Source organism: Pholis gunnellus, assembly GCF_910591455.1.
Source record: "Pholis gunnellus genome assembly, chromosome: 15".
Lineage (NCBI taxonomy): Eukaryota > Metazoa > Chordata > Actinopteri > Perciformes > Pholidae > Pholis > Pholis gunnellus.
Genome location: NC_136542.1, coordinates 13,435,878 through 13,486,750, shown reverse-complemented (window position 1 = coordinate 13,486,750; position 50,873 = coordinate 13,435,878). Strand labels below are relative to the sequence as shown.

General features: G+C 42.3%; 4 protein-coding genes across 6 annotated transcripts; 2 read left to right on the top strand and 2 right to left on the bottom strand.

Annotated features, from left to right (window-relative positions):
• The first annotated feature begins 535 nt into the window (after nt 1–535).
• thbs1a (thrombospondin 1a) lies at nt 536–9,396 on the top strand. The gene is made up of 22 exons (XM_079175040.1): nt 536–676; nt 778–861; nt 1,176–1,735; nt 1,856–1,934; nt 2,023–2,112; nt 2,212–2,321; nt 2,661–2,786; nt 3,230–3,326; nt 3,439–3,612; nt 3,708–3,884; nt 3,979–4,152; nt 4,241–4,521; nt 4,607–4,825; nt 4,936–5,043; nt 5,440–5,599; nt 5,720–5,838; nt 6,210–6,444; nt 6,572–6,799; nt 6,886–7,157; nt 7,253–7,350; nt 7,456–7,595; nt 7,693–9,396. Exons 2-22 carry the CDS (start codon nt 798–800, stop codon nt 7,698–7,700), a joined length of 3,519 nt encoding a protein of 1,172 aa, XP_079031166.1. The 5' UTR covers nt 536–676; nt 778–797; the 3' UTR covers nt 7,701–9,396.
• Nucleotides 9,397–11,786: 2,390 nt separating this feature from the next.
• On the bottom strand, nt 11,787–36,429 carry fsip1 (fibrous sheath interacting protein 1; the record flags this gene model as incomplete). Its single annotated transcript, XM_079175016.1, has 10 exons — nt 11,787–12,178; nt 20,764–20,916; nt 31,841–32,002; nt 34,381–34,500; nt 34,738–34,877; nt 35,466–35,555; nt 35,663–35,744; nt 35,867–36,036; nt 36,115–36,172; nt 36,268–36,429. 10 exons carry the CDS (start codon nt 36,427–36,429, stop codon nt 12,062–12,064), a joined length of 1,254 nt encoding a protein of 417 aa, XP_079031142.1. The 3' UTR covers nt 11,787–12,061.
• A 1,062-nt stretch (nt 36,430–37,491) lies between these two features.
• On the top strand, nt 37,492–43,662 carry LOC306707356 (sushi domain-containing protein 6-like). 3 transcript variants are annotated; one of them, XM_079174750.1, is made up of 10 exons: nt 37,492–37,870; nt 38,462–38,599; nt 39,176–39,367; nt 39,630–39,821; nt 40,064–40,255; nt 40,996–41,187; nt 41,337–41,531; nt 41,619–41,751; nt 41,858–42,252; nt 42,341–43,662. In XM_079174750.1, exons 2-10 carry the CDS (start codon nt 38,482–38,484, stop codon nt 42,364–42,366), a joined length of 1,635 nt encoding a protein of 544 aa, XP_079030876.1. In that variant the 5' UTR covers nt 37,492–37,870; nt 38,462–38,481; the 3' UTR covers nt 42,367–43,662. The 3 variants fall into 3 exon arrangements, with proteins under 3 accessions (XP_079030876.1, XP_079030875.1, XP_079030877.1); XM_079174749.1 differs by having other exon boundaries at nt 38,458–38,599; XM_079174751.1 differs by lacking the exon at nt 40,996–41,187 and having other exon boundaries at nt 38,458–38,599.
• A 618-nt stretch (nt 43,663–44,280) lies between these two features.
• LOC306707315 (hepatic sodium/bile acid cotransporter-like) lies at nt 44,281–47,189 on the bottom strand (the record flags this gene model as incomplete). Its single annotated transcript, XM_079174708.1, has 4 exons — nt 44,281–44,518; nt 45,872–46,050; nt 46,476–46,680; nt 46,801–47,189. The coding sequence occupies 4 exons, from the start codon at nt 47,187–47,189 to the stop codon at nt 44,281–44,283; spliced, it is 1,011 nt and encodes a 336-aa protein (XP_079030834.1).
• Nucleotides 47,190–50,873: the final 3,684 nt, after the last annotated feature.

Below are 50,873 nucleotides of genomic sequence, written 5' to 3'. Positions count from 1 at the left end.
CTCAATGAGAAGCACACCATAAACCAGTAGCTAAATAGCCTTCTGTATGTCATAAATATGAGCTGGAATTAATACATGACTGATGGTTATGGAATATAATTTAATGTTTTATATGACTTTTAAATCCCTACATAACTAATCTACCCAATTAATCAGCCTAGTCATTTTGGATCATTAAAATAAATCTATTTTTTATTTATTTTCTGTTGAAAAATGACAGCTTCATAAAATTAAGACTATTTGACGAATCATTAAACTTTAATTTGACCGGAAACGACCAAAGCTTGGCGCCAGTGCGTGTATGACATACTTGTCCGGTGATGGAAATTTAGCTCAGGAATGCATTTTTCCTCCTCTGTGTGTGCGTCGCGGATGTTTCTGTGACTGGCTGTGAGGTAAGAAAACAAGTCCGTCCCTCTTTCCTGCAGTCATCCCATTGGTGCAGGCAGGACGTCAGGAATGTCCTCTAACTGTTTAAATAGCACTTGTATCGGTAGGATAACTCAGTAGAATAAGTCTAAGCACCGGAATATAACCCGGACAGGAGTTCAGAGAGACTTTTTACCCAAAACGAATGAGCTTCGACAAGTTCTAAAGGAAGAGAAACGGGATACAAAATCGGACAAGTGAGGACTTTTTTTCTGATCTATTTTCAGAGGGGATTTTCTTTTTAAAGGTTTGTAGACTATTTTAACTATTACATTTTTTTTTTTATTAATGCCGAAATGTTGCCTAGATGTCCCGTAACGGCGTGTTTGTTATTCTTGGTTGCATCAGGGACCACTTGAGGTTTCGACATGATGCTGTGTGGCATCTTTTTGCTGTTGATGCTTTGGAGCTGTGAAGGAGCAAGATTGGCAGGTGAGAATGGAAAACGTTTGTTATTTTATTTCATTTTTACCTGTAAAATCTTTAGAAGTAGTTACATATTTAAAGTAATCATTCCTGCATGGACTTTAACTGTGATACTCACACGCTATATTATTGTTGTAATAGGATTATATTATAATAAAGTTTCTTATAATTTTGTAAAGCCCAACATTTCTTGTAAAGTTGTTAATACTAAATATATTATATATATATATATATTTTTTTTTTTGTTGGTTTAATACATTTTCATGCACACTGTAAATATGAGAGAAAAAAAACTGAACTTTTAATTTCTTTGACTGCAGAGAGTCGGGACGACAACAGTGTGTATGACTTATTTGATCTGGCCCGGGTGAACAAGAGACAACACGGAGTGAGTTTGGTCAAAGGTGCAGATCCCTACAGCCCCGCATACAAGGTCCTCAACGCAGACCTGATCCCCGCACTCCCCGACAACTACCTCAGGGACCTCCTCGACTCCATCCAGGCTGAGAGGGGCTTCCTCCTCCTGGCCAACCTGAAGCAGTTCAAGAAAACCAGGGGCAGCATTTTGACCATCGAGAAGAATGACGGCTCCGGACCCGTTTTCGAGATCATCTCCAACGGGAAGGCGAACACTCTGGACGTGGTCTACTCCACCATGAACCAGCTGCAGGTCGTGTCCATCGAGGATGCTGATTTGGCCACTGGACACTGGAAGAACATCACACTGTTCGTTCAGGATGACCGGGTGCAGCTTTTTGTCGGCTGTGAGGAGATCAATGTATCAGAGATGGATTTGCCAATCTCCAAAGTGCTGTACCAGGAGGTGGCAGACGTTGCCCAGCTCAGGATTGCAAAGGGAGCTGTAAGGGACAAATTCATGGTAAGTTCTAGTGTTTTGGCTTACCCAATTACTAATGATGAAAAATAATATTTAGTCATGTAAGATAGAATTTGAATCCCATAGAAACGTGTCTCTTAACTGGAATTTGTTGTCCCTCAGGGAGTGCTTCAGAATGTGCGCTTTGTCTTTGGGACCACTCTTGATGCTATACTGAGAAATAAGGGATGCCAGAGTGGAGGTAAGTCTGACAAATAGATCAACTGCCGTTAAACGCCACATTGTGCTCCAGTGGACAGAAATGAACGTGTCTACTCTCCTCCCTGCAGCTACCTTAACTGATGTCATGACCCTGGACAACCCAGTCAATGGCTCCAGCCCGGCCATTAGGACTGATTACACTGGCCACAAAGCCAAAGGTGAGCCCTCTCCTCCCCAAAGTGCGTCTCTGTTCCTCTGATCGGTGTTAAGCTCTAAGAGGTGAAGTAATTTATTGGACCCTTCTTTCTTTCATACAGAAGTGCAGTCTGTCTGCGGTTTCTCTTGTGAGGACATCGCCGGCATGTTTAAGGAGCTCAAGGGACTCGGCGTTGTCGTTAAACAGCTGTCGAATGAGCTGCTCAAAGTGGTAAGCTCCAAGGGCCACCAGGGTCTGCTCTTTGTCATTATTCACTCCCTCTTTTCCTCCCGTCTGCATCTTTCCCTCCGCTTCCAGTTAACGCGTTCCCAGTGCGTAGCCACTTGTCGCTGTAATGGCAGTGCCTGGCCAAGTCCTTAATGAGACCCATGTGAATACACAAATATGTTTGGCTGTCGGTTGCATTTGCACTGCTTCGCTAGAGCCAAGCAATGTCTTAATCACGGTGTCGGTCAGTGATTCATTTGTATTGGAACTTTGGCAAAGTTAAAGTTTTCCGTGCTCTATCCTAAGCAACTCTCTCTCTCTCTCTCTCTCTTTTCCCTCCAGTCTAAGGACAGCACAATGCTGATAGAGCAAATGAACATCCACAGTGGAATTTGCATCCACAACGGCATTGTGCACAAGGACAAAGATGAATGGACCGTGGATAGCTGCACCGAGTGCACCTGCCAGGTGAGTGTCGTGTCACACCTGCTGGAATGCAACCTTTAAACAAGCCAGCTGAGGAAAGACGCCGCCGTGTTTCCTGTATCCCTGCTGTAATGAAGTGATAATAGTGTTTATGTTAGCACCCCCCCCCCCCCCTTTATAACCGCATCTCTTCTGTCTGAAAGCCATCAACACTTCTTCTCAACTAGCAACAAAGCCACATGGGGGCTTTTTCTTCCCACCAGCAACCTCTAGTGAAGGTTGCTCATGTATTTTGTAATTAGTTAGGTGTTAGTGCGAGAGTGTTGGTGAGGATTATGTTTTCTATCAACACAGCAGGAGTGTCATGTCACTGATAAAGATCCCTCCATTGTGAAATAGAGCAATTAGGCTTGGAACAGCACCAGCTCTGGAGCCAGTCAACTCACTCATTATTCTTGTACTAATTCAACTGTTCCTCTACTCAGAACTCTGCTACCGTGTGTCGCAAAATCTCCTGCCCTCTGATCCCATGTGCCAACGCCACCGTGCCAGATGGAGAGTGCTGCCCTCGCTGTGGAACACGTAAGCTTCTTTTTAAATCTGCTCGTTACTTCCATCGGATTGTCTTTGTTTCCTTCTGGATATCTTTTCCCCGAGGTAATTTTTTGTCTCCCCCCCCTCGACCCCCGTACAGTGAGCGACTACGCAGAGGATGGTTGGTCCCCCTGGTCTGACTGGACCCATTGTTCGGTGACTTGTGGTCGGGGCATCCAGCAGCGCGGACGCTCCTGTGACCGCATCAACAGCAACTGTGAGGGCACCTCTGTCCAGACCCGTGACTGCTACCCCCAGGAATGTGACAAACGCTGTAAGTCGCTCAGCATTTTTTAATACAGCCATTGTGATGATAAATGTTCTCCGTTTGAGAGCATGATGAATTAATTTTGTATGCGTTGCTCACAGTCAAACAGGACGGCGGTTGGAGCCACTGGTCTCCCTGGTCTTCGTGCTCTGTGACCTGCGGTGAGGGGGTCATCACCCGGATACGCCTCTGCAACTCCCCCACACCGCAGATGGGTGGCAGGGACTGCCAGGGAGAAGGACGTCAAACTGAAATCTGCCAAAAGTCACCCTGTCCTAGTGAGTTGAATTTCAGTAGCAAAGTATGAACACTATGTCAGAGTGTCTGAATTCAAGGGAACAAACTGAATGTTGTTTTCTTGATACTTTTTAGTCAATGGAGGTTGGGGACCTTGGTCACCATGGGACACCTGCACTGTCACCTGTGGTGGAGGAGTCCAGACCCGCAAACGTCTCTGCTCCGACCCTGTCCCCCAATATGGAGGAAAGGATTGTGTTAGTGATGCTTCTGTGTCTCAAGTGTGCAACAAACAGGACTGCCCTATTGGTAAGCATTTAGGATTTAACAACAATTATAGAAATAAGTCATTCACAACAGATTACCATTTTAAAATGTCAATTATCTTTTTCTACAGATGGTTGTCTCTCCAGCCCATGCTTCCCTGGAGCAAAGTGCACTAGCTTCCCCGATGGCTCTTTCAGGTGTGGCAGGTGTCCACTTGGCTATTCTGGGAACGGCATCGCCTGCAAAGACATCGATGAATGTAAAGAGGTCCCCGATGCTTGCCACACACATAACGGAGTCCATCGCTGTGAGAACACTGAGCCCGGTTACAACTGTCTGCCCTGCCCTGCACGTTTCTCCGGTCCTCAGCCCTTTGGAAGAGGAGTGGAACAGGCGACTGCTAAAAAACAGGTTTGAGTTATTACTTGCTCACTGTGCGTATGGCTGGTACACTAGCTGCTTGCATTTTTTTTAAATTCGGTGTCATTTTCTTTAGGTTTGCAAACCCCGTAACCCTTGCCAAGATGGGAGCCACGACTGTCATAGGAATGCAAACTGCATCTACTTGGGCGTCTTCTCCGAGTCCATGTTCCGCTGCGAGTGCAAGCCAGGGTATGCTGGGAATGGCCGTATTTGCGGAGAGGACAGCGATCTGGACGGATGGCCCAACACTGACCTGCGTTGTGTGGAGAACGCCACCTACCACTGCAAGAAGGTAGCCAGACCCCACATGGACATGCATAAATAGAAAAAGGCCATTATTACCCATCTGCACTCTATTATTGTGATTATTGCCTCCTTCACCGCTCCTTTGTTCCTTTACAGGATAACTGCCCCAACCTTCCCAACTCTGGCCAGGAAGATCATGACAAAGATGGCCTGGGTGATGAATGTGACCATGATGATGACAATGATGGGATCCCCGATGATAGGGTGAGTCATCACAGCAGTTTATTTTAGCCCCAAAGTGTGCTTTCCTCAGCGACCAGACATAGCAATCAGCAGCAGCCATCCTTCCTTTGGGCAGTAGGAATGTAAAGTCTCTAGGTTTTTGTGCTTTCACCAGAGAGTGGAAAACATGTAGCATAGGATAAAGCCAGAACTGAGAACGAAATGACTTGTTGCCCATAATTCTTAGAGTGGATTTGGAAAGTTGGGCAAGAAAAATGCTGTGGTAAGAATTACCAGCTCGCTTGCAGTGGAATATCCCATTCCAGCAAAACTTAGAGAAAAAACAAGCAGAGTTTTGTTCCTATAGATGTAGTTTATTTGAGTAATGATCCATTTTAGTAATATAGTTGTGCTTTTGATATTTCTCTTTAAAATTAGGATAACTGCCCAAGAGTGTACAACCCTGCCCAGTATGACGCAGACAGAGATGATGTTGGCGACAGCTGTGACAACTGTGTGTTCGAGGCCAACCCTGACCAAACAGACACTGACAACAATGGCGAGGGTGATGCCTGTGCTGTTGACATTGATGGTGATGGTAAGTGTTTTTTTTTTCACCAAATTCCATCCAAGTTATCTTTAAAGCCTTTCCTTAGTCTTAAAAAAAAGCATTTGCACAGTCCTGTAGGCTAAAATAAGTATGTTTTATACTCAACAGGCATTCTGAACGAGAACGACAACTGCCCATATGTTTACAACGTGGACCAGAGAGATACCGACAGGGACGGGGTGGGAGATCATTGTGACAACTGCCCTCTGGAGCACAACCCCGATCAGGTAACGTACGATCTCATCTGACCACTACAAGCCATGCTGACTAACATAGATCGATGTGTAACTATGTAGAAGTTCTTGCTTTAATGGCAGAGAGTAGTTTGACGGCTTTGATGGAAAATAGTGCAATGCCCCCCCTCTCTCTATTCATCCAGCTTTGGAACAAATATGAATGTGTAATTTTGCTGAGGTGCAAGGGCACTGGAAACTTGTCTGAAAGAACATTGCTTGCATACCTGAAGACAAGGGGCTACATTTAAGTCAGTAGCACCTCTCACATTGAGGAACAGTGACGGGAGTTATTTGAAGTGAGGACAAGAGTCTTATAGTGTGAGTGGGAAATCTCATCATAAAGGAATTCTGTTCTCCTGCAGTTCGACTCGGACTCAGATCTCATAGGAGACAAGTGCGACAACAACCAGGACATTGACGAGGACGGTCATCAGAACAACTTGGACAACTGCCCGTACATACCCAACGCCAACCAGGCAGACCACGACAAGGATGGCAAGGGTGACGCCTGCGACCATGACGATGACAACGATGGCATTCCTGATGACAAGGACAACTGCAGGCTGGCGTTTAACCCTGATCAGCTGGACTCTGATGGTGAGTCGGTCTTTCAACGTTGTGTCGTATGTGGTCTTTTGAAACATTTGTGCCTTAGTTAATTTAGTTTAGTTTTGTTGCTCCTTTTCCATCTTTGTGATTTCCATATTCCATGTTGTCCTCTCAGGCGATGGCCGTGGTGATGTGTGCAAAGACGATTTTGACCAAGACAGTGTTCTGGACATCTATGACGTGTGCCCGGAGAACTTTGCCATCAGTGAAACAGACTTCCGCAGATTCCAAATGGTTCCTCTGGACCCCAAGGGCACCTCACAGATTGACCCCAACTGGGTGGTCCGGCATCAGGGCAAGGAGTTGGTGCAGACTGTCAACTGCGATCCTGGCATTGCTGTTGGTACGTAATACACAGACAGACATCTCGCTGCATGGACATAAAAGTGGTAGCGGACTGCTTCTAAACCATCCCTTTTATTAATTCAGGTTACGATGAGTTCAGCGCAGTGGATTTCAGTGGAACGTTCTTCGTCAACACGGACAGAGATGACGACTACGCTGGTTTCGTATTTGGCTACCAGTCCAGCGCACGCTTCTACACAGTGATGTGGAAACAGATCACACAGACCTACTGGTCGCACACACCCACAAGAGCTCAAGGCTACTCGGGCCTGTCAATTAAAATGGTCAACTCCACCACTGGGCCCGGTGAGCATTTGAGGAACGCCCTGTGGCACACCGGAGACACCGCAGGACAGGTGAGAGTAGATCCATTGACTCAGGGTTGGAGACATCATTCAACATGTTGTTTGACACTTTTCTCATTCTAACCATTGTGATTTTTCCTTTTCAGGTTCGCACTCTGTGGCACGACCCCAAGAACATTGGCTGGAAGGACTTCACTGCCTACAGATGGCATCTGACCCACAGACCCAAGACTGGACTTATTAGGTGAGTTCAGAACCTGAGAAGCACACCCTTTCATTCAATTATCAAAATCTGCATAATTTATATAATAGCGGCAATGAGCTCATGTGATCACGTCTTCTTTTTCAGAGTGGTCATGTATGAAGGCAAGAGAATCATGGCTGATTCTGGAAACATCTACGACAAGACGTACGCTGGTGGGCGGCTAGGCTTGTACGTCTTCTCTCAAGAGATGGTTTACTTCTCAGACCTCAAATACGAATGCAAAGGTAAGCACGAAACGATTATTTGATATTTCAAAACAAGAATGGTTCCATCACCTTAGACTTTATTTGTAACGTGTTTTCTCTCTATAACTTCTTTCAGATACATAATTGGACCACAGAGCCTTCTAGCAGAATGTCTGTCAGTATGAATATATAATACAAGGCCTGGATAAATATCTCTTTAACTTTTTTTCTTTTGAGAACTGCACATTGGAGGAATGACGAGCAAGTGAGTTAATGTGAGGTGAACTGACCTCAGGACATTAAGCCAAATGAAAGTTCAATGATGATTCTGCACCAAACTCAAATTGTGAGCGCAGCTCTGCTCAGAAGAAATTGGCCCTCTCACTTTGTTGCTCTGATCTGCATTGAAGGGGGAGCCCACATTTTATTGCTTTGCACACCTGAACTGTTGGCGGTATTCTTCTGTGGACGAGGGACCAAAGGGAAGAGTTTTTCCATGTTTTTAAATATTATTTTTGAGCATTAATAGACATCTGCTGTGGACTGGTCAGTATGAAGAAAGCAGTAGGAGAACTTTCGTAGGCTGGGGTAAATATACCCCTTGAAGGAACTGTTGAGGGACCGTGGACAGTATGGACTGACTGTTACTATCAAAGAGAGTGAATGTTGTTTGTGTGTTTGTGCATGTGTGCCACCCAACAAGCATAGTTATGAAGACGACCGCATCATTATCTTTCATTTTGATTTCTTTAAAGACCCCCATCTCCACACAGACCTGCAGACACGAGGTCTCGTATTTAGCCAAGGCTTAGGGCTGGCCCAAAACATTCAAATGTCTTCTCAGGAAAGAGCACTAGAAGAAATGAGGAGAGCACAAAATTTAGGACAGCACAGGGCCCCGAAGCAGGTGCACTTAACACTGCTTTGGAACGGTAATTATTAGCAAATATTATGTTCATACCTCTAATCTTTACTGAATGTGTCAAGGGACGTAAACAGCGAGGGCCAGTCTATTTCCCATCTCGAGTAAACCATTGTAAGTAAGACCGTTTGTATGTACTTATTCATCATAGAGGCTTTAATTCTCACTCATCTCTGCGTCTTGAAATATTGGTCCCAACTTATTCAAATTTACTGAAATCAATATGCGCTAATGGTCAAATAAAGCATTACATTTGACCAAAACAGTAAAAGTAAAGGATCACTTACAGTATCTCTAAATATCCTTACAGTGTGCATGACTGGTGTGCCTGAGCTTTTGTGTATAGGCCTACATTTCTGACAAGGGAAAATCAAAGGAAACCCGTTATGTACAAATATTACCTCATTCATTATTTTTGTTTCGAGGCCAGCAATGCACAAGAATCACATGTCTTAGCATCAGAGTACAAATTGGTTGGCTTCTTTTTATTTTTTATTTTTTTTTAAGCAAGACTTTAGTATCATTTTTATGCTGTATATAAGATATTTTTGTAGAAGCCCAAACAGGAACGTAAAGGATTAAAGAAATGTTATCTGGACGATGTTGTGCTATATGTATTTCCTGTGCATTTGTTTTGATAAATTATTATGTTTGTTTTATGTTGAGGTTATTTCATTTGTGTAGATATATGCTATTTAAATAATTTATCTAGAAGCGTAGCCTCATATGGAAGCGTTTCTGTCTGTATAAACTTATTTGCACACTGACATGAGGATGTCTTTGTTATTTTGGTTTTTGTATGTCTTTTTTAATTATTAGTGAAGCTTTTCTATAAACTTTGTACTATAGTTTCTACCCAAAGTGCTGTTTATACTCCTACCTGGTATTTTGTAATGTCAAGTGAACAATAAACACTTTGAAAAAGTATCTTGGTCGGTTGGTGTCTTTTTGGGCAAACAAACAGTTGAATAGTCTCAAGACTTCTCAATGATTTTTGGACGTCATATCTACTCTGATTGAGGCCCTCGACCTAGAAAAGCAAAAGGAGCCGAGCCATGTTGGAATCCATTAGTTGAGTCTGGTGAAGTCTTGGAAAAAGGGAGTATCCTTGGGAGTCAACATCAGGAAAACTCAACATGAAGTATAACCCACTTAAAGAGCTCGTCCATACAGATATGCTTACACTTTATAAAGGCATCACCTTAGCCCTTCAAACAACAATAGCTCCACGTGAGATTTAGACATATCTTGCACTCGAGAGTAATAAATTCACTCTCTTTGGGGACGTAAACTTATGGCTGTGGTCCACTCTTGCCAGCAAGAATGTGCATTGAAATTCCACAGTTTGTCATTAAAACGTCTCAATAAAACTTATTTCAAGGTAGATGAGGTATCCGTGGACTTGGTCTGCCGCTCGTTGGCTCATATGTTTAAAAGACCCTGCGCCAGTTTATCACCGGCGAGCAGAATTCCGACTGCTAATTTAGATGTTTCACAGGGCCTGAAAGAGCTGCAATCTAAGGCAACAGTGAGGGTCGAGCCAGAAAACCCAGACAGTCTCAGTATGCCGCAGGTCTCTTTACATTAGAAGTGACCTCATTCTTACCACATGGAGCTCACTGTGTTTCCATTACCCCAAATGAGCGCCATATCTTCCCTACTGAAGATATATTGTGTCAACATCACAAATGCTGTTTGTAAAACAGACAGAAATGATACATAATGCTGCATGTGAATCTAATGAACTGATTACAAAAAAGCAGTTAAGTCTAGTGTTTGCGTGTGCTATGTTGGACCTGGTCTGATCTCCGGGCAGAAAATGCTGCAGGTTTCACTGATAGTAGGGCTCTCGTTTGACCTTGGAGGCTCACCTGGCCGGCGTGTATTCAGCCCAGAGGAATGTGAGATAATTCCTGCCATTTAGAGGGAGTCAGAATGTGTGGGTGAGGTGAAGAGTGAGGCGAACAGGCCCGCAAGTGTCCAGTGCCGAGAGAGAGGAAAGGCAGGACCTCTGGGCCGAGATCAGCCAGGTGCAGCTTTGCTACTCACACGGCGCGAGAAGGAGAAAATAGGAACCGTGTCAACAGCTCGCAGATCTCCTAAACAAACCAAAAGTCATCGTTCTCAAAGCTGGCCATCATTTGTTAGTTGTTTTTTAATGAAAATTAGGCTGGAAAGAGGTGACACAGGGTCCAGTTTCAGAAGATCCTACTAATCTGACCCACTCTGAAGCAGATCACCTGTAGAGGCAGGAATGCTAAAGTGGATCTGACGTTCACTCTTGTGGACACACTTCATCCCTGTGTCCTCATTAACAGCCGCACATTATTAGAGTAAACACTAGTGTTCAGAAACCATGAACCAGCAGTGTTTATGTGAGCAGTAGAACATTCTGCGGCCACCGTACCCGGTTATTAGATTTAATGGCTGTAATTTTCTGTTCTCATCTATGATACTTAGGTTAATACAAAGGGTGGCCCTGCTGCTTTGTTTCCTCATGCAGGGCCATAAACACAAATAAAAACAACGGGACGTAATCCTGCTGCATATTGAAAACAAGGAGACCGATTAGGATACAAAATAGCAGTGCTCAGGGTGGAAGTAATAAATTACATTTACTCTCGTTACTGTAACAAAGTAGTTTTTGTGTACTTGCACTTTATTGAGTATTATTAATAATCGATAATTTTACTTTTACTTAGCGGGCTACTATTTATCACTTATTGTATTTCGCTACATTTCAAGTCGCATTCGTTACAGAGGAAAAACAAAAGTCTCCTGAAAAAGTCCCGTTAAACCGTGTGAGGATGGAACAGAAGAAAGGAGACAATCAGCAGCTGTAGCAGAGAAGAAGCTGCAGGTGTTTCTGCGGCCGCAGGAAGGCAAAGCTCCACGTCCAGAGAGGTGACACTCCGGAAATGATTCGTTATAAATGTTTGAGTTCACGGGCCGCCGCATTCACAGGCACGATGGAACATGGTTATACTGGGACAGAGAGGCTGAGTGGACTGGTTATATTACGCTTTGAGAATGAACGAGTGGAGAAGTTGAACCTGGAGCAGACTGTGGAGGACTTGGCGGTGCGGTTCAGACGGGTGAGTACCACAACAGCTGATTTTTCCGACGTCAACAGTCAACGTCGCTGCCTTCTAACGTAGTTGAGTGTGCGCGCCACGCAAATTTAAAAAACTGCAGTCTCTCCTTTGCTTGTGTGTAGTACTTTTACTTGTACTTGAGTAAAATGTATTTCGAGTAACAGTACTTTTACTTGACAACAATATTCTAATACACCTTCCACCTCTTGCCAAATAAGTTAGAAATACTTTTTTTTTTTTACAATACTGACACTTTGTAGAGCGTGTATAAAAGACTGGTAAGTTATATCTACATAAATAGAAAAGTTTAATAGTCCCAAAATGTCTATTGTGATACAGGGTTAGATATATTCTGGTAATTCAATATGTTTACATCCAGTCATGTTTCTATCACAACCCCACTAGCAGCCTGATGGTGACATCCCATCAATGATGCATCTTGATGGGCGTTAGCAGGTTAGCAGGCCTTCAGGTGGATCGGGGCTTTCTTAGGGCGTCGATGGTGTTGTGTCATTCGTCTCAAGAGCCTGGGTCCCGCTCTCCATCAGCTCACATTCATCCAGCAGACTGAGTAACTGCTCCTCAGTAAGGTCTGGTGACTCATTCTGCAGGAAGACACAAATATAATGTATGTAGGGTTTAAGAAATATATCTATGATTTTAATAAATAGTAACAAAGTCAAGAATATGTGCAAACGCAACACTTTCTTTTACAACCAATCATGCACAGTAGACCTCTGGCAGCATCGAGGTCACATGGCCCTATAATTACAGATATGACTTAACAGCTCCTCCCAAAATGAGTTCCCATTACGACCATCCTTTATTGGGCTTAAAACTCAGTTCTTGACAATGTGTTGCACTAATGCATGAACTGTGATGACAGTGTCCGTTCTTAATAATAATGCTGCGCTCCTTCCCTGTGCCTAGTTGGAAGTCGTCTGGGGAAAAACCCTTCCAGTTGGATGTAACTGTTGTTTTTCTACTGATAAGTCAGACTCCTCACAGGCAGCCTTCTGGAAGTGCAAGTGAGTTCAAGGAGAAAAGCCAACATTCTTAAAGTCGGTCATGAGGAAAAGAGTTCAGAATTTTTAGATATGTCAATATCTATTCATGGGACTGATGTTTTATCTGGCAACTGTATTTCATATTCTTATTGACAGTGTACACTTCTAACAACTTTATCATAACACGGTGAGACATGACTAATTAACCTACGCATAAGTGCTCACAGACAGTCGCCATCTCTTCACGTGACAATGCTGTACTTTGTCTAGACAGCTGCAAAAACCCAACAGTCAATTTGTTCCAATAATATCAACTCATTGCCTTTCATGACATTAGCAGTATGCCAAAAAGGTGTCCAGGACAGCAAGACCTTAATCTCGAAGTTAAATAGTAGGCTAATCATTGTCATCCTTCTTTTAGCATGTGCACTTTTGTTTCTAGCTGTCATCGCACACTGAACAGAATGTCCCTGGCCTTAAAGCAGGCCTTAAATGTCCTGATTATTTTGTCCCTGATTCTGATGCCAGTCAAGGCAGAAATAATTGATTCTTTTGGCAGCGGAACAATCTGTAAAGACAACACTGACATATCATCCATTTATAAAGTTAAAATACTATTAGTAAGCCTCATATCCACTCTCCTTTTACATCAGTTTTGGTCTCCATCAATTCCAGAGGGAAACATCTGGCTCTTTAGCTGCGAAATGCTCCACTGTGTTCACCGGCTAATCGCTAACTTTGTGTGTCTGCTGTTTGCTGCAGGGCAGGTAGGACAGCCCACTGATTGTTTTTCAGAGCCTCTTTGCTAAAAACAGCAGCCTGCTGAGAATCTGTGTTAGATTAGCACAAAGACAAAAAGCATTCGGAATCAACTAGCTTCATCTCGTTTTGCACGGATTAAACAAACAAGACAGCACGTGCTAATAAGTGAGCTTTAGAGGTGCTGGTTGGTGTATTTTGTTACCTTTGGACAGACTCAGGCGAGCGGTTTCCCCTTAGACTTCAATAAGCTGTACCTTTAATAGTGGTATTGAATTGTACATCCAATTCCCTGCAAGAAAGTATACAAGTGTATTTCCCATAATGTCAAATTGTTGATTTAATATAAAAGTATTCGTTAGTGCAGTCTTGAGATCCACAGACCCAAGTTCAAAAGCAGACCTGCATTTTAAAATACAGCCTGGCACCACAGTGTGCATCCTCTCAGGCTCTGTCCTGAGAGACTATTATGACCATGCAGTTGTTTTTACCTCTTACACACATCCCGCTGAGTCACTCGAGACGAAATCACATTCCTGTGTCTCATCTATCCCCACTAGTTGAAGCTAATGCTCTTCATCGATCATTTGTATTCGTCATCGGACCAGACCACCCTCCGAGGCTCTCCAGCCCCTCGTCAGGACCCGGTTGCTAATCGACATCTCTACCAGGAAAATCCTGTCCATGTTCAAAGTCCTCCAGAATGTAATGACAGACACCCTTTAGATCATGACAGGTTGGGCCGTGTTACTCATTCATGACCCCTGCAATTACTCAGAAGCTGAAAATCTTCTCCTTCCAATGGGCAGGAGACCACAGGCACCATGGACACATTCCAGCCTCAATGTGCTGCACGTTTTTCTCCTTTGACATGCATGGAACAGCCCTTTGCCTGTAGACTTGACCTTCACCTCTAAACGGTGAAAGAACAAATCCTATACCCATGGTGTGTGCATACACTAGTAGCACACTTAGTGTCTCGGCATTTTGGATTCACTTAGCTTCCCTTCCAGGTTTACTCTGTCTTTAATAGGTGACACCCACCCACAGAAAAAAAAATATTTGCTTGGAACTGTATCATAAATTTGCAAAAACATTAGTGAGCCATTACTGCAACTTGAAACGTATGGCACAAAAAAAAAAACACACGCACACTGGTCAATTACAGGCCTGTCAGTGTTTGAATACATAAGGGGCAATAAAAAAAGTGTCCCACTGGCTGGAGTATTAATGGCCAGAAATACCTTTTAACCAGTACCAGCCGGTTAGATGGGAACTGCAAGTTAGACTTTCCAAGAGAGAGGAGAGAAAAAGCGATGAGTGTTTTTTTTTTTTACGGCTGTGACAAAATGCCGTGACTCTTTCAAAGTGGTTGACCTCAGGTGCCCTTAATAGTAGGGAGGCCAAGGGTGTCTGTGGGCGACTGATAAGTGTTTTCCTGTCTGTCTACTCCCTAAAGAGCCAGTTTAACAAAAGTATTACAGTCAGCTTCCCTGTCGACACCACATGCATTTCAGTAAACAGCAAAGTAAAGAGCTGCGAATACATGAAGGCCGTCCAAAGAAAATACACAATATGTTTGACTGAGTTGGTTCCAGCGAGTACCGTCCGTGGGTTATCACTGAGACAGGAACAACAATGTTGAGCCTGGTTGGAAGTTTGTCAACGCAACGTTATCATCGGACTGATTCCACAAGGAAGCGTATGAATAGATCAGGGGAAGATAAAACGTTTATCGGAACTGGAGAAGCTTCTGTTTTTCATCTGCCATGAGTGTCTTGAGTGCAAGCAAACACACTGCGAGAGAAGATGTAAATACATACATACAAATCAGTATTTTTTTCACTGGTAACCATTGCCAACTCCAAGTCAAGGGTAATATGTAGCTGTGTAATTCAAAGCAAACACCCTCTGGCTTAAACATGTGAAATACAAGCTGGAGGTAGAGAATCTATAGACTTACGTACCGCTGACAATTCCTGCTGGTTTTTGACAGCTTTATAGAAAGACGGATGTTCTACTTACCGAACACATGCTGAGAAATAAATAACAATGGAAGAATGAAATTCACAGAAAGAAAACCATACGTATTTATGAGGATAACAATGTTCTGTTTTATAATGACCTTTTTGTTAAAGTGCATTGAAACCCAAGTTTCTCCCCATACACTAATATTTCTCCCTCACTGCCCGCACTGCTTCCCTGATAATCAGAGAGTTGTTGTGAACATTTTGATCGATTTTAAGTTGGAACAACAAGGCATCAACGAGGAAATGGCTTTGACGTGGCTGCTAATGAACCCGACACTTATTTATTTTAATTATCTATATTCCACGCATGAGCGATTCCACAAATGATGATAACAGCCATTGCTGTAGCCCCAAGCGCAAGATGTCTGGTGGTTATTGTCAGAATGCCAATATTACAGCTCCAGACATCTCGTACTGCTTTCCCACCTGCTATCCAGACCCAGCGGGCTTATTGTGTCAGCCCCAGTCTGACCCGTAGCCATGTGCAGAGAAAGTAAGTGTAAGGGAAAACCTCTGTCACGGCCCTGTTTAGCAACTCCTTACTGTGTGTTCATTTTTACTTTGTGCCCTGCCATTTGTCACTCCAGTCCTCCGCTTTGTGGATCTCAATTACACCAATAGTGGCGATGAGTTCATTGTCTTGTCTGCCCTCCAGACAGGAGTTCAGCTCCTCTCCCAACAAACAATAGGCAGGGTGGGTGAACCTCCAACTTTTTGGTAAAAGATCAAGGTTCCTGCTCACTCTCCCGGATCAGTATCCCACCTGGCGATGAATCTGACAAAGCCAGAACTGTTCAGCCCTCCAGCTATCAGCAGTGGACCACCACCCCTGTACAGCTCACAGTTGGCTCCTGTACACAGAGGGTACTGGACCGGTTTACCACAAGCGTGGGCTGCTCAGCTTTCAAGGTCACTGACATCAGTCACATAACTCAGCTTTATCGGCTAGAGACCCAGGGGCCAGTTCTCCACTAATGGAGGAAGGAATTCTGTGCTATGTGCTCCCCATTCAGATGTTGAGCCCGCAAGCTGGCAATACGTTCTGCTGTAGCACACCGATGACACTGAATGCATCGAGGTTAACAAGCTTGTCAGATAATGTGAATAATATAGATAATAATTTGTGCCAGAGACTTTCTGAGTTACCACATTAATGTCAATCTATATTGGTGATTCCTAGCTGAATCCCAATAGCATCATTTTACTCCCATCATTTCACACATGGCATCTTGCACATGTAGCCTATTGTATGAATGCAAATATTGTGCATGTGACATACACTTTGCTCTGGTTGTTGTTGATTGAGCCGTTAAATGGAGCACGACAAGAAATATAGTTGTGATTCACCGCTTTAGCTCAGGCAATATAACTTAATATCTTGCTAACTTAAGCCCATCTTAGCAAGCTAGGCTAATAAGTTCTGAGTGAAAGCTAGTTGGCCTAGCATGTTATCTTCCGCTGTTTGAGTGGAATTCAAACTTACAAACTCCAACATTTTTTTAAATGGACAGAGGTCTTAAATTGCTAACGGCTAACTTGTTGAAAAGGGGGGACTGTCTTTTCTCAGTGTTCGTAAACTAGACAGGGCTATGATGTAGCACTCTATGGAAGTTGAAAGCGCGTATCAATTGTGTCTAAAAATGCATTTATCCTAAAAAAAACGTTTAACTAACTGCTTCTACCTTTAAATTTGTGGCATTGATCTAAATTGCTCTTAACTTTTGTGTAAGGAGAGGTTGAAAACAGCTTTTGATGCAGTACTAAAGACACCAGCACATAGATAGTGGTTTACTCTGACCAATGCACCAATATTTCAAATGCCATAATAGATAACATCTATGGCCATGTGTGGGAACACCTCTGGGTCTCTGCCACTCATTAGAACCGGTGACACAGGAAAAGAAGAGACAATTGTGGATAACCCTTTTTGTTGAACTGTCTCTCTTTCAGAAGATCATAAAGTGTAAAACGAGAGCAGACAGTGTGACAAGCCAAAAGCTAACAGCCAGTAGCCATGGCTGGAACGAAGAGTGCAGAAGAGGTTGAAAGAAGCTGAGAGAGAAAGAATCCCTTTTCTGGCAAACCTGACCAGCCGCCTGTGGAAAAAAAGAGTTGTGAAACTGCAGTGTTCGTACAACCCAACCCAGCAGATTCAGGCCAACTTTGACCTATCACGGTGGGGTTTAAGGTTCTCACATTGCTAAGAGATTTTTGAAGAAGTCAGTTCAACAATTGAAAAATAAATGCTTTCTAGTTCATGCACTGTATGGAAACCTGGCTAACATGAAAAAGAGTGTATGATTAATGATGTCGGCCTGATCAGACCAAGATTGCCCTGCTGGAACCATCCGTCCTTACTGTAAATGTTGGGATTGTCCTTCCTTTTGCAGTTGATCCAGGAATGCAGCCAAATGAGGTGGCAGGAAAAACTAGCACCGGGTCAGCTGTTGAGTTCACTGATTTAGCTTTAACACTTGAATATACACCTGCTGAACTCTCAACTGTATATGTGTCATTAACAGAGAACAATGTCAGTCTTATCAATAATACCTTTCTCTAGAAAAACAGGCGAGGATTATCCTGCACAGGCGGATATTATTAACAGCGATAGAAGGGAAAAAAACTGGAAAAAGAAAGCTGACAAAAGAGATTCTTTGGCAAAGAGATACATTTCGCTGGAATGGGGTTTTTGTTTGGATTGAGAGAAAGGAGAAGCAGAGATGACGCACACAATTACAGGTCTCAGATCTGAATCCAACACAACACATCTTTTTGTTTAAATAAATCACTGCACAAAGATAAATCAGGGAGATCTCTAGACAAACATTTGAATTCTTAACATAATACGCTGAAATCAATCAAACTGAAGCAGAGCAGATAATCTGTGGTCACTGCTACAATGTATGAGACGAACCTTTTGAACATTTTCCACCTTTATAAAGGTGCTGCACTCTGGCAGCAGGCCAGACTAAACATAGAGCAGCAAAATTCCAATTTGGAGGGATACATTTTTTTTATTTCAAACGTATTCCTAAAGCAAACTGTCAACCCTTCTACTTTTAGCTTCTTTGTCTGGAATTCAGGGTTGATTTTCTAACTCACTACTCTACTGTCATCATCGACTGTAAGTAGACACTACTTCTTTAAAAGGTTTGACATACAAAGAAACAAATGGCATTATGTGTGCCACATTATCACAAGCTTATACTGCTGTATTTTGACTCTCATTCTCAAATGATGAACTATTACTTTAATAGTATTTTGAATTGGTAGCATTTGGAGTAACTTTGACTTAACTGCGCAATTCAACACAAAAAGTAATTCTATTCAAAAACTAATCTCTTCTTAGTTGTCATGCTCTTATAGCACACCAGAGTACACGCACAAAGCCTGCACAGTTGGTTCGCACTTCAGGTGCGAAAAGACTGCGAGAAGACATTTGAGTTACGGATGTGACACAAATCAACTTTATGAGTACACTGGAGCTGTGTGAAACTGTTCAAGAATGCCCTCCCAGACAAATTCCGTGCAAATAAATCTTTTCCAACCACAAAACAAGCCCGGTGGCACAAAGAATATATACAGTGAGGGTGCAGTTTACACTGCAGTCGCTCGCTGGGTTAAATCATTTAGTGACCGTAAAATGGAGTGAGACACAGCTATAGAGTGTCTACCATAAGTTAAGGGTGGTTTTGATGTTTCGTGATCATAACGAGGGAACTGTTTCCTCAAACGGAATTTTGCTTAATTAGCAAAGAATTCCATTTGTGTCTCCATAATTAGGCCGGGAATAGGTTCTGGTTGCATGGCATGGTGCCTTGTTTGATGTAAGGGTGTGGCTGCCACTTAATGTTTTTTATTACCTCGCTGTTTGTGAGCATCTTTTATCTTTAAATTAGGCATATATATATATACACATCACGTTGTGGTTCATCACTGTGATTTAAATTTAAGTTCACACGTTTAAATTTGTACGCCATCGCTGTGAAGAAGCAAACAGGTAGTTTGTTGAGCAAGACCGGAGAAGCTACCACATTAGAATGACAAAGTCAAACCACTTAATCAATCTCAAATGTTTTCCTTTTCTTTCCCCTATAACAATAAAGGCATAAATGTCAGAGAAAGCAGAAATCAGACCTGTCCACCTTTTGTTCTCGAGACATTCTTGTGTTGCACCTTTAGCTACAGGGTTTGGGGAAAGTACGACACTTCTGTGGTTGTAACTCTGCAGTGGCTCCTAAAAGCAGACAGAGCTCAATGGTTTCTAGGGAACACTGTGGAAGGTGGACATCGGATCTAAGCCAAGAATGCTTTAAAGCAATGAAATGACCGTCCTCACCCGTGCATCAAACCCACGGACAAAGCAAAGCAGAGAAAGATATTTAACTGAAAACAAACGTAAATCAAGATTTGACACACAACGGTAAAGTTAAAATGTCAGCAGGGCTCAACACTAACTTTTAAAAGTGGTTGCCAAGATTTCGGTTCTCAAAACTGAAAGTATAGTTGCCATTTCTTGCCCTTATATTTTTTGTAAATTAAGATACAATACAGCTACTGTATAGGCCGGCTTAATAATGATCATGTAACATAAAAGAACAAAAGCTTTATTACATTAGCCAAACAAAATTCTTTGTAGTTTGTTTTATCTGATACTTTAATTTGAACCTCAAGTGTTAATGTGTCCACCCTCAATTGCTGGTATACAAAATAAGTAGTGCAGCTGTTGACATGTTCTTAACAGACGCCTCAACAGTGAATCCAGCAAGCCACTGGTTGCTTATTCACCCGTTCTCTCCCTTCAAAGTTATTTATTATTTTACATTTATGCTGATTCCCACCACAGATCCATCAGTCCTTTCGATTGTGGGTGCCTCAAGTGACACCAACATCAGCTTGTCCGTCGTCTCTACTTTATGAGATGACCTTTCAGTCTGTCTTGATACTGCTTAGACAGCTGAATCCCCTCTAACACACTGCTGAAGAGACCGGGATGCACGTTTTTGCTGTGTGCTGTCCCTATTTTTCATATGTTAAAAAGTAAGGCCAAGAATCGGCTGCTAATATCTCAAAAATAATTGCCAATGGCAACCTGGCAACGCTTACTGTCGAGCCCTGGCTAGTGATACAAAGAGAGAAGGAAAATGGAGAAAAAGAGGAAAAATACGGGCCTGCAGAGACGCGGGTATTTCATGTGATTTCATTGTCCCCTTGTGAGAATGACAGAATGAGCTGTGCACTTGTAATAATTTGGGACACACGTGTCTGCGGTTCGAAGCACTGAGGAGTGTTATAACGCACACAGACAGTGTAGGGATGCAAGTAGTGTGTGTGTGTGTGTGTGTGTGTGTGTGTGTGTGTGTGTGAGAACATATGTAGCTGCTTTGAACTCACATTCATCTCCTGGCCCTGGTTCAGGATCTCCAGCTGCTGTTGGATCTCTTGGAGCCGCCTCTCCTGCCCTCTCCTCTCCTTTATATCCTGCAGGACCTTCTCTCCTGGCTGCAGGTCCCCATAAAACTTCCAGCCAACCTCTGAGCCGCGGCCCTGGTACACAACAGACACGATTGGTTCTCACAGGGAGCAAACATCTCATCTCACGTCTTTAGGTTCTCTCCTGGAGCTCCACTCGCAGATTATGGCTTTCGCTAGGAAACATTTAAATAGGGATCAAAATCCTACAACAGTTCATCACAATCAATTTGAGTGAGGGTTTTCCATTTCTCCAAGCCTCTTGAGTTACAGTATGCCTATCTTTGTTAAAATGTCATCATTGTGGTTTGTTCTAAAGTGTATGGATGAACACCGATCTTTCTTCCCTGCTTTTCACAGCACAGAGCACATTCTCAGACCCGAGAAAGCCCAATACCTCGCAGCTACAGTCCATATGGGGCCCAACATCAATCACACATTTATAGCAAACATGTGCACTAGGTTGACACAATGGACTCCAAGCTGCATCCAAGGCAAACTTTGAAAATGGGTCAGGAGGAAATGGGAGACTCATGCCTGGAGGACCATCCACAGCAGCTGATAAGCAAGAGGCTTGTCTTTCTCACCACAGGATGGATGTTTTTCATATGGGCTCGATCACAGAGATGGAGAACGAGCCGAAGCAAAGCCATCAAATTCAAAAGACATATAAATGTCAGTTCTATCACAAATATATAAACAAAATTGCTTTGATACAATGGAGGGATAGCTTCTGCAGACGTAGCATGATGGATAGTAAGTGCTGAAAAGCGACCATAATTGTGGCAAATCTCAAAAGGATAGGTCTTACTGTTCATATCCTTCCCCACCTCACCCACAATTCATTTATTTATAAGTATAAGGCAAAATGAACAATACTACAGAGACTGACCAGTGCGTGACCCGTGGTACGGTCATATTTTGACCTCCAAAAATACACAGTTACTCTATAAAAGCACGAGCTAGGTCGAAAAGATTGTTGGGTCTGGGAGGATGTTGCCAACCACAGGGCTGTTTTGGAGTGTCAGTCCAGCGCCATGTGGTTGAAATCTCCATCTCTCTTGGTTAGTCTGGATGCCAGGCAGGCGTACGTATGATCTAATAATGTTGAAATTGATGGACGTTTCATAAAATGTCGACATCTCAATAGGGACTTGAGTGGTAGGTTACCGGAGACAAAAGGACCCAGCTAAAAATTGTGAGCGCTAACTATAAGTTGCTAAATTTATCTTGACACATTTATGATCGGATGTAATCTTAGTTAAACCCTGGGTTTGAGTTCAGTTAAGTGGAGCCACTATGTTGAGAGGAAGAGTGATTGCTTGCCTACTCAACTAACACCAGGTTTTGCATTTACACTGATTTTAGGCCTAACTTTAATATTTAAATCTTGGCAAAAACAAGCACATTTTTCCCCAAGTGTGTGTGGCCTCACCTACCAGTGCCCTATGCCTCCCTATAGGGAAATAATGACAGCTTCTATCTGAAGACTCTTTTAAGTGGTCGTTACTAGAGCTCTTCAGTTAAGACTCCCTCATCCAGACTACAAAAGCCAGGACCACGGCGGGATCAGACTCCTGTCATGCACCAGAGTGAGAAACGCGGCGTTCCAACCAGGAAAAATAAAAATTAAAGTCTAGCTTTTCCACCATCCTCACACCACTAAATGCATGTTTCAAAAAAAGCCCAAATCTTTGGGAGAAACTGTTTATTTAATTTGGAAACGACAGCTGCCCTACTTTACAAGAACTAGAGTGCAAACCTTTAAAATTGTCTGCGGGGCTAAACAATGATAAATGCTAAATCAGTGAAACATTTTTGAATGAGTTTGGCATGTACAGTATGTCACATATTTCCCTACTAAACCAATTCTCTGTGGCTAAATTAACACCCTAGGACTTCTGGTGGGTGTAAGGGGAAAGTCCACACACAGTCTCTTTGTATAAACAAAGATAGATGGTCCACAAAGTACGTCATCTTTCCTGGCTTTTACCTTCTTCTTACTGTATCTCTGCCTTGTATTAGCTTAGTTTCAACATAGGAACATCGAGTGCCCTTCAGAGTATTCAGATTCTACTCGCTTGTTTATTCCAATGGATAAAAACAAGACGAGGGCCCAATCCACATGTTCTCGCTCACAGACTCTGAGGGATGTCCCACTGTCAATTTGTCTCGTGCTTGAGAGCAAACTTTCCGTAGGTTCGCATTTCTGTAGACTTTGTCGAAGGGAATTACCCACAGTTCATAGCGTTGTGATGAGTTACCAGGGGAAGCCTGGAGGCATTTACGAAAAAGGGTTACATTTTTTGTTTGGCAAGATTGTATGACGCTTATTATAAAACAACTTTGAGCAGATTGCAGGATCACAAAAGTGACTATGATTCATCCTACGGGGGACATGAATGCCTGTACCAAATTGCATGGTAATCCGTCCAATAATCGATATTCCAGCACAAATATCAACCTTGTGGTGGCACTGGAGATTAAGTCAGTAGGCTTTCCTGTCTAGAAACCATGAATATGTACTGTACTGCCAATCCATTCAGTAGATGTGGAGATATTTTACAGGATAAGTGAAAACTTTGACCTGCTGGTGATGCTACACGAAAGGTCAGGTGATCACCAAATCTCCAAGAAGCCGGATTTATTCTTTTTGTGATGGCAATCCATCTAGTAGTGGCTGAGATATCTGACAGTGTGTACCAAAGACGTGGACAGCTAGCCACACTGCTAGCATGGCTAAAAAAATCACGACAAAAGTAAACTGTATTATATCAGTGTCATTAAAGGTTCATCTGCACGTATTAGTTGAAATGCTTGACATTGAATGCCAAGATAAACATATTTGATATTGTTGGCAACCTTATAATACTGCACGTGAATGTGAACTTGCTTTGACAATTGAAAACTGTATGAGATTGCATGTGTTAACCGGACACAGTGTTCAGTTTCTGTTTCATAGAAGACTAATATAACACATTATTTCAAAATGTATAATTGATTAAGCGGTAATAATAACTGTGCATCACGTTTAGATCAATTTCCAGGGCATTGGCAGGATAAACAATAGATTAGTCTATGATCGTGTGCCAGTCAAGTTGTAGTAATGATTCAGTTCTTGGAGAAGAAGGGAATAATGTTTCTTGACCTTAATATACTTCAGTGATTGTTTTAATACATTGCGGTATTTGTGCTTCCTTTTCCTAGATTTTGTGAAAGCATTAATTAATATGAGGTTAGACTGAGTGACTTCCAAACAGAGAGACGAGGGTTCAACTTATCCGAACATCAGCTAAATGCTGCTAATTGGCCCTCTTCCTAGTAGCCACTTGACATGCTGTTGAAGATCTCCAATAATCACTTCACCTATCTGGGTCACAAGAGCGCTGGGAGGCCACAAAGATCTCGACTTTGTTTTTATGTCAAACATAATTATCTTTTTAAAAGTACATCAGCCTATTGATGGAATACCAAATGCCTTGAACTTTGATGCTGCACAAGTGTCCCGGGTTGCTATGAAGTGCAGCATTCTAAATATTATGCCTTGAATGCAGAATGGATGTTAATTAAAACAAGAAAAGGTTGTTCGTGCGTGATGTGGCGACGCCTGAGAAGCTGTCCTCGTTTCACCTTGTGGTACAGGTTTTGCTTTCCCATAATATAAAAAAAAAAAAGAACGCTTTGCCAATTACTGTGAGCAAAACCATCATTAGTAGATTATTTGTGTCCAATAACTTTAATAAAGCATGCATGCAGTAAGCGTGGTTATTGATATCCTGTGATCAATTGTATGATTGCAATTGGAGGCAATACATTCCATCCAGCGGTTGTCATGGTGTGAAACAGCTGCAGCAGTTGATGGATGATCCGCTGTTTTCCAAAGTGATGAAATCAGAAATATTGCGGGGATTATCTTATGTTTACAATTCCAAACAAATATTGGATAACGCTCGGCGATACCGAGTGTGCTGTATCTTGATGTTCCCATGAAAGGAGTATATAATTATATCCCGTCAATCATATTAGTTTTGTTAGCTAGTGGAGGGAGCCATTGAGATTAGTAGCCTGGAGCGTATTCCCTCCGCCAATATGGATTGCATCTGTGGTGCAATTTGCCAAATATAACAGCTGGATCCTCTCATGCAGACGCATTCTCAGATACATCAAGAAAACAAGACAAATAACTCAAGGTTAACTTTATGTACACATGTCCTGCTGCTATGTGTGTTGTGTATATATACATGGCAAGAGAGTGTGCCAGCCCACTGTTTGCTTCAGGTTCCTTCTTATATTAGGTGTTTAGGTGAACAAGAACCGCTGCGAGAGCTTCATGATCTTGTTCACACACTCGAGACGAGCTAATTAGGGACGGCATGGTCTGAGGCAGCTAATCCAAGGGAGTGTCAACAGTAAAATCATAAATGCTACTGCATGCAAACAAACTAATTTGCACAACATGTGGTCTTTTCAACCACGTTCTTCGCACAGTCCTCGAACTAGCTCAAACTAGCTGTTCTGTAGTTAGTTAGTGGTAATGTAGTGTTGTTGTACTGCATTACTTTGAAAGTCCACTCCATTTAGGATGCTGTGGATTTAATTTGTAACTTCAGTTTAACTCCTTATAATACATTGGAGATTCTTTACCTTTAACTGATTGATATTGGCTGGAAAATAGACGCCGGGCAATCCTTCTCGTTAACGACCCTTGTCCACACATTGCAAAGGGACAGTGCTGTTATGACCAAGCAGGAGGCGGGCCTTACTGACTCACCCCAAGATGTCCTGTGTTGTTCAGAACAGCCCGCTCCTCTCTTTCTCTCCGTTTCTCTCCCTCTGATTCTCTGCGAATCTCAAGTATAGTAGGAGCTCTGGCTGTGCCACGTGGACCCAGGCTACCTGCCAAGGCCTGTCCACATGCCTTGCCACGAGCACTCCCTGTGAGAGCTCGGGAGTAAGCTGTTCGGAAGCTATGGCTGAGAGTCTCTTGACTTCTCTCATTTTCCCGTATTCTCCGTCCCTCAGACATTTTGCCGAGCTATGACCCGCAGGCATCTGGCCAAGTTCTGAGACAGAGGTGCCGTTACACTACCATACGTGTTACATACCTACAGTACCTGCATGCCGACAAGAGCAAGGTAGTGCAAATGGACCCTGCACCACTGACCTTTCACAAAGTCTAACTCTTTGCTAACTGTCTATTCCTCCCCCTCCCTCCTCAAATCGATCTAATACTGCTTAATAAGAGACAATGTGAGGGTTTGAATAACACCATCTTAAAAATGTCCTAGTTATGAAATTTGTTTGTCTGAGTCGTCTTTTCCTGCCCTAGAGGTCGTGTTTTTACGTCAGTATTTTGGATCTGTGTTATATGACTTGGTGATGGCTGAACATTCCTGAAGTATTAGAAGATTCACTTGTGGGTCATCTGGACGTTATACTTGATTTTTTTTTTTTTCAGAACTAAGGGTGGTCTGTAGCTGTCACTGTTTCACAGATCAAAACCTCCTGGTGCATCTTAACAAAAAAGCATGTTGAATGTGGTTCTGGGTTAAAATATCCACACCACCGGTGTGTTCTCAGTATCTTAGGAGAGCAATCCAAGGTCGACAAATGTTTGATCTGTTTGAAGTTTTCACTGCTTGGGTTGTGAAGAAAAATCCTGCATCTGTCTATGGCTTTTGCTGAGACCTCCTCAGCATCATGTCGCTGATATAAGGTAATTTAAGTGTTTGCCAAATAATTACAGGCAAAATGAATTTGAAGCAGTTAAGAAACAGACCATGTTAAGTATTCATCAGAAGCATCTGGAGGGTAAAACGTCCAAGCATCTTTCTGCACTTCTTGTCCCCTTGTGGCACAGTCTCTGACTTACATTTCAGTGTATTTATTGTACAATTACGTAGTGCTTTTTTTAATGATGAAAATATGGGACCGTGAGCATTGCCAGTGCAATGCTTGATAGTATAGTTTGCCAGCTAACCGCTAGACTGGCTGCGTCCAATACCACAACATGTAGTTTTCACACTTTGGTTTTCGCACGCATTTAAACAAATGAGATATAATGTGGTAATGAGCTTAAAAGTGTGTTCAAACAGAGGGCACAGCAAATGTATAACTTGTATCTTTCGCAACAAATTTGACTGGTTGCAGTTTGTGCCGGCCCTGTTGATTCGCCCCAAACAATGTGTACTATCCAGTTGTCAACCGTGTGAGCTTATTGCATCTCTCAATTGACTGCGCTACCTTTTAAAAGTTGCCTCACGTTTTGGGCTGAACACACAGCTAGAGGTGCTTTTAAGCAGACTGGTTACCTTCGGACAGAGCCAGGCTAGCTGTTCCACTCTGTTTCCAGTCTTTGTGCTAAGCTAACCGACTGCTGACAGTGGCTTCATATTGGATTGGCCTTCTCCTCCAAATTTTGGCAAGAAAACAAATGAGCAAAAGTTTCCCAAAATGTCCAACTATTCCTTTTAAAAACAATGCATTCAGACACAAAGAACAGTGAGTTGCGATACTATTTAAAAATGTTTTAATGGTCTTTAATCTGGATCATTGAGGAATTTGGCAAATATTCTCAGCATCATCTATTGTTAGCAGATGATTTTGTGACTGAATAATCCACTATGAAGTGTGATAATGAGTGGAACAGTCGAAAATAAGTTCTCAACCATGATGGGGGAAAAATCACTCTAAACCACTTAACACAGCTGCTCCTGTGGGTAACACCAATGGGAGAGGCGCTTATAAGAAGACAATAAACTGTGTCTCATGGGAATTATAGGGTGGGGAAGGGTGTGGAGTCTATTCTTCTTAGCCAAGTTAACCTTGTGAAAAGCACCAAGCATGCCCCATGACCAACCTGACATCTTATTCTCTCCATGCAGCTGTTAAGCACAAACTCCTGCAGGACATGATAGCCACAAAGGTTGCAAAGATGATTCTTATTAGCAAACACTCAAAATTGCGACATTTTCATGAAAATACACTATTTATAAAAACACATCCATTCACTGGCAAGTTGGTTACCAGTGTGATAAAACGGAGCAAAACTTCAGTAAGGAACAAAATAGTCATATCCTTCTCTGTTGTGAATTAGCATATTTCCCATATTTCAGTAGGGACATGAACATCATATTCCAGAGAGGACAGTTTCTTCCTTACTGCAGCGGATAAGATGTCTGTTTGTTTCCGACCGCTGTCATTGCAATTGAAGAGAAAAATATTGTTCTGTTAAAGATGACACTGCCTCTGACGTACGCCATGATGTATAATACATGAATACTATCTGTGGCACATTTCTGAACATTATGAGTATGTTAAGGTCAGCAGGTACATTTCTCTCATGTATTCTAACACAGCTTACACTCGATGATGTAAAATAAGAACTAACCCGCATTTTAGATGAATATAACGTGACCAGAGCTTTTCCACAGCTGTTTAATTATATGACCCGGACCAAGTAAGATAAATTTGCAAACTATCTGCTGACCACATTGTGTCGGTCGAAAGGGCGTTTTCTGTCCAAGACTCTGCTCCCTCACTTAACATTTGCTGTAGTTAAAATCATGGGCGCTCATCAGCAACCACACAATGTGACTAAGTGACCTCATGGTCTTACATCAAAATATAGCCAACCAATGCACAACAAAAACACAGCTGGAGTTACTATGCAAGCATAGAAGGAGTCGATCCGATGCAATCAAATGCCGTGGGCAGTGACGGAAAACCATATTGTATAATGCCATTCATTAATTTTCATTGTAACCACATTTAAGAGAATAGCCGATGTAATTCTGACACACACACACAGACAGACACACAGTCACCAAACAACCAACACCAGCTAATTCTCATGACAGAATCCCCCTCTTCTGGCTTCAAACTGTGGGTGGTGCAGGCATTACCACACAGTGGTACAGTAGGAGGAGTGTACTGTACGTTAATCCTTTGTGCCGACAGATGTTTTTAATGACAGAAGGCCTATTTCGGCTGGAAGCCTGAGAAAATGGGAGAAAATGAAGAATGCAATAGCAGCAATGCCGTCATGAGATCAATATTAACGGCGTCCAAGGAAAACACTGTTCAAATCGTGTTTTGATTCTATTCTATTCAATTCAGATCATTAGAGGAGAGCTTTTAGCTACCTGGCCGTTTTCCAGAATCAAAAAAATGAACCAGAGGCAAAGAAAACAAGGCTTTGTCTCATCAAGACTTCCACCATGACTCACCATGTGGCCATATAATGATTGATACCGAGCTTCTACAAACATTCATTCTGTGGTTCATGGCATTAAGAGAGGGATTCTTCTGCGCCTTATCATTCAGTCAGTGCAGAAAAATGTGCACCTGCCACTGCATTGACTTAAAGACATGGACAGAGAGAACAGACAAATAATTGGTCCCAGTGTGCTTTGTCGCTAAAATGTCTGAAACCTAGAATCCACAGGGGACCAAGTCTGTTCAAGACATTTTCACCAGTACAAAAAAGCACAAGGTATGCTTTTGTACATTTTGGTACAAACATGTATTGCTGCTCTATTGCTATTGGCTGCAATATGTGAGGCATATACTGTATACAGTAGTCTTTCCTGTATATATAGTAAACCTTTCTGCATATATATCTCCAAATGAAAGGGAAAGTCTTGTTCCTTTTCTGGAGCTGGCACTCCTCTACCTCCACCAGCTCTGTAATTAGGATCTTATGGGGGAGCGGACTCTCCTCTGCGGCAGCATCTCAGCTGGTGGCCGGCTTCACAAGACTGCATCCAACCTCACAGGCTCGAGCGAACGACCCGCTCAGCCAGAGAGGCTATAGCACTAAGGTGACTGCGCAAGGAATGCACAAGCCGCTTTTTTACTCAGAAAATGAATCGCGACTTATTGGAAAAGGATGCCGCCAAGTTCTGAGATCACAGATTCAAGCCTTGACTGATCCTTTATGAGGGAGTGCTCACTGGGGAGAGGTGACTAACTCCCTCTTCCTTGTAATACTTGACAGATCTGGCATGGCGGGAAAACAAGAGACAACAGCAAACATGGACATCTAAGCCGTGATTTAATATGATGGGGGGGAAAAAAAAGTGATCTAAGTGTTTTCTTATTGTGCACATTAGAGACTGCACTGGAATGAGCGAGCAAACAGGCAGGTTCCTGAATTGCTGTCCAAATGGTTTCAGTTAGGAAATCTGACTTATGCAAGCTACTGCCGAGAATGAAGCTAACCGCAAAACAAAAGCATAAAACAAAAGCATACTTACTTTTATGACCCCCTTTAAGATTTACAGGCACCGATGTGGAACGAATGACTGGCTCTGACAAGAGATTTATTGTCAGTGCAGTCTATCTTTAATATATGCCACACCAGTGAGACGGGATGAAGGTAGGCTAAGGAAACAGATACTTTTTAAGAAACACAGGTGTGAGGTTCACCAACGTTTCACTTTTTATTTTACGAAAACACACAAAAATACTGTGAATTTTGAACGCTTCGTCATCTGACGGTGAATTATCTGCTCACGGTAACTTCAGAGACAGAAGTGTCGTGTAATTGTTTCATTTAAGTTTGACATCATTTGAAAAAGGAATGCTTGCATTCGGCATCTCGGCACTAATGGAGAGCAGATGATGGATGGATGATGGGGAGTTTTACTTTCCCCAAAACTCTTTTAACCAGGCAAGATGATTAAAGGGTGGGAAGGGAGGGAAGCAGGTTACACAAAGTAACACATCCATCTGCCCAGTAATCACACAGTTTTGTACTATCTGGCTGAAATCCCCTCTACATCATGTGTGGGAGAGCACAGGGGCGAAAAATGACTTACGATTAATTTATTATCAACATATTTGGGGTTGAATTCTTTGTCAATCGATTACCCGATTTAATTTCAGCTCCAAACGTCACATCAAAATCAAACATATTTGATCTTATTTTGAGGCTGCATCCCGCTCGGATATTGAGAATCCATATCATCTAAACAAACAACTGGAGGTCACATCATAAATGACTTCAACTTCAAATTTTAAGCTTTGTTTTTCTGCCATTTCGTTACAACATCGGGTGAATAAGTGAACAAATTTTGAAGTGGGAAATTGGGAAATAATTAGGGCAGCAACATAAATACTCCAGACATTGGGAAATAGATCATGAGCTATTCCAGCACTGGGATTCAAGTACTGAAGTTTTTCCTTGTCTACATCCAGTAGTGCTAGTGGAAAATGGCACCTAGGGTTCACAAAACTGCGTTGTAAAGTTTTTATGACTTCAAAAAACAAAAATGTTCCATTGACAGGCTATGCAAATGATGAACATGCCATCTGGCCTTTAAAATGTAGTGAGATAAGGTCCTGAGATAACTAACTGAGCTCACGTCTAGGATCAGGCCTGAACCTAGGACCAAGGCATGGAAAACATTTCCAGTTACAAATATCTGTTAAGCTGGTCCTCCACTGTCTGATGTGGTAGCAATGTGTAGATTACACTCTAAACTCAGACCATGTACAGTATTTAAAGGGTTGAGCATCAGGGAGTCCAGTCAGAGAATTGACAACATGTTATGAATCACAAAGAACAAGAGAATAAATGGGCGATCGGGTGTGAAAGTAGAGACATTTTTTTTTTTTGGTCATTGCTCATATAGAACATAATAGTCAAAATCTTTACATTCAATTTACAAGGAGCAAATAATGCACAAGAGGCTTTATATGGCCTTCATATGGAAACGTGGAAAAGTGGATGGAAAAGTGAGGCAACCCTCAGCGCCGAGTAAGAGCAGCTTACATAATTCTGTTTTCCCCACTTATGAATAAGGGAGTGACTCCCCGAGGGTCAGTAACAAAGGATTTTACAAGAGGATGCCATCGATGCCATACTGAGCTTGTAATAAGACATAAATGACCTCGCCTCAGTGCAATCTTGGATGGTGTCTGGGAGAGTTTACGGTGCTCCATATAAACCCATTTGCTGTTGTAATGCAGACAGTGGTGCTGTGTGAATACGTACCTGGGGCATGCTAAGGTTGGTATATGAGCTTTGCACTGAGAGAAATCCTTCGACAGGAAGGAGAAGGCGAATTTTGGAGTCAACGTCAGTCAGCTGCTCCAGGTCAGATGGCTCCGGGGTGTAACCCAGACCTGTCAGCACTGACACAGCCCACATGTCCTCCTGGAAGACAATCACTGCCAAAATAAGTCATGGCCCACTGGGTTATAAGCCTGCCTCATCTAGTGGCAGCCTTTAATAGAGGACTGATATACATTAACTCTTGCCGATTCAGCAACTTTGTGACGGTGATGTCTGGAACAGGGAATGGGTACAAGTCTGACTCCCGCACTTGGTATTCACTTCTGGAGGGTGAACAAGGTGCGGATCACTCTTCTAGTCAAATGCCAACACTTTGAATTGCCTTCTGCTCACAGTGACTGTTTGTCCCAGTGAGGCAAACTTATGTCTTATGCGAAACAGTGGGTGGGTGGTGAGCTCATCGCAGCCCAGCGGTGAGATAAGATCTTGCAGTAAGGGGGGGGGTTTTAATGCCAAAGAAGATCACAACTCTGCAAACGACACATCTGTGACCTCTGAGGAGGGAGCAGAGGAAAACTGGCAGGAGAAGACAGCAAACACACAGGGGTCCATGAACTCGGTGGAGCTCCACACCGGGCCAACATTTTAACAAATGAGATCAACAAATTCTTATGAGAGTTATTGGTGTTTCAAGTTCGCAGATCTATTGTCAACCAGCTTCTCTGGTGTGGTTAACCATTGCAGTGGTTTACTTGGATATGGCAGAAGAGCTCAATCCCGGACTTTCAGCCATGGCCTTCGGTTTGTCCTTTGTGTTCACGCGTCTTTTTTATTTATTTATTTATTTACAATGGGACACAGGGAGTCACAGACCATATGTAAAACATTAGACTATTAAGAAGAAACGAGCACATTTTTTTGTTTTCATCTTGAAATGAATAGTTTGACATTTTGCGACATACTGTTACGTTCTTTCTTGCCGAGAGTTAGATGAGAACGTTCAGCAGAAAGACTGGAAACATGGAGAACAGCTAGCCATTTTTACAGATTAAATACGGTAGAAGTATTTTGTTACCTTTGGACAGAGCCAGGCTAGCTGTTTTCAGTCTTTATGCTAAGCTAGAGGAAGCTAATCCTCCCCTGGCTCTTCGTATTTAGTGTGAGAAATAGAGGGATCAATCTTTACATCAACTCTCGACAAGAAGTCAAATCAGCGCATTACCCGTGTCAAACATTTCCATTGATAAAGCAAGAGATTACATCCACTAGCTCAGCACCCACATGTTACGTGATTACTGACTGCTATTGATTTACTGCCTCGGGTTACCACAAAAAACTGTGGAGCTTGTTAGGACGAGAGTCGGTAACATAAAAAAAGTGTGTGAGGCAAACATTGAGCGGCAGCTTTGTGGTAGATGTGTCCACTGGGATTCTGCAAAGAACTGAGAGACGTGCTCAGAAATAAAGACGGATCACTGCCAAAATCCTGGTGACATGAATAATGTGCTTGCTCCGTTATGGCCATTCATAATAGCATAGCCTCGCAATAACAGGAAGTCTTCCTCCTTCCAATAAAAGAAAAAAAAACCCAGAGCATCTGCGCTCCCCCCAGTTTGGTATCTGCCACCACAATTACTGCAGTATTGTTCTAAAAGTCAAGGCAAACATCATAAATAGAGCAGCAAGACATGAAAAAGAAAAACTCTGGCAAGCTGTCCCACGGATGCAGAACTGTCGGGGTTAAGCTAAATAGATCCGTATGTTAAAGGTAAGTGCGCTCCCATCAGACTTCAAACTGGTCTCACAGCTGCCAAAAGAGCTATAAAGCTCTTAAATATATACTTTTTTTAAAAGATTAAGACGGTCTAAGTGGGTTCCAAGTGAAATGGTCTACTGCTCTAGGTGGCACGGGGTCACAGATGAATCATCACAGAAAAGAAAAACAAGAGGCCTCAGTCTCTCTGCCGTAAGCTCTATCGGCACTCTCTTGCTACGAGTGCCACTGTAGCTTATATTAGGGCTATATGAAAGATCCTGGCCTCTGACTTTCAAATAAACACCGGGGAGGGAATTGTTTTGACAACGATAATCAAGCCATAACATGCAGCAATCCGTGAACTGCATACTTGACATCTGGTTTGTAATCTGAACTGCTTTGAGGCGTCATAATCTTCTGCCCAGAGGCCTCCTGAGATTCCAAGCAGTCATCAAAACATCGATGTCCGACCAATGCTACTCTTATGTGCAGTTGTGAGGGTCTGGGTGAGTCACCTGATGTTCTAACAAATAAGGTCATGGAAGAAGCATTTTATTCATGCCAAGATTGGTGACACTGGCTTCAATATTTGCTTTATAATTAGCATTCTATGCTACGAATGTAAATATTAGATCAAAACCTTGGCAGAGGCGGTGGATGGGATTATCCGCTGCTCCCCATAAGACTTTTGGACATGAGGGGGAAGTATTAAGGAACTCATCCTACAGCATATGTTGTCTGTTTGGGTTTCATGTCAGCCCACCTCGCTGTCTGCGCCTCTGGCACTGTCCTCTTCCTCTTCGTCTTCTCCTTGCAGGAGCTCGGCCAGATGCTCCTTCTCTGCCTGAGTCAAAAGAGCGTGGTCCCCTTCACCAATGACTAGCTATTGCGTTTGAGGAAACAAAGAAAGGGGTCAGTCTTCATCCGTCATAGATCAAATCATTATTCGCATAACATTTCGATTATTTTCAGTAGTGCCCTACTAGGCTTTAAATAACTATTTCTCTTGAACCAGAGGCAACTATTTCCTTCACTGGAAAAACTAACAGTCAAGAGAATTGCTCTCAGTCATGCGATATACCCCAGCACTGCATTTGGCCCAACGTGAACTTTGACACACCTCGATGTTTCTCTTGACAAAGTCTTTCTGTTTTTTCTTGCTTTTGGAAGCTCCACACTGGCTGCCTTCAGAGTGCTCTTCCCCAGTATCCTCACGGCTTAGTTCAGAAGACTCTGTCCAGCTGCCTGGCTTCTTTTCACCTGTCAGGCAAGCCGCACTTTGAATTACAAAAGGTCAATATTGAGTAAAGTCAAAGCTCTAATAATAATAATAACAGTCAAACAACACAGAAATGCTATGAGAGTCAACCATGAGTTCTTATTCCATCATCTGATCCTCTTGAATAAAGTGTGGAATTGAAAAAAAAATGTAGTGTATTGTAAATAAAAATGTACTATTCTACTAATAGCCCTGCAAGGCTGCACTGTGGGAGTGAAGACTGTGATAAGAAGCAGCCAGCCTGCCGAAAAATGTCTCTAAACAGAGAAACGGTTTCTGTGCTGCTGTTTTTATTTTCTTAGGGGATCAATATCATAAAAAGCTACAAGATCTTGATTAGTTAATGTTTCATACGCGGGCAAACTGTTATGCATTCACTTCTGGAAAATTGAGTTAGTGCACTTATTATCTGCCTCAGAAAAACAACATCTACAAGTTCCATGAAGTCACGGCGCCATCAAGTGCACAATCTAGTCAGTACAACTGAGAGCTATAGAGTTTAAGACCCACGATTGTAATGTGGAAACATGTTTGCTGCTTTTTCTTCTGTTTGATTCACGCTAACTAACTTCGCTCCAAGTATTGCCCGTCTCTTTTGTGCTCACAGTCGGGAACTTGAGTTTCAAACACAGGCACAAAGTCGTCCTCCTCTTCTGTCCCTTTAAGATAAAAAAAAAAATAACATATTTAAGGTGTCACACAGTAACTGCATGAAGCCTAAATTCATCACTCTTGCTGTTCTGTATGCTGTTGCCTATAGGCTTACCAGTAGGTGCTTCCAGAGCCAAAAACAACCTTGTGTTCATTGCTTCTTGGGCACATTCACAGTGACCTTCGGGTTTATTCTGCTGCAGAAAAATAAACAATATAACATCACACCATACGTGATAAGAGTGACTACCTTCTTAAACAGTATACTGGTATAGTGGACTGGTAATGTAAGTGGAGTGAATGCAACGACTGTGTCTACCAGGAACTGTTGCCAGAGTTTTGCTTGAAGTTCTTTCCTTTGACGCTTGACTTCCTTTTCTATGCAGATCGTTGCAGACAGTATTTCATCAAGTCGTCTCATTTCCTCAATAGCTCTCTGTAGTTTGGAATCTTCATTCTCTTCATCAGTACCTTCACTGGAACACTGGCCTAAATGATGCACAATAGTGTGAGGTAACTTAATAAAAGACTGGATCCTGTGTGCAGCTACTCCATTCGAACACTTACTTCTGTCAGGACCTCTGGCTGAGGAGTTGACTGCAGTTCCTTCAGAGCTCATCTGGCTCTACAGGGAATTGTTTTCTGAAGTTAAGTAAATGATCCAATGTTGTGTGTCAAAAAGCATATTGTAATGTCAATGCATCGTCTTTAGTTAATTACCTGAATATCAGCAGCATCGTTGGTCAACACAACAAGGGAAAATGGAGTTGCAGCACCAATTCTGTCACTATGTGGCAATGACACGCTGGACACGCGGCTACCCGTCTGCTCACTCGATGCAGGGCGAGAAATGTCTTCTAAATTACCTTTGATAATTTCCATAGTGTGAATTGTTGCCTAAGTAAAGCCACTTGTCAACAGCAAAATCCCACCGTGTGTCCGCCTATTTCTTGGTAACTATAGACGCAAACACTCCCGGATGTTGTAACTATGGAAATGTGCATGTGTTACTATGGACCGCAGTGAACTCAGCAGACACTCAGATCTCCGTGGTCAACTCAGCAGACACTTGACATTTAGTGCACCTACAGTATATGCTGAAATTCACGGTAAACTCATTGAAACGGAACAGATCGGGAGCGAGCGAAGGACTTTGCAAAGTTAGCGGAGGGATTAACGTGAGACAACATCCGGTTTCCATAATAAGATGTCAACATAGCGGATATAGAAATGTCATTATGTGGAAATAAGACTAAATTAATTATATTTACATTAAGTATAAAACATGCATCTCGTGAGTTAAAGGGAAATACAACTAAATTGTTGCATAGTTACAAAATCATTTCACGACAGGTTAATAGCAGACCATCTCAAGGTGTTACTCAGACAGAACCAGGACATTCTGATATAGCATTTCAAAGTTAAAGCCCTTCAAAATCGAATTCATGACCTAACTTTAAATCACATTCATGAGACAATTTGTCTATTTCCTGTTTGGAATTATTGAGAAAATACTTTTTATAACCCTTCAAACATTCAGAAATGTACCTGTTTCTCGGTACAAATGAATGACTTTTACTTAAGTGGTACAGTTAACATGTTTGTTAACATTTTTGTTTGGATGTGGTCAGAAATGTCCTGAACACATCAGTAAGTCAGATATTATTAATTTCATTATCTTTCCAGCAACCCTCAAATCAAAGAATAAAGACACAATTTAGTTGTATTTTCCCTTTAGCTCACGAGATGCAGGTAACACGTTTTATACTTAATGTTAATGTAATTCATTTAATCTTATTTCCACAAATGCAATATACGCTTCGTTGACATCCTATTTTAGAAACCGGATGTTGTCTGACGCTAATCTTTCCCACTTATTTGACATTTTATTTAGAAAACCGGATGTTGTCTCACGGTAATCTTTCCGCTAACTTTGCAAAGTCCTTCGCTCGCTCCCGATTCGTGCCGTTTGAATGCGTTTACCGTGAATTTCAGCATATAGGCGCACTACAATTTAAGTGTCTGCTGGGTTGACCACGGAGATCCGAGTGTCTGCTGACCTGACCGCAGTTACTATGGCCACTGGACGAAATCGAGGCGGCGCAGCTGGTGCCTCGATCGATGCAGCTAGCTAGCGTAGCCGGTAACAAGCTAGCCAATAGAGAGCTATCTAGAAGTTAGCTGTAGCAGTGCCCCTTGGCTCGTTATATCATATTATCGTCATTTCGTCAGTAACTTTAAATGTCGTCGATGTAGCTGAGGTATTGATACATGTCTACAGTGTGAGAAAGCGAGGGTGGAGGATTCGAGGCAGTGTTTTGAGGTGGGTACCGCTATTTTCATGTTTAGCTAGCTTTAGCAAACCAAGAAAGCTACTATTGATTATCCCAGGTAGCTAACTTAACGATTACAACCAGCTAAGATGTGCTCTGTTGGATACTAATATTTACTTGGTGGCTCAGTTGCTAGCAATCAACCATCTACTCTAACTTACACTGAGTATGTAACTGGGATATATTTTTGTTTTGTTCTGTAACGCTATCAAACGTAGCTATCGTAGCTAATAGGTTACACAGAAAATGGGTGTGTAGCCACTGGATCAGATAGAACCAGTTATAATTAGCTAAAGTCGTTACTTCGCTGACACGATCAACGGCGTTAAAGATATGAATTGGTTTGCCATATCCGCTAGCTTGCTCAATGATAATACCATTATTGCTAGTGTTTTTTTTTCTTAGTACTGTCATTGTGCTACTGTTGCACAATCACACCCATTTCATTGGCAGCTGCCCAAGCTCTGCAGAGTACCTGCGTCAGGCAGGTGGCAGCCTATGATCGAGGCTACTGGGATTGCTTTTTCATCGTGATGCATGTATACCATTTTCTGATTATATTTTCTCATCATACCAGGTAGAGTTGACTCTGCAGGGGAAGATGTGCAATGGAATGATAGAGTCAATATCAAAAGCCTTTTGGGCCCACACCTCAGCCACTGAGCGGTTCTTTTTGTTGCTGCTGACACTGACTGCAGTGTCCACTGGGCAAGGATCAGGTAAGAGGCAACGTGTATGGTTGCACACTCCTGCAATTCAAAACATAATGTGTTCTGTCCGTATTGCATTAAGCTTTAATTTCTCTGCTGAAGAAATATTTTTAAAATCACCTTAGAATACAGACCAGACGGGATGCATCGCTTGTTCTACACAGGGGAGACTTAATCAACTCGCTCCTAACATTGATTTAGACATATGCCAGATTATCCAATCAGATTTATCATCACTAAGAGTACAGCCCTAATAAACAGCCCTATAATTAGCTGATATCATTGTCATTTATGTGTTATTTTTTGGTATGGTTTACTATACTTATGATTACTAATATTTAATGTAACTATATAATGAACTACTTTTAATGCGTTGTGGAATACATTAAAAGCAAATCGGATGTCCACCATGACACCGCCAATCCACATCAAATACAGTGTGTTTGCTCCATGACAATGCATCTCATTGCCATGGCATTTTCTGGGCACATGTGGTGCCACTGCAAATACTTTTTAGATGTGTACCATAGGCCATCAAATATTTGTTGTATTAATTCTTCTTTTTTTTTGGTCTTCTCTTCCCAGGATGTGCGAGGCCTTATATGGTCCAGAACAGCTGGGTAAACCTCACAGAAACCAGCAGGGGCTCGTTCCCTGTGGGCACCGTGCTGAAGTACAGCTGTGACCCTGGTTACCTGCCGGACGGACCCAGCATCCTCACCTGCACCGCGCTGGGACTCTGGACCTCTGACCCTCCTCATTGTATCCGCAGTGGTGGTAAGATAGGATATTTTGTCCACGATTGTCTTTTCTGATTTGTTAAGTAATGAGGAGTGACTGTTGTGAGCAGCTAAACTGATTTAAAATCATTCATTCATAAGTAAAAAAACATCTTTATTTTCAAGTTTAATTTTGCGTCGCTTTCGTCTCTATAATGATTTTTAGCTACCTTTGCTTGCATATAAACTAAAAACAACACAAAACACTTTTAAAAATAAGGCTGGTACTTTCATATGTGTTGAATCTTTTTCCCCATCAGCATGCTTACCCCTCTCTAAACCTGAAAATGGGGGCTACACCTGCCACCCATCCCCCTGCCGGATGTTTTCCCACGGCACTGTGATTGAGTTCTTCTGTGATGAGCGCTTCGTTCTCAGTGGGGACTACAACTACCTGACCTGTCAGGATGGACAGTGGGACGGCCCCATGCAGATCAGTTGTGTTAGCCAAGGTGGGTCAGTCCTCAAACTCGGATGTAGAAATAGGTCAACCCATGAGTCTTAAACGCTCACCTGTCAGCAAAACAATGCAAATTAGTCCACATAGAGATAGTCTCAACCGTTGACGTTTGTACCGTCTCCATTTAATCCTTCAAAACAAATAATCTTTTCTTCAAATTCATTAAGTTAATTGTTATTACATTTCTTGTTCTATTATATTAACTGTACTTTTGACTGTTTTCTGTTTGTTCAGGTTGTATAAGACCCTCTACCGTGCAGCATGGCTCAACTAATCTGACAGACACCAATAGGAGCTTGTTCCCTGTGGGCACCGTGCTGCAGTACAGCTGTGACCCTGGTTTCCTGCCAGTGGGACCCAGCTTCCTCAGCTGCTCCACGCTGGGACGCTGGACCTCTGAACCTCCTCGCTGTATACGCAGTGACGGTAAAAACAAGCCTCCTCATAGTACCTTCTGCAGTCTGACCCTCTTAACACCTGGTACCAACATGTGCTGTAGCCTGAATGAACAGATATGATCCGCTTTATGTGTATTATAGTCTGACATTCTTTATTTGTTATTTTGATTCCGTTGTCAATATGTATTTCATTTTTAAACCTGTAAGTATCTTCTGTTTTTAATTCAAACATCTGTGTTTTTAAAACCTACAGTTTGTTTACATTAATAACATGGATGTGGATTCATTCAAAAACAAGTTGAAGTCTTCCTGTAAATGCCGTCAGAGACGTAGTGGGGCTCTGATCATACAAACCAGCTCCACAAGAGGTCGGAGACTCATTGGCGTCTAAAATCAACATCCAGCAACTGCAATAACAGGAACGGACATATTATGACCCACACGCTGCCCAGAATGTAGCATACTAAGAATATCCCTGAATAGAGACAAAGAAAGTTTGAATTACTAACAAATACACCAAGGTGAGACATAGCGACACACCTTACAACACTAGAATCCATGTATTTATTGGTTCCCTTTCTTTCATGCCAGACTCCATAGAAGGTAGATAAGTTGACAACTATTAGAGTTAAACTTAGTTCTGAACAGATAATCACGTCAACCGTTTATCCGTGACACAGACCACTTTAATGTTGTGTTTTCCTATTTCCTGTATTAGTTATTAACTGTGTTTTTGACTGTTTTTCTGTTTGTTTGTTTGTTTTTCAGGTTGTATAAGACCCTCTACCGTGCAGCATGGCTCAACTAATCTGACAGACACGAACAGGAGCTCGTTCCCCGTGGGAACAGTACTGGAGTACCGCTGTGACCCTGGTTACCTGCCAGACGGACCCAGCAGCCTCACCTGCTCCACGCTGGGACACTGGTCCTCTGAACCTCCTCGCTGTATACGCAGTGACGGTAAAGACAAACCTTAAGATATTTAGTTTCTTCATAGTAGGAAGCATGTAGAGGTTGAACAGGAATGGGGAAAGTGGGCAGCACTGCATGTCGTTCTTGTACACTATAGAGTTCATGCATTTATTGTTTTCCTGTCTTTCCGTGGACAGTATGCCAGCCTCCATTTCAGCCAGAGAACGGGGGCTACACCTGCCACCCCGCCCCGTGCCAAAGACTCTCTCATGGCACTGTGATTGAATATTTCTGTGAGGAGGGCTACGTTCTGAAGGGAGAGTACAAATACCTTACCTGTCAGTATGGAGAGTGGGACAGCCAAATGAAGCTCAGCTGCCTCATGGAGCAAGGTAAACACAGTCGATCACACATTTGAACAATTGGATGATCACAGTAAGCTCTGCGTTGATAACTGTCGATTGTTGTCTGTCTCGCAGACCGCAATCCAGCTTTACCATTAGGGATGCCCGCCTTGTCCATAGTGGCATTCACAGCCAGCTCGGTGGCCCTGCTCCTGCTCCTGGTGGTGCTGTTTGTACTTCTGCAGCCGAAACTCAAGTCCCTCCATCGGTGAGTCCGCCCTCAAAACACGGAAGGCTCTTAAAAATCCGGAGAGTAGTCGTACAAGTAACAAGTTGACCGATTCTTAACTTTTCTTCTGGTTCTCCACACCTAGACGCGATCACGGCGTGTCCGGCCAGCCCGTGTCGATCATGGTGGAAGGAGTCCAGGTGTCTCTGCCCTCGTATGAGGAGGCTGTGAATGCTCGCGGGGCCTCAGCCTCGCCTCTCAGCTCCGAGTCTCGGGTCCAGATAGTGCTGTCTGAGGGTCAGCATGGCACAGCGCCAGAGGCTGGCCCCTCTAGGCCTTCATCCCTCAAACAGCAGCAGTCGGAGATGGCCGTCGTGCACCCTGTGCCCTCGCCCTCATCCCCCTCCTCATCCCCCTCCTCCTCTGCCTGGGTTCTAGAGCATGCAGGCGCTGCCGCTCCTTCATCCTCACAAAGAAGGCCGTCTGCAGGCAGCGACCAACACAGCCTGTCTCTGGACTCTGAGATGGACAACTCTGATGGTAAACACAGCACAGTCCAACACACTTTTTTTTTTTTACTTAAAGATCCACACTTTGTACTGATGAGAAATGTGTCTGTTCTCTTCAGATATGCCATTGCTGAAGGAGGCCTGAACAATGCAGCAGCCTTTGGACTCCCCGAGACAACCAGCGTTGCTACTGACCTGTACTGGTGAGCGGGGAGAGTTTGTCAACACAGACGAGGCTCCGAGTGACGCTGTGGGTTACTCTGAATAGTTCCTCGGTCCATCCCAAAGGAGAACAGAGATGGGATTCACATGTACATACGTGCTTACATTTTTTTTTTAGAGGAATTCCTACACGATGTATGTACGTCCAACGTGTAAAGCTCAGTTTGAAAATGTAGAACAAAAACAGAAAGAACAGGCACCCCCTGCAGGAGTGTGCCTTTAAAGGTTTGGAAGCTGCAAACCCATTTTGAGAGCTAATGATCTCTTACGTGTCTTGGTCACCGTTACTTTTCTTTAACCACATATCGCACCATTTGAGACGCACATCGGCAAAGATGCATGAAGTCCAGGTAGTCTAGCTTGTTGTCCAAGTCATGCACACTTACGGTTATTGTCCCTCAAAAGATTTTTGTGAATATAAATGATTATTTAAGATGTTGTTGATCATTACTCGCGTCATTCCAGATGCCACTGTACAGTTTAAGGCTGCTTGTCCACCCAAGATTCCCTTTGCTGTGGTTTTTTTGTCCATCGGATTGAGGGCAAACATTTTAAGAGACGAGACGATTCAGGTCTGCATTTGATACATTTCACTCTCGGTAAGTGTTCAGACGTGTTCTCTTCGTACCCATGTCCTCAATGGCCTTAGCTTTCCACTTCTATGCACAGGTATCTGTAATATGTCAAATAAGGAGTTTAAAAAAAAAAAAAATGAATGTCTGTTAAAAGCGTCCACTGCTTAGTGATCTAATGTGTGGCTTTGTCAGACACGTCACTTGTACACCAGAAAATAATTATTCTCTTAATTTATTCAGACTGCTTGTAAAATAATTGTAATGTTTTAAGTGTAAACAGGGAACTGAGATGTTTTATTTAATGTACCTGTAACCAGAGCGCTGTTGATCAGCCATGGCTTCTTTTGATGCTTCCACAACTCGTGGAAACATAAAAAAAAAAAAAAAAAAGAAAATATGTCTTTTCACTTCGCCGCTTCAGTTTTGGTTCTACTGCAGCACGTTGTATGTGACTGTAAATATGAGTACGTGTACAGATTAGTGCAATGTCTTTGTTCACTTTGTTTGACTCTGCATTGAATTTGCTTTTAGACTGAGGAATGGTTTTGTGTTTTGTGAAGATGTTTTTTTTTTAATATATGTAAAGAAAGTTTTAGGTTTAGTCTGTATATAACATACGCCCATTTTGATTAAATATTATTTAAGATGTCCAAATTGGCTATTTCCTTCTTTGTTTTATTAGGCTTTTCACGTCTTTGGAGAATCTGAGATTTCTCTTTGGTCTGATTTAGCATACAGTCTAAAAAGAGCAAATGGCACGTCAATAGATTTTATAAACTCATTCATTCTCACGGTGTCAGTCATAAAATTAGCAGATTTCAGTAAAAACAGATTTTCCAAATAGAAAAAATATAAATACAAAATGTCATGATTCTTAATCATTTGGCTAGCAGGCACTATAGTTAACATTGCATAGAATTGATTAAACAATACTAAAAGTATTAGTTGTTGCACATGCTTCCACAGTCTTTCAGCATCACAGGCCTAAGTGAGGAATGTGCAGACGATGTGGAGACAGTGAGGGCACTGAACCGCTGCGTCCTCGGTATCGGTGCGATGCAGCTCATCTTGGTTTGCCTCTCCAGCACTGGGTTGTCATCGGCGAAACAGTCATGGCTGTTTCGCCACCTCATGTTTAATGTCAACACCGTCTGTGTAAGAGAAGGGAGACGTTAGACTTCTGCTTTCTTTTGCTCTCATGGCTACAATTGTGTGGAGCGGAGAAGAGCGCATGTGCTGCTTCGTTTGCCCTCCTCCCGGCCTCACTCTGCAACAACACACCGGCAGCTGTGACATTTACCCTCGGCTGGTGGCTTGAAGGCTCGGTAACATCTGAAGCACAGGGTCAGGATGAGGGCCTCGCTACACTGGAATATGTAGTATATCAGAGGGAAGAGAAACATGGCTCCGATGACTTGAGGGGGAAAGGCCACTTTTAGGATGGTGACGCACAGCTGGATGTTTTGACAACCCGTTTCCATGGAGACTGTTCTGCTACATCTAAAAAGAGGAGAGTGATTTGTCGTCATTTTTGATAATGCACCAATTTTATGGCTACTAGGAAAAAAATAACTTGGAAAAACTTTAGAATATTTGAACACAAGCTAGTTTGAAACTTAAACATGGGACAGCTGGGAAGTAGTCCGATCCTTTACTTAAGTAAAAGAACATAAGTACATGAATAATAAAACTCCAGTGAGGGTTTGACTGTTACATAATATAATATTCAATTATTACCGATGCATTATTGTGTGGTGGAAAAACTATTTAATGGTACCGAGTGGTACCTGATACTGAAATTAAGAACATTGAGAAAAGAAGTTTCTGTGCAGAGAAGGTCCAATCATACAGAGTGCAATGCAGCCTGAGGGAGGACGAACAGGGTGCAGAGTGTGCACAACTTATAAAGGAGCCGTGCACAAGGGCGGGGGGGTAGGACGAGTCCTCACTAAGACATCTGGACAACAGTTTCTAACCATTCGGTGGTTAACTATTGAATGGTCAACTTTCTGCACTCTTATCTAAGCTGAGCAGAAATACCATATTTAGTCTTGTCCTTGAGTAAGGCACACACACACAGGTATTACTCTACTTGAGGGGACCCTCACTGACCATGTCTGACTTTCGTTAACCTTGTTTATAACTGGGGGTCCTAACACCTTGAAGTTTTATCTCACTAGACAAAAAGGGTCAAAACACTGAGCGGTCTGGCAGTAAAAACAGGTAAATAAGTCACAGTGGAAATGTACCATCACACTTGTGTAAGTAGTATTTTACTGTTATGCATTTTTACTTTTGTGTAGTTTAATCTACAACTGCATCATATTTTATAAAGTCATATAGTAATACATATAGTAACTACAAGCTGTCGTATATTTATAATAAATATATATAATATATCAGTATAATGTAAAGTGAAATGGATTTTTTTAAGTAAACACTACTGGTTCCCAACCTGGGGGTCAGTCCTCTCGGAGGTCCCATGATTAAGCTAATGGATCCCACGAGACTACAACGAACAAGAAAAAAAACATTACGTTTTACAAAATGATAACCCCGGGGGTCAGTCCTATGGTCCCATGATTCAACTGATGGACCACACGAGGCTAAAACGAACAATAAACAAAATATTCAGTTTTACAAGATGATAACCCTGGGGGTCGGTCCTATATAGGAGGCCCCTTGATTCAACTGATGGACCACACGAGGCTAAAACGAACAAGAAAAAAAAAAATCCGTTTTACAGAATGATGACCCTGGGGGTCAGTCCTCGGATGAAATAGCCGACTTGAAAGCAACTCAAAATCAAGAAAGCAACTCAAAGAAAGGTACATGTAGCGTGTATACACTTACTGTGGACTGAGTCTGCATATGAAAGACATGATGTATCCCAGCATGAAGCCAATCAGTGGCATCAGTGCAGCCACGACCAGAACATCGGGTGTGAGGACCATCCATATAATGTCTTTGACGACCAAAGCAGACAGGCTGAACACTATGATGCCGGAGATTATCAGGATGCTGAGGCCAACCTGTCGAGGAAGTGAAAACACATGTTACAAGCGTCAATTTTTCTCCTCTAATGGTACTTGAATCTCAGCATTAAAGCATGAAACTTCTCTCTTTTTCCCTACTTCCAAATTTGCCAAATATCATGTGGAGGCTTCAAGGTCTACTCTTCGTTATCATTTAAGGACTATGGCTTCCTGTTTATTTGGACGACAAATAACACCCACGCCATGTGTTGACTTGTTGTGGAACAGGTCCTTTTTCTGTAAGATATGATGTTTTTACAGTAGTAAAAGCACAGAGGGAAATAGTCAAATGAATAATAGTGTAATTATATTCAGCTTCAGGCTCCTGGTGTTGCGCATGTTGGTTTCCCCCCTCCTATCACAAGTCAAAATGCCTGCTGTCTACAACAGATTTTGTGTGAGGCACATTTCAGGAGTCTCACTTTTTTGACGACCGACGAGTAGTTGGGCTTGTAGTGATTAATGGCGATGCCAATGGCACAAGGCACCAAGGTGAACGTGAGAGCGGAGACGATGCCGACGTACGGCACAGCATTTGTTAGACCGGTGAAGCCTTGGGAGTAGATATAGAGCATCAAAGGCATCAACACCAGTGCCGCGATACAGGAGCAAGTGGTCATTACGATGCTGGGAGGGTGTCAGAGAGAGGAGAAACATTAGTAGACCGACATGCCGGAAATGTACAACGTCTCAAATGGAATATTTCTGTCAGGAATCAATACATCAACTGGGGGGGGGGGGGTTTACCTGAGGTTCATGTCACCCTTAATGGCCAGGGAGAAAATGTTTGATAAGCTTCCCCCTGGACAGCAGCCACAGATGAGCACAGTCACAGCCTTGACGGGATCCATCTGTAGCATTTTGGCTAGAGAGAAAGCAGTCAGGGGCATGACGCCGAACTGGGCCACCAGGGCAATGGCTACTCCTTTCGGCTTGAGGAGATGGGTCTTGATTTTGGAAATCTCCATCGTACAGCCGAGGGAGATCATGGTGATGAAGAGGATGATGATGGTGAAGATATTAAGGGCTTTGTTTAGGGAGGGGGGGATGCTCAGGACACCCATGCTGCCATTACCAGAGACATTTCCCTGGGTGGAGATGTTAGCTATTCCCATGTAGACTTCTGTCACGTTCATTGTTGTGCTCTTCCCGACACGATGTGTTTACTGTGCTGCGACTTTCACCTGTCCCACAAAGCAGATATGATACAAATACATTAACAGCAGAACAATTACAGTTTGAGATTATCGTCATTAGACTTTTTATATTATATAAATGCACATGCTTACATTTTATTTCAGTGTTTGGTTAGGAAGTGTGAGTACTTCTTTATTTTATTTTTCAGGTTTTTTTATGCAATGCATCTCATATCATTTTCATATAACTCACCCACAAACCTGCTCATTCACATTTTTGCAGCTTGCAAATGTCCAAATGAGGAGCTTTTTGATAATTCTCTACAATCCTCATCAGTGTTTCCTATAAAAAGTCTAATGAAATATAGAAGTAAAAAAATAAAATACAATATAGAAGAAGAAAACAGCAGTTGCTGCAGGCAATTATTGTTTCAGGTGTTTTAATAGTTGCCTTTTGTGTGTTCCCTAAGATAAAATAATTGAGAAATTGTAGCATCACTGTTATTCCTGTAGACATTGATACGTAGCGCTAACTATTCCATATTTGTCTTACTGTCAACTAATTCCATGAAAAGATGAAAACCATCAACGCCTTAGTCCATCTCTTAATACTCTCTGATTTCTGCAGCCGGTTTGTGGTACTTAGCACCAAGACAATTTGTTTCTAAAGCGGGCACATTTTAAAAACATTGCGTTACCAACATGATAATGTAAGTGGGATTGACTCAAAATAAACAAATACATTTTAATAAATAAACATTTAATTTGTGTTGTTAACACGTTCTTGCAGTAACAACTTGTGCTGGATTTTAATAATCATTAATCTAGAATTCCAACTCATTATCCAACCCTATCATAGTTTCTCATGATATATTACTGAATAACCTGCAATACTTAACCGAATTGGCTTCAGATACAATACCAGCTTTACTCCACACTATTAGATGTGTCCAGTCTGTTTTATTGCTCTACAGATAGCCCTTTTACATTTCGGACAAAAAATCCGGTACATTGATCAGCGTTGATTGATAAGTAGTACTATTCTAACAAGAATGCACAATATTGACGTGAAACCTAGCCAGACACGATGCCAGCCGTTTTCAAACCTGTCACAGTCCGACCTCTACTATTGATCGGCAAAAAAAGTGACAGAGGAAGCAGTTGACCCCTGCAGGTGACATCCCCATCGACTACCAACCCCAAAACCCAATTAAGCTGCTACAAAAAAAGCAGCGTTACAACTGATTGCGTGTAGATGGTGTAATCTGACATTATGTAATCCTCCAGTACTAAAGAATGTTGTGCAACCACTCAGCCATTTTCCTCTGTGCAGTCGTTTACAATTTTGCTGTTAAAGCCACCCTTTAGACACAAAGGATTTGAGAAGACACCAATCATTTCTCCTATCTAAAGCAGTCATTACTATGTTTGTTCTCACATTATTTATATAATGTATTGTTATATCGTAACTGCAACCTTTATGTCTAAACTAAAAAGCCATATTGTTGCACTGCATGACATATTCCTTCATTACAAAACACATTGCAAATGTAGTTTAGTTTAGAACAACTCCACTATTGCATCCTGTGGTTTCGTGGGATTGTAATTCAGAAGAAGTGAATAATTGCACTGGCAGTTCTCAATGTAATGAAGAAAGATATCACACAATGCAACAACAAGGCTCTTTTCTGGCATTTTAATAGTCTTTGCATGGCACTGGAATTTCGCAGCATATGTACAAGCATGCCGCATCTAGACACAATACTTTATCATTTTATTCTTCTTTTTGTCTTTGCGTCGAAATTGCTGCAGATAGTATAAGAATAAAATAGTGGCAGTCTGACCCCTTTAAAAAGAAAAGATAAGCTGAGAAATAAAAGCACTTTCTTACCTTAATTTCAGGCCAGTTTCTGCAACTTTGTTGTGCCCGCTCACTCTCTTGTTTCCATTTCTCCTCACATTCTTTTGCCTAACTCCTTTTGGACCTCCTGCCCTCCCCTCTCCGTCACATGGGCTAGTGACACCATGGTAGGTGTAAACACATCAACTGCAGTAGCAAACCATTCAAACCACGCTCAACTCCTTGCACAGCTACTATTGTTTATATGTGTTAAACTGAATTCTAGTGAATCCTGCTTTTCAGCCGGTTGCTGAAAGTTATCTCCTATCCATACTGGGTTGTTCCCCTAGTTCCTCGTTTTCAGGGCACCGTGGGAAAGTTTGGCATCGATGGGCTCAAAAATGTTGAAAGCATTTGTATCTCTAAAGAGGCAATTTATTCATTTGGCCTCACTTGCATGTGTCAACAGACCCTCAATTAATATTACGCAACCAGGCAGAGGATTCCGTTTGCCTGGCTGAGTTTTTCAGTCTTTTCAAAAGGGGCCCTCTTTTTTTGTGAGACTTGGGTGCTTTGTCCAGCAAGACTTTTTATTTACAACTCACAGAGCCGATGCTGGTATGTTATACAAGGCTCAAATGTTGTTGCCTTGATATCTGAAGCATGGTAGAGATTAGGTCAAAGTTAACGGCGCCAAAACCTCAATGCACCTCACATGCTGACATTCAATGGAATCTCACAGGAACAACCCTCCTGTTATGTTGCGGGTCAAATTGACCCGTTTCGAATTTTGAGTACTTTAAGTACTTTTTCTGTATGAAACTTCTTCTGCTTGCCTTAATTAGTGTAATCAATGTTTAAAAAATGGATGATTAAACATGCACCGGGGCACATTGACCCGGGAACATCATCGCTGTACCTGAGAAACGAACATAACAGGAGGGTTATGTCATCTGGTTCTCCCACATGCATAAAAGTCTTGGATAAACACACTTATATAACAAAACTTGATACAACTTGTTATTGCACTTGCCAAATGAATGAATCAGAAAATGAATCATTGGTGTTGTTTAAGGTTTTGGGAGGCACTGAGGATGATCAAAGCATTTAAAAAGAAAGGTATTATTCTATGTGTTTATAAAGATATTTCCATTTGATGAAAAGCTGAGCTGGTTTGTAACTGGAAGAAAGAGAAGAATAAATAATGGGGACAAAGATCATTTCCAGAGCTGTTGCCATATGAATCAATCTTAGAATGAACCGAACACAGGTGCAACTGAGGAAAATCAAAGCACAATTACAATCATTACATGATATGCAAATATAATTACCATTTAATGAATATCCCCATCTAAAAGTGACAATGAAGGTAATATGTGCCGATATGTTGTAGAGACACCCTGTCTAAATATTAAATGGAAAAGTAAACGCTATGGTGTTGTTTAAGTTTTTTTTAAGGATGTAAAACAGCCCGTGTATAGCGTTGTCTTATTCATATGAAACAAATTCCTGATAATAAAGTGCTTCTATAGTGCTGCAGTAGTGTATCAGTGATGGCTTGCTGCAGAAGCTATTTAAAGGTCTTATGGAGGCAAGTGTGCAGTCATGAATGGTGAGTGGGGGAGGGCAGCAATAGTGAGCTAGGCCACCATCTGGCCTCATAATCATATGCTGAGAGGAGATCCTAGTTATTGTAGCATACACCGCTGACAATGACCACTGAAGCAGACATTGGCACAATGCACGTGTGTCCTTATTACCGCAGAGTCCTGTGTTCATGACAGTCAGGCTATATTTAGAGAGAATACGCTCCATCAAATATGACTGTATGTTGTTCAAGGCAC

What these genes read in the sequence shown, in the direction of transcription:
- thbs1a (XM_079175040.1), top strand. Translation starts at nt 798, where the DNA reads ATGATGCTGTGTGGCATCTTTTTGCTGTTGATGCTTTGGAGCTGTGAA. An exon ending in CGAATGAGCTGCTCAAAGTG is followed by an intron (nt 2,322 to 2,660) that starts GTAAGCTCCAAG and finishes TTTTCCCTCCAG; the next exon opens with TCTAAGGACAGCACAATGCT. An exon ending in CGATCCTGGCATTGCTGTTG is followed by an intron (nt 6,800 to 6,885) that starts GTACGTAATACA and finishes TTATTAATTCAG; the next exon opens with GTTACGATGAGTTCAGCGCA.
- LOC306707356 (XM_079174750.1), top strand. Translation starts at nt 38,482, where the DNA reads ATGTGCAATGGAATGATAGAGTCAATATCAAAAGCCTTTTGGGCCCAC. An exon ending in GATCAGTTGTGTTAGCCAAG is followed by an intron (nt 39,822 to 40,063) that starts GTGGGTCAGTCC and finishes CTGTTTGTTCAG; the next exon opens with GTTGTATAAGACCCTCTACC. An exon ending in TCGCTGTATACGCAGTGACG is followed by an intron (nt 41,188 to 41,336) that starts GTAAAGACAAAC and finishes TTCCGTGGACAG; the next exon opens with TATGCCAGCCTCCATTTCAG.